At 32.4% G+C, this 72089-nt stretch overlaps 1 protein-coding gene across 2 annotated transcripts; it reads left to right on the forward strand.

The window, feature by feature from the left end:
* The first annotated feature begins 18929 nt into the window (after nt 1-18929).
* Nucleotides 18930-51058, forward strand: LOC143046218 (uncharacterized). Of its 2 annotated transcripts, none has more exons than XM_076219259.1 (3): nt 18930-19172; nt 23817-23837; nt 50738-51058. In XM_076219259.1, the coding sequence occupies exons 1-3, from the start codon at nt 18995-18997 to the stop codon at nt 51010-51012; spliced, it is 474 nt and encodes a 157-aa protein (XP_076075374.1). In that variant the 5' UTR covers nt 18930-18994; the 3' UTR covers nt 51013-51058. The 2 variants fall into 2 exon arrangements, 1 of the variants encoding a protein (XP_076075374.1); XR_012969097.1 differs by lacking the exon at nt 50738-51058 and adding an exon at nt 24540-24652 and having other exon boundaries at nt 18932-19172.
* The last annotated feature ends 21031 nt before the right edge of the window (nt 51059-72089 follow it).

Consider the following 72089-nt stretch of genomic DNA (forward strand, 5'->3'; position numbering starts at 1 on the left):
GATTTGTTCATTCATATGGTTCCTTTGCTATAGAGCTTGACTGTGTTGTTTATTCATTTAACTGTACATTTTCATTTAATCTTACTGAAGTTTTCAAAATAACATGTGTACTTCTTTTGTGCTGTTATCCCTCCAGTTCAATAGGAAAGGATGATTGTTTAACACTAACACTCATGTTTAACCACGCAGTAGTATGCATGTGCCTATTGCAAGGCATGAGCCTGTAATCCAACGGCTGGCACTATTTTCTACATGTCTGTAGTATTTGCTTTTTAGACATTGTGATGTTGGTTCTTTAATTGTTTTATATTTTGTCATGCCATTTTATAGATGACGATCGGTTTTGGTCATTGTTCACGGTTATACGATGACATTTAAAGGCCACGACATGATAGAAGACCACTGCTCGATAGTCACAAATCGATTAAACGAAGAAAGAAAAAAACAGATCACAGGCTGAAACCGAAGGAAGCCCATCAACTATAAGAGAAAAACAATGGAGCAACAGAAACACTGGACTGCAACAAAAACAAACACCAACATACATAGAAACGGACTATTTGATTGCCTAAACCCCCTTCATTTGTACCCTGTTAGATAGTTATCAAATTGGTAATCATACCACAGTTCCCCTTTTATATAATTTCACTTAAAAAGATAAATACGTCGAAATACTAGAATTATTGCCAAAAAAGCTGTTACTATCATTTTAAATAAGGAGAATAGTGTTGAAGATACTTTTAACGACTATTGTATGTGAAACATAACAACTGAAGGGCAATTCCTACCAACATAAGTGTCCATTGGTCTGATGATTTCAGAGAGATCTAAATTTAAAACAATATCAGAAGGGCAATAGACGCCAGGTAATAAGCATAAGACACAGTGTCCCTTTTGTCTAGGTAAGCAAGGTGATCAGACTGCATCAATTATTTGCATTAGACAGAATGTGTATAAAACAGACAGTTTTTGGGGGGATTTAATAAGCGCTAACATCATTAACAGCTGTGTTTGCCTGCTGATTAGTTTGAACATCGAAGAATTTTAATGCAAATTAAAAGTTGAACGACTATGTATTTAAAGTGGAATTTCTTGAAAGAATCTAAATAATTAAGCTAATATTGCAATAATATGAACTGTACGGGGTGCTTTTATCATAAACAAGATATCAAAATACCAGCATTGTGAAAGGTAAATTCCACAGTATCAAATGTATATAAATAAATATAAATAAACATAAATGCAGTGAGTAAATAAACCAATATTGGGTACAAAGTCCAGATGCGTTGTGATTTTCATTATTAACAAGTTTCGTTATTAACTTACCAAATTATAATTCATAATTTGTTAAATGCGTAATATTACAATGTTTGATGATTTTGCTGGAGTTTTGGTTGTGAGGACCCCAAAATAATAACAAATACTAATATCGTTCTTTTTTCAATGAACTTCATAATTAATTCCTCGATAAATTCTTGCTATATCTTCTATGATATTTCGGATTTCTTACAATATTTTACGAATAACTAGACAGCTCAAAGTAATATCATTTATTATAGAATCACTGCAAAAGTCATTCTGACACGATGATATTTTTTCCTAAATAAGTTTTAATGGTTTTTATTCTGATCGATGTTACAAGGTTATGTGATTTTCATTTCATATCTTATTTACATGACAGGATAGTCCATCACAGAGAGAGTATATTTAAACCTACATAAGAATGATCTACTAAATGATCATTATATTGAGAGAGAAAAACTGCTTTCGGGTTTTTACACTAAAATAAAATAAAGTTGGTAATTTATGACTTGACCTGTTATATATCGAATCTATCGATACATGACATTAAATTTGTATCAAGATAACTTCAGAAACATTTTAGAATTTTTGGTTCTCAATGCGCTTCAACTTCGTACTTTACTGTAGACTTTTTAACTGTTTTTGAATCTAGCTTCATTTGTGAGTCTTTTGCAGACGAAACACGCGTCTGGCGCAAAGTTTATCCTGGTATCACTGATGAGTTAATTTACCACCACTGGGCCGATTCTACTGCTGGTGGAGTTTTTATTCCCCGAGGGTATCAGCAGCCAAGTATGCAGAACTTCTATGTAGACACGAACTATCATTGATATGGTCATATTCATATATTAACTGTTTACAAAATTTTGAATTTTTGAAATACTAAGGTTTCTCTACCTCAGTAATAGATTACATTAGCTTTATTTGAAAAAAACTTTCAGGAATTTCGGTCCTCAATGCTCTTCAAGTTTGTAGTTTGTTTGGCCTTTTTAACATTTTTTATTTGAATGTCAATGATAAGTCTTTTGTTACGAAACCCGCGTCTTGCGCAAATACACAATTTCAATCTTTGATGATTTTAATATTTTGTTTACTGGATATGCATTCAAATAAAGGCAACAGTAGTATACCGCTGTTCGAAACTCATAAATCGATAAAAATAAACAAATCCGGGTTACAAACTGAACTGAGGGAAACGCATTAAATATAAGAGAACAACGACACAACATTAAAATGTAACACACGCATAAACGAACTAAGCATTAGACAAAATCCGATGAGAATAACAAATATTAAAATTACAATCAAAGGAGGAAAGTGAAAACGAATGACAATTTTTTTCGTGCAGATTCTTTAAAGTAAAAGCTTCCAATAGTACTGTTTTAATCGATGGCTCATGAATCTGATATCTGATCTTTAACTGCTATTTTGTTACGTACTGGTAAGTATAGTTCCTTAGTGCTTCCTGTTGTTTTTATGAGGCGAATAAAGTACGGAAATCTGGTTTTAGGCGACAAGACTTCAACAAGAAAAGGAAGACATTGTGGTGACTATGAAAAATGACTCGTGTATATCTGCGGTTAATAGCTCTCTAGTTTTCTTGTCACCCTTTAAATGCATCAGTTTCTTGATCCTGTACACAATTTACAGTCATTCTCTTCAACGCATTCAATGCAGCTTGTAATTTTTCCTCGGGGAAATCTGGCACACACGTACTACAATTTCTTGTTTTCCCCTTTTTAATTGACAAGTGTGTTCCATTAAAAAAAGAATCTATCTCCCTTAACTTTATGTAGGTACAAACATTTACGTTTCTCGTATTTTCTTTTTCGGATATTTGTGAAACAATAAATACCAAGCTTATTTGTTACGCAAAACGCGCGGTTCGTCTTTATAAGACTCACCACTAGCGCTCGAATTAAATCAATGAGAAGACCAAATCAGATACGAAGTTGTAGAGCTTAGGAAAAAGGAGTGCTAATTACGGCTCATACGATCTATATCTTATGGAAGAAAAACCTCGGTGTTTCAAATTATTCAACATTTTGTAAATACAAATAAAGTGATGACTACGTGCTGTAACCTTACATATATGCGCCAGGTTTTAGGGGTCTTTTATTTCTTGTCTTTTAGGGAGCTTTTACTAAGTTTTTTTTTAAACTGTGTTCATTAATGTTTGAATCCGTCTATTTGTGAACATTTCGATATTTGAATAATTTAATTTTAATGTCTCGATAAGTTATTATAATTTTAATATAATAACAAATGGGAAGAATGGATTTAATAAATTAATTCCTCGAGAATGATTTTTTTGGTTGAAATAACGACGATATGAAGTCAAAAATCTTTATTCTAACTCGAAAAATACATAGTGGTAAATGATTTTTGACTTTATATCGTCGTTATTTCAACCATAAAAATCATTCTCGAAGAATTAATTTATTAAATCCATTCTTCCCATTTGTTTTTAGATACACGTGCCCATTGAGTCTTCGACGTTTACAAATACATTTTTTTCAATATTCAAATTCCATGGGTGACAATAACTACAATGTAGATAATAAAATCACTCTTTAAATAAGTGCAATTTTCTGTTACTATATTTACATCAAATATTTGTAGTCCATAAAAAAGATGATTTTTTCAATATGCAGATTATTATGGAAAGAATCGATGAGTTACTGAATTTCTCTAGTACTTTTTTATCGGATAAAATTCCTTAATTTAAACATATGTATATTGATTAAAAAGTATGGAGTGATTATGTAAATCAACTCAAAGTTTAATTACAACGACAGACAAGTGCTTTATAAACTGTCATTGAGTTTTGTCACACAAAACACGTATATGAATTCTCGTTTGACGTGAATACCAGTTTTTGCACATCTTGAGCGGTGAAATTAACCGGATGTAACCATTGGCACGTGTCAATATCATATTCCGTTATGATGGGCGTTTGAACATGTTTGTTCGCTTCAAGACCATTGAATAAATGGTCTAATAATAAATACTATTGATAAGTTTTTACTCAATTTTCCAAATATATCAAAGAAGGAGCTGTTATTGCTTTTCGCCAGTTATAATACGTATTTGTTACTTACTCCATAATTATGTAGATTCAATCATATTCATAATACTTATACAACTGTTCTCAATCGTATAATATACAACTAAAGCTGAAATATGAGATCTATTTTCTAACAATAATGGTACATCCTATAATAAATGAATATATCTATAATTTGACAATGCGGTGAATAAAAGATTGCTATGGTTATGATTGCTGTAACAGTTTTAAATCGTATATTATTATATATTATACAAAAAAAAAAAAAAAAATTTAAAAAAAAAGAAAATAAGAATAAAGTTGTACATCCGATAATTTATGTTGCCTTGCTAAAGAAAAAAGAAAGAAAAAAAAAACATTTTCGGAAGTGACATAAGAAAATAAGAATAAAGTACTTACAGACTGAAATCTTCTGGATCCTCCATATCAGCCAGTAACAAATGATGGCTGAACTTGTGTGAAGACATGATTATTGTCAGTAAGAAATAGTATCCATGCTTCTATTCAGACTTCAAACATATCAACATTCAAAATTATTCATCTTTTTACAGAAAAAGCGTACAAGTCAATACTGTTAATGGATCAGATATTTCCATATTTTCCTAATGAGCGAAACAAAATATATCAAACTTCTTGGATATAGTACAATGTAAATTTCCAAGGTTTTGTTCCATAAAAAAAACCAGAAAAAGCTGCACTTGCAACGAAATCCGTAAAATCTAAACTAGTATTAGTTGTATAATATCACTATACACTTTACGTTTGGGTGAATACAGTGCAAACCCTTACGAACTGTGAATATAAAACACACCTCTCCGTTCTGGTGTATACAGCACACACCTCTTTGTTCCGGTGAATACAGCGCACACCTCTTTGTTCCGGTGAATACAGCGCACACCTCTCTGTGCTAACTATGTTACAGCAAACATTCACAGAAATGCAGAATTCTACACTAAGTAGCGAAAAGAGGGTTTCTGTTTTAGATAATCAATTCCTTAATCTGTTGTTTACCGATGATTTTCATGGCTGTTTAAGCGTTCAAACGATAAATAATTCCAATGTTAAATTGTTTGTCTTGGAAAATCGGAGGACGTTTCCATTGATAAAGAACAATTCGTAGCTGTAAAATTTTAAAATATTCTCTTATTTCTTTTTACTTTGGAGAAATGATTAAATCATTTGAAATCAAACAGTCAAAATAAAAACCAATAGTAACAGAAAATAAATCAACCGCGCCACTAAATCCTAAATTCTATGAGCGACCTTCGTCCATGAAATATAGGAGGAGAAAAAATCACATATAAACTGATTGTGAACATTAGAATTCAGAAGCTAGCGGCTCGAGAAACTTATTGAATTGTTACATTGGTAAATCATGTAAATTAAATTAGCTCTATTGAATATTAACCCTGATATTGCCTGATGACTAGTTATGCCTGTCAACTGACCAATACAAAGTCACCAACCTTAACGAGAACTTGTTAAAATTGAACCTACGATGTAAAATCAAATGTAAATGAGATTGTTTGTATGTAATTGTATCTTGGGAAATACTGTATTGTCTGAGACGTCCTTTGCTTGTCTAATTTGTTGGTTTATATTGACATTGTCGTAAATGTTTACATATATATATTGACAAGATTATTGTAACCAGTCTGTACAGTTCCTGTATGTCGAGCGATATACAAATGTTTTCATTTATTTGAAATTTACTTTGCTTCTTCTATAACAAAATGAGCATGAGTTTGAAGGATATGTTGAGTTTTTTAAAAAGGCTAAACATGACTGTAACATTTGCTATTGATATAAAATCAAAATTCAGTTTGAGAATAAACTCATCATAGATACCAGGATTAAATTTTGTATTTACACCAGACGCGCGTTTCGTTTACACAAGACACATCAGTGACGCTCGATTCCAAACAAGTTAAACAGGGGGAAAATACAGATTGAAGAGCATTGAGGACCTAAATTCATTAAAGTTTTGCCAAATACAGCCAAATTAATCTATTTCTTAGGTAGAAAAAACCCCTTAGTATTTCAAAAATTCAAAATGTTTGTAAACAGTTAAATTATAAATATGACCATATCAATAAGTGCTGACTACTTAGCTGATGATACCCTCGGAATAAAAACTCCACCAGCAGTGGCATCGACCAAGAACTACTTTTTACTCTAAAATTATGGTATACTAGATATAGTTAAAAACAATAGCACAAAAACATTAATAAATGTTACCATATCAAACAATAACCACTGTTATATTGATTTCTCTGTTTTCTATTGTTGAAATTATTTTTCAGATCCATTTCTTGTCTAGTATAAATCATCATTCTTGTATATGTAACTGGTTTGGTTTACGTTATTCTAGCTAAAATGTACTCCTTACAAAAATAAATAAACTTTGAATTTCAGTTGTAATTTAGAATATGACTGTATTTGGAAAAAAAGATTTGCAGAGGTAACTTAATTATCGTTAATTGAGTTTAACTTTCCGCTATATAGATTATGTTCTGTCACTAAATAGTTTAAAATTTGGCGACTATGTTGAACGACTCTATCCCATCAAACTTTAGATAAAGGATAAAGTTAAGTCTGCCTCATATCTTGACATATCTAGACATTGACAATAAGGGTCAATTGAAAGACAAAAGAGATGATTTTAGCGTCCCAACTATGAGCTCTCCATTTCTATGTAGCAGCATGTCTGCAGCGCCTGCATACGGAGTATATATCTCAAGTTGATATGATATTCCAGAGCTTTTATTTCCTATCATGATTTCTTTGACAGGGTGTTGCTGCTCACAAGACAAGGAAGCTATTAAACAAAGAGTTCCAAGTTTTGAAGTTGAATACATCCCTTCACAAGTTTTACAGAAGACATCACGAGTTTGTTGACCGTTATGGAATATCCGTTTCACAGATGACAGCAGATATGTTAATAATGTCGTTACTACAATTCCGTCTCCTTTTCCCGAATGTAACCTAGCGAATTAGACTTATAACCTGGTTTGAAATAACCCGAGTAACATGTGGAGCAGGATCTGCTTACCCTTCCGGACCACCTAGGATCACACCCAGTTTTTTTGGTTAGGTTCGTGTTGCTCAGTCTTTAGTTTTTTATGTTGTGTTTTGTGTACTATTGTTTATCTATTGGTCTTTTTCCTTTTAGCAATGGCGTTGTCTGCTGCTTTTTGACATATGTGTTTGATACCCCTATTTTTGATATTTTTACCTATTATGTCTGCTTGTTTTATTCACACATCGTTGTCAATATAATACAATTTTAAGCGACTGTCGTACAAGTGAGAGGTTAAGCTAGTTAAAAATCCTTTGTGTAGTCCACCATTTTCTACATAAGGAAATGACTGTACCACGTTAGGAATATCATAGTTGTTATTCAATCGTTTGATGTGTTTAAGCTTTTGATTTGGTCATTTCTTAAGGACTTGCAGTTAGATTTTTTCTCGGACTCAGAGATTTTGCCATTTTCTTAAGGACTTTCAGTTTAGATTTTTCCTCGGAGTTTGGTATTTTTGGAATTTTCTTTTGAATGTCGCTCTGGTATTCTTCTTCTTCTGCCATTTGCTTAGTGACTTTCTGTTTAGATTTTCCTCGGACTCGGAGTTTAATTTTACTTTTGAAGTCGATTTATGAGAATAAAAGAGATGTGATTTCATTGCAAAAGAGACAATTATCCCACGAGTAAACGAAGACATTCGATACCATATAGGTAGCTATAAAGATGACAAAACGGGAAACTATTTAAAACAAGTATACCAGACAACAATCAACTACAACCACTTGGTTATAAGCCCCTTGCTTTGGAAGGTAGTAAAATTATATGACGTGGTTAAACGTATTTGTAAGCGCTAAAGCCTCCCCTTACCTGATATATATATATATATATATATATATATATATATATGTGTGTGTAACAACTCAATATAAGAAGATGTATGATTTTCTTAGTGGCCATCATGCCTTAATTGCTTCTTTAACATAGATAACTTAATAAAATTAATACCTCTGTCGTGTTTATTATTTTTCTAAAGTATATTTTAAGGTCTTCATGTTTTTCAATACGAAGAAACCGCATACAGTGATGCAGTTGTTTGAAGTACCGTTCTATTGAAAACATAGTTCGAGCAATCCAAACAGACAATTAGGATCCAGGAGCCTATCTGTCTAAACTTACATCATAGATATACAACCCAATTGAATTTCAAAAGATGAAATTAAATCTATCGAAGATCAGTGATCCTGAGTATATTATTTGATGTTGAATTTGTTAATTACGAATGATAAGTTTATCATAAGACCTATAATTAATTTGGCTTTTATCAAACATGTTCACGATATCAATAGAAGAAGTTTGAGATTTGCTCCTCTGTCCCTTAGAACGAAAGAAACGCTATGGGTTGTCATTTTATCTAAGGCAGCACGCAACTCGTACGAGAATTTTCAAATTGATTTTGTGATTGTCCTGATTGATTCTTGAAAAAAATTGAGAAACTAGAATTTTATGAAATTAATCTTGTGCTTAATGTGTTACGGGAGTATTGGGAGTATTCGTACTTGGCTAAAGGTGTTATGGGAGTATTCGTACTTGGCCAAAATGTAGTGAAATATTATGATATGAATAAATAAAACTATAAAATTATAGATAACTGAAATTGTTTTCAAGCTAACAGTTTGTAATAAAAATGAAATATTTTGTATGGAACAGATAGAGAATGTAACATAACATTTAGAATGAAAGGTAAACTAAATAAAGAGAATTGAGAATTTTTAAATGAAATATAAGAAGAAAGTTCTTACAAAAAGCTTTCAAAGAATCGAAAGAATAAATGAGATAACCGTATACGTTTTAAGCTGCTTTAACATAAAATAGAAGCAAATTCTATTGATTCCGTAATAAATCATACAATTCTCTAGTTCTCATACAAGATGGCGAAAAGCTCTTACGTCTTCTTAACTTTGTGAAATTTTTTTGATTTTTTAGGTCAGCGGAGGTGTTATATATGTTCTTGTAGATGAATTTCATGTATTTCATTATTCGATTGGAATTTATTATTCATATGATTGATGGCTCTAATTTTGACCGAAGCTAATATACTTATTATGTATACATGTACACTGTGAAATTATTGTTTTAATTATCATTTATGTCAAACAATGGAAACTGTTTTTTATACCCTTTATGGGCTCTGTAATTTTGGAAATAAAATAAACGCGGGTAATAGTAGAATGTCAAGTAAACGAACTATGGCAAATTTAATCAGTATGATAGTTTTTTTATGGACAACCTATTTATTGAATTTGGAGGTAGACTTTTTTAACAAATTGTCGGCTTTACCATGGTAACGAACTATGTGCCTCTCTTCGCCGACCTTTTTTTCATAAGAGTCGGGGTTCGTTCATAAACTTGTCAAAACAAAAATATCAAAGGAGCCGGATAATCTAATTGCACTCTCAGATATATTGATGATGTTCTTTCTATCAACAATCCAAACTTTTTTGATTGAGTTTCATTAAAAAGTAAAATAACAGAAATACCAAACTCCGAGGAAAGAGAAAGTCCTTCAGCTAAAGGCCAAATCAAAAGCTCATACACATCAAACGAATGTATAAAAATTATCATATTCTTGACTTGGAATATGCATTTTCTTATGTAGAAAAATGTGGATATCCTTCAGACCTAGAAATGAAAGAAACAAAAGACACGCCTTCCTCTGCCCCATTTGTAGACATATACCTTGAACTTGACATACTAGTAAGCGGCCATCATAGTACCAGAATCTATATGACAAACGAGACAATTTTGATTTTGAAATTATCAGATTCACCCACCTAAGTAGCAATATACCAACTTCATTTGCATATGGGATATACATTTTCCAACTCATTCGATATCCAAGAGCTTGCAGCTGCTACTCAAACTTTGTAAAACACCACTAGTTTCTGAACAGAAAGTTGATGAAACAGGGTTATGTCAAATAACTTCTCGTGCTTTTAAAAAATATATATCATTCGAAGATATCCAAGACCTTGTCGATGAATATTCCGTATCAACTCCCTTATAATACAGGCTTGCCTTGAAATATAGATTCTAGGTATTAACGTTGTGTATTATCTTAACTACATGTTATAGTGGGTTTCTTTTTCTTTAAAGATTATTACTTTTACTGTAAAGTCTATTTTTGGTAATATCAGTCTATTTTTGGTAATATCAACTTGATGTAGCTCGGTATTTTTACATCCTGCCATTTTGTTATTGTGCTAAGATATGATGTATTCTTGTCTTTCATTTTTGCTTATATGCTTTGTCTATATGCCTTTTGGTTGTTCTTTTTGTCATATATTTGATTGTTTTTAGTGATTAAGATTATAACACAATGTTGACTGCTGCACCATCATTTTGACATTTTTAATATTATGTCTGTTTGTTATGTTCACACATTATTTTCAATATAATTGAAGTTTATGCGACTGTCATACTATTCTAGCTGTAAAACTACGTTTAAAACATCATTTTCTACGTATACATAAGAAAATTCCTGTACCAATTCAGGAATACGACAGTTGTTATGACTTGGTACATGAATTTTCTTCAAAAGGTCAAACACATCAAATTAATGGATAACAACTGTCAAGTTTGTTTAATGTGTTTGAGCTTTTGAACTTGCCATTTGATTCGGGACTTTCCGTTTTGAATTTTCCTATGAGTTCGGTTTTTTTTTTTTCAATTTTTGTTATCTCAATTTCTTGAGCGGTCATTTTTCCTTTTCTCGAAGTGTTTGGTTTTTATTTTCAAGTGACCTATGAAATAAGAAATCATAATATATTCTGGTTAAAAATGTATTCATTGTAAATGTATTCAAAAGAAAAGACAGCACGACATAAACTAAATAATCAAACCTTTTTGAAATTATTTGAAGGTTTTCGGTTTTAAATATTTTAATTATATGAAAAAAATATAATTATATCATTTATATATTGTCGATAGTATTATACCAAGACCGATTTTAAAATAAAATAATATTCGGTACCTGAATAGTTTAGGTTATTTTATTGCTGGTGTCGTTGGAGGAAGCCGAAGTACCCAGAGAGAATCACTGACCTTCGGTAATCCGAACTTAAAACATGTAAATGCACTACATAGACCACTCGGTCTCATATACCTTACTTCAGTAATACATGATATTTTTAAATGTGAACAGGTTTTTTTTCTCAATGTTATTATCAATGCTATCCTTGACCTGCAAAATTGTGCCATCGTGCTGAATCAGTGGTCTCACCAATAAGTTGTTGACTAATATTATTAATCAGATGTGTCTAAAATGATTTTATAGTGTAACATCATTTTCTTTGATTCAATGAAAATTTACAATATTAAGTGCATATGAAAAGCACCTGCATTCCTTGTTGTTAATCGTTATCAGATATAGTAAAACATAAAGTTGGAGAAGCAAAAAAAAAAACATTTATTGAATGTACATCCAACAAAGGCATCTCATTTTATTCCAAAATCATAGATTCAGACACTGAATTTGATTGCCATATTAAAAAATGGGTTTGTTGGATTAAGCGTTATTACATTTGGAGGTAAACAACATATAACTGTCGTCCTTGTACCAGCTTTTTATCACAAACCCCTGGCAATCAAACACTAGGGGATCAGTTATATTAGCGTGTTAATAACTACTATTACAGGTTAATAAAGAAATACTAGTGACGGTAGGGATCTATCATAATCAGTTTATCTTGACCATTTCATACGGTTCATAACATCAACTATTGCCTTTTAATATCAAACCAATAACATCGATATACCATACATATTACCATTAAGAATCTAATGACATCCTGTTTATTTACAATCTATGTTGGACAACTTCATAAAACCAACTTTTCAGATAGATTTGTAATATCCTAGTTTTGCTGACTGTTATAAGTTACATATAAATGACATTATTCTACAATATAGGCCTATTTAATATACTGACATTTTACTCAAGTTCACGGTGGAAAAGGACAACATAAGTCCTTCATGGCTTCAATAAACATTACATTGAACACTAACTCGGAGGACTTACCTTGTTTGTATTGGATACTAAAGCTTCATCAAATTCCGTACAAACAACGGTATATTGCTGGCTCATCTTCATGTTCCACTAAAGAATTGTCCATTCGATTGACTAAAATTCTGTCCGCAGTGGAAAGGGGTCTTCAGAAATACTGTGAAACAGTTTACTCGCGTAGTGGTATTCACCATATGTGGATTCTTAAAAATTCTAAAGAACTTCTAGACAATTTTAAATCTCGGTCTTTTTCTGAAATTAGTTCTATCAAAACTTTTGATTTTTCAACCCTGTATACCACCATTCCCCATGTGAAATTAAAACATCGCCTAAAAGATATAATCCACAATTCCTTTCAACATAAAAATGGTAGCATACGCTATAAATTTATTACTTTGGGATATCATAAGGCATATTTCCTTAATAGTGACAAACAAAAAGGTAAAACATGCTACACAGAAGAACAAGTGGTCAGTATGCTGGAGTTTCTTATCGACAACATATTTATTGAGTTTGGAGGTAGACTTTTCCAACAAATTGTCGGCATTCCTATGGGAACAAACTGTGTGCCTCTTCTTGCCGACCTCTTCTTATTATCATATGAATCGGAGTTCTTTCAGACACTTGTCAAAAACAAGAGTATCAGAGAAGCAAGATTATTTAGTTTCACTTTCAGATATATTGATGATGTTCTTTCCATAAACAATCCAAACTTTTCTGATTTGGTTCTGTTGATATATCCCCCAGAACTAGAAATTAACGAAACAACAGACACGGCTTCCTCCGCCTCATTTTTAGACTTATATCTCGAACTTGACTTACAGAGTCATCTCAGTACCAGAATCTGTGACAAACGAGACGATTTTAATTTTGAAATTATAAATTTCCCCCACCTTAGTAGCAGTATACCAACTTCACCTGCATATGGGGTGTATATTTCCCAACTTATTCGATATTCAAGAGCTTGCAGCTCCTACTCAGACTTTGTAAAACGTCATCAGTGTGTGAGTAGAAAGTTGATGAACCAGGGGTATGTCAAAGAACGTCTCGTCCTTTTTCTAAAAAAGTTCATCGGAAGGTACCAAGACCTTATTGATAAATATTCCGTATCAACTTCACAAATAATACATGATGATCTTGATGTATAGATTCTGCGTACTGATGTTCTTTATCATCTTAACAACGTGTTATATTGTGCTTTCGTTTGTCTTTGTTCTATTATTAATATTAAACATCCCGTCAATGGTTTGTATTATCTTTCATTTTTCGCTGGTGTGTTTTGTATATGCGACTTTTTGTGTTTCTTTGGTTCTTATAACATGAATCTGTACTTTAAAAGATCTCGTCAATATGATATTGTTCTATTATATGTCATTATGATATATTTCTATTATGAATTAGAAAATACGTTGAACCACAAACGTCAAAATTATTCAATCGCGTAGTGGAATTAACTATTTGTAGTTCTCATAAATTCTATATAACTTTTATACTTAACACTTAATTCTCTCCGCGCCAGAAGTCGCATAAGGCCTCCACACTGCTTTTCCACCCTTTTCTATCTTTTGCCGCTGTTCTGTCTACGTTCCAACTTGTCCATCCTTGTTGGTTCCTTTCTCTCTGTTGTTCTTCTCCAGTTTTTGGCTTTCATCTAGTTCTTTTCCCTTCAGGTGCCCATTGTAGAGCTACAAAGCTGTTGTTGTCTCTTTCACGCCTTAATATATGTCCTATCCATGTCCATCGTCTCCTTCTGATTTCACTATATAACTTTTGGACTAATTTAAATCTCGGTCTATTTTTGAAATTAATTCTTACATACTTTGATTTTTTAACCCTGTATGCTAGCATTGCCCATGGGAAAATTTTTAAATTGTTTGTATATACATTGAACGACAAATTTATGTGACGTATACAATTTTCTGACGTCAGACACCCGAATCAATGAATGTGTTTGTAGATAGATGTTTTTTGTGTTCTGTTAAATTGTTCCTTTTAAAATTGTTACACGATGATGACTGCTGAACCCATATTTTGACTATTTTATTTAGGTGAACTAAATAGACATAATAAATAAAATACTAAAAAAATCGTTTATTTCAGCTTCGAAGTCATGATCAGTTGAATTGTAAATTCAAGCAAGGGACTGATTCATTTTTTGTTTTTCAACGGACCAATGAATGTGCTGAACTCAGTACAAAAATATATTATTTATTACTCATCACCAATTTCGTTTCATTGTCGAATCTTAAAAAAATCATAAACGAATAGACTATTTACCGGACTTGTAATAACATAAGCAACACGACGGGTGCCACGTATAGAGCACTATCTGCTTACCCTTTCGGAGCACCCTTTTTTGTGGGGTTCGTGTTGCTTAGTCTTTCGTTTTCTATGTTGTGTCTTCTGTACTTTTGATAGTTTGTCTTTTTTCATTTTTGGTGTTGTCAGTTTATTAACAATATATGAGTTTGACTGTCCCTCTGGTAACTTTTGTTCCTCTTTCATGCTACTGAGATATCGTGGCACCAAATCGCCTTACACTATGCCCGACGCGCTAGAACACTCGACCACATAGGTTCGGGACCGGGTGTTAACTTTTAAAATTAAAATTTAGTATAATATGCAGTCAAAGAAATAATTATATGATAAGTCCGTCTGAACCAGTGACGATTCTACAACATATTTTATCTATCGGATAACCAGCAGTAATGGTGATACATGGCTGAAAATACATTCTGTTTATATAATCGTCTAAACATCAGCCGAACATTGTTAGATCTGTAAAAGCAAATGTGTTGTTCTTCCCTCCGGTATTCAAACTCATAATTGACCACCTAAACCCTACAATAAGAAAATTTTCAGTTTTTCCTTTCCTCGTCAGTTTTAATCTAGCTTCGTAAGACAGTTTATGTTATGTAGGGCATGGAGATAGAATTGTTACAGATCAGCTGAATTATCTATTGTAAAGGATTCTTCAAATTATTGTAAAATGCAAGTCACAGAAATTATTATATTATAAGTACGTCTCAACCAGTGATGACTCTACAACAGATTTTATCCATCGGATCACCAGCAGTGATGGTGATACAAGGCTGAAAATACATTCTGTTTATATAATTCGTATATATACATATGGAAAAAAGTATTGCAACACCTTGATTTTTTCAAACTTGAAAAATCAGCCTCTTATTTTGGATGGAATATGATAAAATATTTGTAAAATAATATTGAAACATAGTTTATAATAACATTGGCATTAAAACGAACAAAAAATTTATGAAAAAAAAATGTTTTATCCTACCACAATTTAAACAACAAAATGAAGTGGTTTTTGTACCGAAAAATTCATTTTACAGCTTTTACTGTAGTCTAACTTTACAATGTCAGACATTTCAAAATTAATCTTAAGATGGTTGTTCACATCATGGTTGATCGTTATACGCCAAAGAATTAGTACTTTGTGCGTAGCCTCCATTCAAACGGATAAACGCCTTTTAACGTCTTCTGATTCCTGCCATAAATCGACTAATTTGTTGCTAAGGTAGCAGCAACCATTTCTGATGAAGGGCATTGTTTATTTCATGACGTGTTTGAACTGACTTTACGCCCAATAGTGTCCACTACATGCTCGATACGGTTCAAATCCGGGCTATGATCGGGCCAAGGAAGATGGACCGAATTCCATTGGAACAATGCATCTTCCTCCACGATGCTAATTTCCAACTTTGGCGAGCTCTGCACTACATTTGATACGGTGTCTGTTCGTAAGCAAATGTCCCCGAAATGGTCTGTTCGCACGATAACCAGTAGCGATGAGTCGATCTCGAAGAGTTCTTGTTTAAAGGCTCCAGTATGGCCACCACTCTCTTTTTATGATTGTATTGTATGCAATGGGTTTCCTTCTGACTAACCTTCATTATGCTCGATTTTCTCTAGCAGATGGTATAGGGGTCTTCTTGATCTCGGAAGGTTTTTAACATCGTTTCTTGTCTGATTTTTATTCTCAAAACGACTTATAGTGGAATGGTGATGACCAACAATACGTGCATTTGTCACAGCGACATACCTACTTTTCGTTTGCTGATAATCTGCCATTTTGCTGCAGTTAAGAGTTGTGGATGACCCATTACTTGGTGTCAATCACTTAACTTTATAAACTTGGTTATTTAAAGTGTTGAAAACAATGAGGATAAAAACATCTGTTTTGTTGTTTACGGTCCAGTAGCTGCATGTGCAGATAAGAACTTATAAGAACTTATATATAAAAATATTAAGAGTGTTTTTTTAATTTCAATTTCAATTTGGTGTTGCAATACTTTTTTCCATGTGTATATATATATATATATATATATATATATATATATATATATATATATATATATATATATATATATAAAGAAGTCTGAAAATTACACCAAACAGTGTTAGAGTTAAATTTTCTACTGACAAATTTTTGTCCGTCCCTCAGCGGGATTCGAACTCACACCTTTGATACACTACAGCACCAATCGCTTAACCTCATGTCCAGCGCTCTAGACCTCTCGACCACATCCGCTATATATGTTCTTTAATTTCACTTATAAATATTTATACAACTCGTCTAAACATCAGCCCAACACTGTTAGATCTGTAAATTTGCTTTCGCGAATTTTTTATTTATCCCTCGCCGGGATTCGAACTCATGCTATTGAGATATCGTGACACCTAATCGCCGGCACTGTATCCGGCGCGCTAGACAACCTTGACTTCACAATAATAAAGCTTGCGGTGGCCGGGTGTTACCTTTTCTCGTCAGTTTTAATCAGACGAGTTGTGTACAAGTCTAAATTGAAAACACCGTTAAAACCTATGATTGCGTTGGTTAAAAGACTTATTAGTAACGCTTGTTAAAAAGGCCAAACAAAGTGTTAAGTTGAATTGCATTGAGGGTCTACAATTCGAAAGTAATTGCCAAATAAAGGGGGGATCCTTATCATTTCATTAAGTTCTGTAATAACTAGTAGTTAATTTTTAATTATGACCATATCAATGATAATGCATGTCAACATAAAAGTGCTGACGTCTTGGCTAAGTTGTTTTTAAAATAATAAGAAGAAACGGAAAAGTACACTTTAGATAGGATATGCGTCACAAGTATATGTGTTACAGTGAATTTGTATAATCAGTGATTATGTAGAATCCCTGAAATTTTCAGGGATTATGTAGAATAACTGGCTTGTTTGGGGATTATATATAATCACTAAAATTTTCAGGGATTATGTATAATCACTAGAAAAAACGTCAGGGATTCTACATAATAACTGAAATGAAATAGTTTTATTTATAAAGAAAATGAATTTAAAGTAAAATAATTTATTCTATAAAATCACATAAAAACATCATTATAAAGAAACATAAATTGTAAAATGTTAAGCACAATATATCAAAATGATAACCCCAATTTTTTATATGTTAGACACACTATATTAAAACGTGAAATACAATATATTAAAATAATATGCTTCATATCAGTTTTACCACAATATCCACATTTTAAAAAACCTTTTCCTGCACATATCGAATCAGATTTTAACGACACGCCTAAGAGAAGGCGTAAATTGTTCAGTAAAAACATTAGAAGGTACCCCCCCCCCCCCCAAAAAAAAAAAAATTAATACAAAAAATAATTGGGAAATTGCAAACTTGAACTTCCTCGAGCAAGAAAGACACCATGTTTTTTGCCAGGCGATATCCTTTTTCAAACTTTTTTAAAACAATTGCCATTATGTTTTTTTTGTTTCCCTTTCCTTTTTTACCCTGTGGAATTGTTATGAGAATATTACACCAAATGCAAGCTTCCTCTAAAATTGTGTTCTATTTGTCAATCCTAAGTTCTGCCGTTTTTTTTTTATACATTTAGATGCCTAAATTCTTACAGTTTGAATTTCTTGTTCATTTGAACAAAACAAAACAAAAACAACCATCTATTTCATAATCTTCTTCACTACTTTTTTTGCATGTACCACACATAACATACTCTGTGGATTTACAAATAGAACATGAATATCTATTTGACGCTGGATTTTAATAAACAAACAATACATGTAAAGTTATCGCTATCAAGGGAATGTGGATATTATTAATTTTAAAGTTTCAACTTTATCTCGAAACCCTGTGTTGGTTATATCTTTTAGATCATCCTCTGTGTTTAAAAGCAAAATTATTTCATCTGGCAAGGAATATGAAAGAAAAAAAATATAATTTGTCTATATTAATTTTGTTTATCAAACAAAGGATCAATAAATTATTCATAATCCCTGAAATCATATTAGGGAATTTGTAGAATTATTATTAAAATATTCAGTGATTATGTAAAGTCACTGGTCATTTGCAGGGATTATATATAATCACTAATAATTTTAGTGATTCTACATATTCCCTGAAAAACCAGGAATTCTACATAATCCCTGATTATACAAATTCACTGCAACATATGCACATTTACAAATATATATACGTAGCTTGCAAATTTATTCTTTCAATTTAAGTAGATATCGTCAAAATGTACACCAACATTTTACTAGCTACTTTGTTGGTTATCCAACTTACACACGGTAGTGTTGATGCAGTACCACTAAACAGTGAGCTTACACAATACATCAATGAACAGATAAACCTGGGTTTGACACAGGCAAAACGGGAGGTAATCAATCAAATGGAGGGATTCGTTTCTAGCCACGGTGAGTAAATTTAAAAGGCAACAGTAGTATACCTAGGGACTGTGAAACGTTGCAATATTCACAAAAAAAAAAAATACCTGTTCATAAAACTAAATAATTGTTTCGTAAAAACAAATATTTGTTTATAAAAATAAAATATTACGTTTATAGATCTTTTAAGATGTCTTTTGGAAGTGCTATGTCAGAAATTATAATGCTTTAGTACGGTGGTTGTTAGTTTGCATGATTTTATGGAGACAATTATTTGATGTCATTATATAACTGTAAACATTTAATTTCAAGGTCATGAATATTTAAAAAAAAAGCGTTTTGACTTCACGGACACAGTTGGCCTGAAATGGATATAGAATGCATGGGTTTTGCTTATTTGTGAAGACCGTACGGTGACCAATAGCTGTTAATTTCTGTGTCTTTTGGTCTCTTGTTAAACGTTACCTCATTGGCAATTATAGCACATCTTATTTTTATAGCTGAGGGGTTTTTAGTCTTTTCGATTGCTATCTAACCCAACGATATTTAAATATATTTTTTCAAATGGGTGTGGTCTTTACTCAAAAACTCTTTCAGGAAGGTTATAAGGAAGGGCAAATGAAATCGACACTTTAAAAGTTTTGTGTTCTTATATACGATTTAGTCTAACTGATATCTATACCTGTGTTAGTGGACTGTTAGTGGACTTTCAGTCCCCGAGTGTTGCATCAGTTCAGGATTCTGTGACTATGATTTATAATAATTCTTTCAAAGATTGGCCGTTTATGATATGAATTTTTGTTTTGAAATTATAAAGAAACTAAGTTTCAATTCCCTCAGACGAAGTTTTTACGATTTTTTTTCATTTTTTTTTACTTTTATACTTCCCAGTGTCTCAGCTTACTAACGCAGTTTTTTTGCGCTCTTCAATACTTGTGTCTCCATTTGTATATTTACACTTTATCTTCTCATTGTGTGTTCTATATATCTTTAAAATAAGACTTATATAATTGTATATTTTGGATGTATTGGTCCGCTTCGTTCCCTAATTGTGTTTTCTCGTATTTTTTCTTCTTCTGATAATTGAAGAAAAAGTCCAATAATTACAATTTTTTATCAAATTAAAATTCTGACTCGAATTAAAGCTCAGAATCATTTAAATGACTTAAGTAACGAGAATTCAATATATAATGTCCATGTCGTAAGGAAAAGACCCAGAAATAGCAGTTGATTAAATAATTGTCTCCATAAAATCATGCAAACTAACAACCACCGTACTAAAGCATTATAATTTCTGACATAGCACTTCCAAAAGACATCTTAAAAGATCTATAAACGTAATATTTTATGTTTGTATATTTCAGGCAAATAAATACAAATACCAAATTCGGTTATAATGTGAACATGTTTACAGAAACTTATTAAGAAGGGATATAGTTACGATACTGTTGTCAGGTCATTAGAGATTGCATAATATTGGTCCACTTATAGGGTTTTTGCATCGGAAATAAACACATTTATTCTTAAACCAGTTGTTGGCATGATACAGGTTATGTTCTTCTCATATATTTTACGATGGTATTATACTTAACCCCTAACGGGAGGGATTTTACTTGATATTCGTATTATGAAGACATAATCTTTCGATCAGTTTAATTGAGGTCTGGAGTTGGCATGTGAGTCACTGCTAGTAGTCACTTGTTAATTTATGTATCATTGTTATTAGGTCTAGTGAAAAGACCTATTGGATTTCTTCTGATTATTATTAGGTCTTTCCACTTTTCCGTGGAAAGACCTATTGGATTTCTTTTGATTATTATTTTGTTTTTCTTCCGCCTAATTTTTTTCCTTCGCTGTTTTTTTGTTGCGCCAGATGTCGCTTAGATATTTGGAATATGATATCGAACAGTTTATACGCTTTTGAAACCAACTCTGCTTAACCGAATACTTTCCCATATAAGAGTTATCTCCCTGAACACTGCTTTTCTTGTTATCTCTTAGGCTTCGCAAGAGTATAAGATACCGACAAATTTATTTTTCCAAATTGCTCGTTATATCCTCAGGATGTTCTGTTTTATTTTGATCGAAGCCGTATCGAGATTCCATATGAGAGTTATTTCCCCTTTTGTATTTGAAATTTTGAAATGTATTTTAAACTGGAAAACCATAAGATCAAGAGACCTAGGGTCTTTTGATTTGAGATCCTTGGTCCAAAAAAATGAAAATTAGGTCAAGGTCAAAGGACAAGGTCATATTCTAAATTTTTATTTTTGTTTTTTTTCACTCATTTTCATTAACCTTATAAGATATCGACAAATTATTTTTACTAAATTGTTAGTTGCGACATGTCGTAACATAACAATTTTGGTTGAAAGGGTGCGTAGACAATAAATGGGAGTTTTAGCCCCTATCATATCTAACATTATGTGTAAAGTGATATAACTTATTAACCATACATATTAGAGACCTAAGGTCTTTTGATTTGAGATCCTCAGTTTGTGACCTTGAAATTGAGGTCAAGGTAATAGGTAAATTTGAAGTTCTAGATTATGACCTTTGCTTAAAATTCATATCTTTACATCATAAAGCCATAGCAACTGACATTTTAGACTGATTTTTAATATTTTTATATCAAAATAGATATTTACTGGTGGAAAGACCTTCAATTGTTCTCTGAACAATTGGTTTTTAATTTTTTATTTTTTTTTCTGCCTAATTTTTTTCCTTCGTGGTTTTTTTGTTTCGCAAGATGTCGCTTAGATTTTTGAAATATAATATTGAACAGTTTATACGCTTTTGAAACCAACTCTGCTTAACCGAATAGTTTCCCAAACAAGAGTTATCTCCCCAAACACTGTTTTTCTTGTTATCTCTAAGGCTTCGTAACCGTATAAGAATTCGACAAATTTATTTTTCCAAATTGCTCGTTATATCCTCAGGATGTTCTGTTTTATTTTGACCGAAGCCGTATATAGATTCCATATGAGAGTTATCCCACCTTTTATGTTTGATATGAGAATATGCATTTCTAACTGGTAAACCATAAGTGATAGAGACCTAGGGTCTTTTGATTTGAGATCCTTGGTCCAAAAAAAAAAAAGAAAATACGGTCAAGGTCAAAGGTCAAGGTCATATTATAAATTTTGATTTTGGCTTATTTTCACTTATTTTCGAAAGCCGTATAATTTATCGACAAATTATTTTTACTAAATTGTTAGTTGCGACATGTTGTAACACGTCAATTTTAAGCCGAAAGAGTACGTAGACATTAAATGCCAGTTTTGCCCCCTTTTATATCTAATATTAGTTGTAAGGTAATACAACTCATTAACAATATATAGCAGAGGCCTATAGTCTTTTGATTTGAGGTCCTTGGTTGATGACCTCGAAATTGAGCTCAAGGTCATAGGTAAATATAACGTTCTAGATTTTGACCTTTGCTTTTACCTCATATGTATACATGATCAATACATGGGACTTTTTAAAATAGGTTGCAAGCAATGTGATCTAGAAAAAGACAACCTGAAGTGACCTTTTGTAAACCGGAAGTAGCTATATTTTGTACTTAATTAATGAAAAAGTATATAGAACCATATATTTTTGGAATCAGTGTCAAGTAAACAATAAAAAATTACCGGAAGTAACATATTTTAGACCGGAAGTAAAAAATGATCTCCCTTATTTATATCTCTTCTATAGAAACCATATATTTTTGGAATAAGCGTTCAATAAGCTGTCGTTTGAAGCTAAAATTGACATTTAAAACCAAATTTTAATATTTTCATATAAAAAAGGTCTTAGCTGGTGGAAAGACCATCAATGGTTCTCTGAACAATTGGTTTTTATTTCTTTTGTAACCTTTTCTGTAATCAGACTCGGACCTCTGTTGAACTGAGTCTTACTGTGCGTATTGTTGTGTGTTTGTTTTTTCTATATTGACTAGAGGTATAAGGGGAGGGTTTGGATATCAAAAAACATGTTTTATCCCGCTGCATTTTAAGTATGACGTCCATTATTACTGAACTAGTATACATTTTTGTTTAGGGGCCAGCTGAAGCACTGTGAGAGTTTCTCGCTGCATTGAAGACCCATTGGTGGCCTTCAGCTATTTTCTGCTCTTTGGTCGGGTTGTTGTCTCTTTGACACATGCCCTTTTTCCATTCTCAATTTTATAATCATTGATATGGTCATAATTAAAATCTAAGTTATTCAGTCGGTGCCTTGAAATATTTGATCAACTATTAGCAACTAAAAAACAATGTGTGAATTGCTCTCTTGAAATTATATATTTTGATTTTAGGTTTCAGTATAGGAATTACGAAGTTGTTCTTAAAAGAAAAACTGTTTTTATGTTGGAGTGCTTTCAACGAAATTTTTTTTATGTAAGATATATATTTTATTAAATCTCCAAAATACCCGAAAAAATTATTCTATGTATGCAAACAGTGCAGATAGGTGATCATCATTTCTACTATATTTTATTGATGTTGTATTTTGAAAATAAATTCTCTTCTTGTGGTTATTGATACATCTAAAGTAAAGTAAAAGTTTTAATATCTAAATTATCGAAATGTACATGTTAGCTAATCAGATGTGAATTTACGATGAACTATGTTTATTCAATTAAAGATGTGTTGAGTTTGCTAATATTTACATTTGTATTTTTATTTACAGCATCCGGAAACAGACAAGGATGTAAGTATTAATGATAAATACTGAAAACAATGAGACCTGCCTCAATATACTGTCATACAAGTGAGAGGATTAGCTAGCTATAGAACCAAGTTCAATCTATCTTTTTTGTCCATATGAAAATGCCTGTATTAAGTCAGGAATATGACAGTTGTTTAAAACCATTTGTTTGATGTGTTTGAGCTTTTGATTTTTCCATTTGATTAGGCACTTTCCGTTCTGAATTTTCCTCAGGGTTCAGTATTTACCTTCAAGAAACGTCTTCAACATTGAAAAAAACCCATACCAAATGAACAAAAGATGCTCAATGACCTCAATAGAGGCAAACAAACATAACAATTACAGAGGAAGCTGATGAGAATACAATTTGTTCAAGACAATCAAGTTCATTGATATAGTGAGCGATCCCTGCTGCACTGGTGATAACCGTAGAGCTGCTTGAAATCTGGAGATACTATATAATAGGGATGAAAGATGCCAGAAGGACAGTCAAACTCGTAGATCGAAAACAAACTGACAACGCCATGGCAAAAAAAAAAGACAATCAGACGAAAAATAGTACACAAGCCACAGAAAACTGAATACTAAGCAACACGAACCCCACTAAAAACTGGGGGTGATATCATGTGCTCCGGAATGGGAAGCAGATTCTACTTCTTAAGTTGTATTTCCCGTGTTTTATATGATATTTTATTTTTAACACAGGTCAGTCTGGAGTCTTTGGAGAGCATGCCTATCCTAAGATCAAATTTCCAGCTTCAGGATACATTACTTTTAACCCACCATTTACTGCTGTTCCAGCCTTGGTGTACGGATTATATACATATGACACTTCGAAGGACTACAATTCTAGACTGGTCACAGACGTTACCAATCTCTCTAAATCTGGATTCAATATGAAGATCAAGACATATGCAGACACAAAAATGTGGGGAGCTCGTATTTCCTGGATGGCTTGTCCTAAAGCAACTGTAGATGTGTAACGCAAATATCAAAATGATTTGTGTGAAAATAAAAGGAATCTCTTTAAACTATATTCTGTTTTTTTTAATACAACTTATCGATTGACGGATGTCCTTGCTAAAGAATAACCAATTCTTCATTACAAAGATATAATTGTTCGTGTGGTTTTTTGTGTGGTTATTTATTATTTCTTTGTTGGGGTTTTTTCTTTAGGAAAAGAGAAGGAGAGAAAATTCAAACCAGAAGTACTTTTAAAGAGACATGCAAAATGACTCGGTTCTACATTTCAACTATTTGAAGAGGGTCTGTAGATGGCCTGTTTCAAGGCAAAATTTCTGTCCCTATATAATTATACCTTCATTTTTCAGTGGCAGTCCAAATTTTCCCGATCATCATCCCGACCTACCTATTGACATCATTGTTAACTTGTTCTCGTCCTGAACATGCATGAAATATTTGCCACTAGACGTTAAGCAACCAACAATCAATCAATCAATTTGAAGATAACACGGGAAGGTGAATTCAAAACGACAATGTATTGATTCCAACAAACAAATATGACCCTTTACCACTTATTATGCTAAAACGATGTAAATTCGAGTCTTATAGAATTATCTTTGTTCCCGACTCGTCATTTCTTTTATTATTAGCACATCCTCAATGCTCTTCAACTTTGTATTTGTTTGGCTCTTTAACTATTTTGATCTGAGCGTCACTGATTAGTCTTATGTAGACGAAACGCGCGTCTGGCGTATAAAATTATAATCCTGGTACTTTTGATAACTATTAAGTCGCGACCCACAAATAGAACGACACCAGGTGTTTCGAAATACGAGAGAAAATTCCGCTTTAACCTGTGTTAATGACCGTCTTTAAATTTCTATGATCTTAACATTTGTTCCGAATTAAAAAGAGGTCAATTTAAAAATAAAAAGATAAACACGCCATAAAACACATTTAGTTTTCTATGCAGTGTCTTGTGTAAAAAACTAAATTACAGAAATCGCTTAAACATGTTAAACTTTACAACAGTTTAGATTAAGTACAGCGTATTTGAAAAAAAATGATAAAAAGTATAGGCCGATGAGTTGAAAAAATATATTTCAATTTTAATGCAAAAAAGAATCGCATTTTTCATCAAAAGGAGATAATTTGAAGCTCTTTCAATGATATAAACATTTTAAAAGTCATCTGGGGCCAACACGAATTGATTGTTTTGGTAAATTTTAGTACCATATTATAAACTAATATAAAGTGTGATTAAAACAAAACTTTAAATATTTGCTGAATTTTCAGTACCCTCGAGCCTCCTTAAGGTCGAAAGGCTATGGACTTTTCATTTTGGATTTCCTATGGTTTCGGTATTTTTGATATTTTACTTTTTTTACACTGATATTTATAACACTTAGGTAGTTTACTTACACTGTCACTAAGTAGGTTTACTAATATTTGTACTTAATTAGCTTAATTAACCAATGCCAACTTTATTTACTAACCTGTACATTAAGATGATTTACTTACACTAACAATGATATAGTTCATTAAGTACCACACTAAGATGTATTACAAAGACGTTCATGTACACTGAAACTATTGTGGTTTACTAAAACTTACAATTACTTAGGTGTATTTCGTACACTGGCACTAATTGGGTTTACTTAATTTGCAACTAAGGTGGTATATATATACACCGACACTTTGATGGTTGACTTTCACTGACCTCTCCAAAGACTCTGTTTTCAGTGAGCATGTCACATATTACTAGAATTATTTATGCCATATTCCAAACGTTTCGGAGCGCAATTATACAAATAGTTTGACAATAAGACGCAGAGCAGTAAAAACATCATAATCCTGGTACTTTTGCTTATTCTTATATTTTTGATGAGTTTGCTTTTATTGTGTCCTGTATCCAAAAATATACTGGAGTAGGACATCCATGAATATAACGTATCTTAAAGGCGAATTTTCCTTGAAAAGTTTTAGTACTCGCTTGAAATAGCTTTGAAACTTGTCTCACCGTTTTATAGACATTTCTGCCATATTGGTAGGATTTCGCACAACGAACAGTACAAGACTTTACAATGAACGGTACAAAAGAAAGCAGCATAACAATACAAAGAGACTGAATCGTACAGAGTTTGCAAATAAAATAACGTGTTTCTCATTCGCATTATGTATTTTTAAACAACAATAAATCACAAAATACACGGTCGCAATATGTGTAAGAGTCAACCAACTGTGACTTATGTTTAGTTTTATCTAGTTTGAGTTGGACAGCATGTTTGTTTCGCGATGTTTCCAAGTAATTAACAGAACTGTCTGTTTGAAATAGTTAGTGGCTGTTCATGTGATATAAATAATATACAAAGTTGTCTTTGTTTTCATAAAAGAGGGACGAAAGATACCAGAGGGACAGTTAAACTCATAAATCGAAAATAAACTGACAACGCCATGGCTAAAAATGAAAAGGACAAACAGACAAACAATAGTACACATGACACCACATAGAAAACTAAAAAATAAACAACACGAACCCCACCAAAAACTAAGGGGTGATCTCAGGTGCTCGGGAAGGGTACGCATATCCTGCTCCACATGTGGCACCCGTCGTGTTGCTCATGTTATGACAAATCCGGTAAATAGTCTTATTCGGTAGGTCACATTCATGAAAGGGAAGGAGATTGTAGTTACTACGTAAGGACATATTCGATATCATTTGTGAAACGGTTATTCCATAACGGTCAACCAACTCGTAATGGCGTCTGTAAAATTTATGAAGGGATGATTTCATTTTTACCATTTGGAACTCTTGGTTTAATAGCTTCCTTGTGAGCAGCAACTCTCTATCAAGAAAATCATGATAGGAAATGCAAGCAAGGGAATATCGTATCAATTGGGAGATATATACCCCGTATGCATGTGCTGCTGGAATGTTGCTACTTAGAAATGGAAAGTTCACAATTGGAACGCTGAAATCATCTTTTTTATCGAAAAGTTTTGTTTTAAACTTCATTGTCAATTTCTAGTTGTAAGTCAAGATATGAGGCCGACTTAACTGTATCTGTTGTATCCTTTACCTCTCGTTCGATGGTAAATTATATCTCGTCCATTGGATTTCTTACGATTAAGAAATATCAAATAAAATTAATAAAATGCTTAGAAAATCAACCTTACAATGTTAGAGTAGATCGGATTTTTTACATCCTACCCGAACGGCGCTGGAACTTGTGCTATTCACGTCATACATCAACGACAACACCACTTGCATTGCGCTGACGCCTTACCCCCTCCTCTAACTATAGCATAAAAACCAGCTTTCATATTTATTTATATATTACGGATTATCAATGTGTCGAGTTTAATGATTGGATAACAACATAGAGATGTCAGTATTATATTTATGAACCTGCCGGGGTATATACGACATATTTATCCTCAAATGGAACCTCAATAATCCTGTTACAGTGTGACGTAGGCAATATCTATACATAACACCAAAGCATGTGAAAGGCTCACAGAAGGAAAATAATGACGTGCATCCGTCAATATTACATTATTAATACAAAATTACGCAATTTATACTTCAAATACTTAAATTATTTTCACAACTAATTACAAAATCCTTCATGTATGCGGAACATATAAGGGTTGGTTTTCAAAGTTTGTATTGTAAAATAACAAAGTCACACATATATACAAACACATAAAATGTAACCAAAAAACCTTGAAACTATTGAGAATATTTTCTTAAAGGGGCACAATCTGTCAAATTCATGTTCACCGATTTGACTTTTAAAATTCTAATATTTGATTTATAACAATGTAAAACATTTATCCAAATTATAAAACGTTTAAAATAAACAATTAACAGAACATCGGATCGAGAATATAAAGCTTAGTTTCGTGTATTTTAGTCTAGACGCCATCTAATTAACTCTTGAGTTGGCCTCCAAATACTTTCAATGACCATATATAAGAGATATAAACGTAAATAAATAGAAAAATAGATAAAGCGAACTCTTGCTTTTGGATTTTCTAGGTCTGTTTAATTTCATATTATAGATCAAAAATATATGTTTATCATCGTTTTTACCTATATAAGAATGATGTTTTGTGGATCGAATTAGTTACTTAATGTTTTTCATTTGTTTCTCTTTCGATGTTGACATTCTTTTCCCTTGAATAATTTTACACACACAATTCACGTGCAACCCATCTCTAGCTAACAGGTTAAATTAAAGTTCATATGAATACGTATTTAATGAGGTCGAATTATTCATTTGCAAGTGAAAAACTCATTATAAATGTTTCTTTTCTTATTTTGGCGAAATGGAACCATATTGGCTAGTGCCCGTTTCACGGAAAAACAATATTCAAGATACAAAAGGTGCAATTAAATGGATTACTTAAAATATTAAGAAACAGATAAACCTGTAATTGATCGGGTGCATTTCTTTCTTAAGATAGGTTCACACTGCCGATCTGATCAACTCTATGATCCCGATTGTCCAAATTTCCACGACCAAGCTTGATCGAATTCTTGATCGGGCCTGTTTATAACTTCTACCCGACTGCTATCCGACTGTACACGAACTTAATCCGACCAGTCACGACTCCTTAACAACCCCATCACGACTCAAACCCGACCACTAATTAAATACCTATTTGATAAATCCGACCAATTCACGATCTCTACACGATCTTTACGCGACTAGGAAGACCAAATCAACTATACTCGATCTCAGCTCGATCTCGGCCAGACCAGATCGAATTGATCGTTAAGAGGTCGTACTGATAGTTTGGCATTGGTCGGGTATGTACAATTTCAGTATAAAAACATCTAATTTTTTTTATATCACCCGCTGCAGCGGAGGAGGCATTAAGTGTTACCCTTATAAGTCCGTAAGTACGCATACGTTCAACAATTAGTCTCCGTTCTCTAACTTTATTTTGCCTCAACCAAATTTAACGAAACGCAATAACATAAAACACAGATCAAGTGCGAATTTGGGTGTTGTCACTATTACCGTTCTTGAGTAATGACTCTTTATAACGTTATATGCAAGCTGGGGCATTATCTGTATCCAATGGACACGTTCTCCGTTTATTTGGTTAGATTCAGTAGTTCACAGAAGGTCTGAGTAAAATTATACATATAAAATATCTACATGGAAATAAAGCAGTTGGATTGTTTGGCAAGGTTTTTAGAGCTCAGATAGACAGGTTAATAGCTGTGACGGAGCTTGAAGAGAGCGCAGAAAACAAAAGGGGATGAACAGCAAAGGGTGCCGAAAAATCTAGATGATGCAATGGCTGACAAGGCGACCACTGTGTGGGCAGTATAAATAGTAATCACAAAAATACTGAACTCCGAGGAAAATATAAAACGGAAAGTCCCTAATAAAATGCCAAAATCAAAAGTATGAGAGACTTGCAGGAGGTGAACAAAGAGGACCCCAATGGTTATAAAAAATTCCTGAAAGTAAAGTAGCACGCTGATTTGGGAGTTTTATTGCTCTTTTCTTCAAAATGAGATTTGTCACTGGATTAGTACTGATTTTAGATAGCAATTTAGTTAAATATTACCATCCACTTTTCCTTGCTTTCTTACAAATTAAGCTTACTGTGTCAAATATGTGCATATGGTGTTTATATATCTCAACATGTACGATTCGCTCGTGTATGTAACAATGTTTTTGATTTTAACGAGAGAAATTTATGTATTACTGAAAAATTATTACACCAGGGTTTTCGATATCACAAACTAGTCAAAACATTTACTAAATTTTATCATCGGTATAAAGACATCATTCGTAAATATAGCTCAACATGCAGACTTCTAATACGTTCAGGTATTTCACATCCATTTTTTATGGAAATATTCTTTATAAAGCACAAAGAGGTCAGTATTCACCTCAGAAACTTACAAAACCTTTGAATAGACTTATTAAGAAGGGATATAATTACGATACTGTTGTCAAGTCATTAAAGATTGCATATTTTGGCGTTAATATTGAGTCACTGATAAGGTCTTTGCATCGGAACTAAACACATTTATTCTAAAAACAGTTGTTGGCATGACACGGGTTATGTTCTTCTCATATATTTTATGATGGTATGATACTAAACCCCTAACGGGAAGGATTGTGCCTGATGTTCATATGATGAAATCATAATCTTTCAGTCAGTTTAATTGAAGTCTGGAGCTGGCATCTCAGTTAACTGCTAGTAGTCTGTTGTTATTTATGTATTATTGTCATTTTGTTTATTTTCTTTGGTTACATCTTCTGACATCAGACTCGGACTTCTCTTGAACTGAATTTTAATGTGCGTATTGTTATGCGTTTACTTTTCTACATTGGTTAGAGGTATAGGGGGAGGGTTGAGATCTCACAAACATGTTTAACCCCGCCGCATTTTTGCGCCTGTCCCAAGTCAGGAGCCTCTGGCCTTTGTTAGTCTTGTATTATTTTAATTTTAGTTTCTTGTGTACAATTTGGAAATTAGTATGGCGTTCATTATCACTGGACTAATATATATTTGTTTAGGGGCCAGCTGAAGGACGCCTCCGGGTGCGGGAATTTCTCGCTACATTGAAGACCTGTTGGTGACCCTCTGCTGTTTTTTTTTATTTGGTCGGGTTGTTGTCTCTTTGACACATTTCCCATTTCCATTCTCAATTTTATATGTATATAATCAGTATTTTTTTTATAAAGATCTGATACCTAGTAGTTGAATGGTTCTATATATTTCTTGTTGGTGTATCCATGGCAACAACCTGCCATTTTTAATAAAAATATTGCTAAAAGGGGATAAAGATGTCACATATTTTCCCAAAATTTGGCCAACAATAGAATTTTAATCCCCTTGAGGATACCTTTTCTGAAACTGTTTACATATATCTATCACGAATTTAAAAAAAAATCATTTGATAAAATTGTATCAAAAAGCGTATGAAAAAAGCGTTTGTAAACATTCGACCGTACGATAACTTATAGCTGTTAATATCTGTGTCATTTTGCGTCCTGTGGAGAGTTGTCTCATTGACAATTATACCACATCTTCTTATGTTTATACCACAAAAATGTCTGGACATACGGAAAATACGGACAGTCAAATAAAAACAGCCCAATAAACAGCTAAAATATAATATTGATGTTCTTAAAAACTAATGTTGAAGGCTAAATTAGTCATCAGCTGTCTAATAATGAATTTTAATGCACAATTACTTTCATATTTGAAAAATCCTCTGGGGCCAAAATGCAGAATCTACTTCCCTTCCGAAACACCTCAGATCATCCCAAGTTTTATTGGGTTTCGTGTTGCTAAGTTTGTAGTTTTTATTATGTTGTTTTATGTAGACTTCTGTTTGTCTTCTCGTCGGCTTTCGTTTTTCGCTATGGCTGTGTCGGTTTGACATTTGAGTTTGATTGTTCCTTTGGTATCTATGTTCTCTCTTTTTACACCTAATTGCAAAAGTACAGACGCGTACTGTACATGGAGGAATTTGTGTAGTTTAAAATAAATATTGACAATATGTTTTTGCAGAAGCAAAGTTATGAGAGTTAATCAGAACTGCACACATTCTTAGAGAATCGTGTAGCAGTTGTGTATACTCGTGTATGGCCGAGTAGAGATCGAAGAGTGATCGAATGTGGTCGCGTAGAGATCGGGTATTTGTCGAGTTGGTCTGGGATGAAAATAATATAGAAGTCGCAGTGATCAAGAAGCGATCGGTCATTGGTCGAATTAATTTTGACCACATATCAAACAGGTTGTCGATGATCGGGAAATGATCGGATATTAGTCGAGCAAAGATCGAAATGATCGAGTACTGATCGGTAAACTATTTGTATTCCGACCAAACTCGATCTCTACACGATCCTTTCCCGATCAATTCGATCGCTGCTCGACGAATTCTCGATCTCTTCTCGAGTGACTGGCTTCTCGATCCTTACTCAAATGTTTTTGACATGTCAAAAACTCTCGGGTAGAAAGTCAGATCGATGACGACCAAGGTAGACCACCCCGAACATTCTTGTCTTGAGACAGACCAGTTTCCCGATCGCTAAATTTGTCTTGATCGGGATTGATCGAGTTGGTCTGATCGGCAGTGTGAACCTAGCTTTACACAAACGATGCAAACGGCTAAGCCCACATATGTTTTGATCATTTGTTTCTAACATACGTCTGCAAAGTTTACATAAACTTTGACAAACTATGCACTCGCTAAAGATGCGTCTACAGTTTGTCGTTTGTCGTTTGTTAGTACAAGCGCTACATTTGTTTCTAACTTAAACCTAATTTAACGATGTATTTTTTTTTCTACGTTTGTAAACGTATATTTACCGACAACATGAGAATTCATTATTGAAAGTTCAAACAGGGTCAGTAAAGACTAATTAAACGATGTATTTGTTTCAACTTTTATAGCGTTTAAAAAAAAACGCCACACAACGTTTGCAAAATTTTAGTTAAGAAGAAATGCGGCCGATATAAACATGCAGCATTGTGAATGTTTTTAAAACAAATACCTGCACTGAAAAAAACGATTAAGACATTTGTGAACCGTAATATATGCCTTCTGGTCAGTAGATATAAACTCGAAACCGGAAATGTCACAGTATATTCCCTGTCTGAGACCCGATTAATATATAATATATATTGTAATGTTCAAAAAATATATTGTTAAGAAACTCATCATATACCCCAGGATTCAAGATTTGTATACCAGACGTACTTTCCGTCTACAATGGCCTGATCAGCAACGCTCGAATAAAAAAAGTTATAAAGGCCTATCAAAGACCCATAATTCCGAAAGGTTAAGCCAACAACAGAGGTTTGAAAAAATCAAATTTAATTTAAGATCATGACCATATCAATGATAATTGAGGTCAATAAAAATGTGCTGCCTACTGGATTAAATTGTTATTGTAAAGAAAAGCAAAAAAAGGAAAAAGGAAACTTCAGATAGGAAATCCGAAAATCAGCTAATACATATAAACAAAAATATATAGGTATCTTGCGAAATTTGTAATTTCAAATTAGGTACATAACGTCAAAATGTATAAAATATACACCAAAATTTTACACTAGCTACTTTGTTGGTTATCCAAATTGCACATATGGTTGCCCTATCTGACCATTTTTAAATGCCACGATGATTGGTAGTGTTGATGCAACACAACTAAACAGGGAGCTAAGACAATATATCAACGAACAGATAAAACAACAGCCTAATTTCAACAAACAACAACCACTCAATTACAGGCTTCCGACTTGGGACAGGCTCATACATACAGGATGTGACATGGTTAAACATGATAGTGGGATCCAAACCCTCCCCTAACCTGGGACAGTGGTGTAACGGGACAATAAATATGCATGCATTCAGTCCAGATAGATGACCATGGTCAAGATTATTTTTTATATATAATCGCCATTTCTGCTTGAATGTTTTTAAAACAAATACGTGCTCAGAAAAAAATATTAAGACAGTTGTGAACCGTAATATATGCCTGCTGGTCATTAGATATAAACTCGAAACCGGAAATTTCACAGTATATTCCTTGTCTGAGACCTGATTAACATATAATATATGTTGCAATGTTAAAAAAATATATATTGTTAAGAAACTCATCATATACCCCAGGATTCAAGATTTGTATACCACGCGTACTTTCCGTCTACAATGGCCTGATCAGCAACGTTCGACAAACAAAAAATATAAAGGCCTATCAAAGACCCATGAATCCGAAAGGTTTAGCCAAAAACAGAGGTTAGAAAAATTTAAGATCATGACCATATCAATGATTATTCCGGTCAATAAAACTGTGCTGACTACTTGATTAAATTGTTATTGTAAAGAAAAACAAAAACAGGAAAAAAGAAACTTCCGATAGGAAATCCGAAAACCAGCTAATACATATAAACAAAAATATATAAGTATCTTGCGAAAATTGTAATTTCAAATTTGGTACATAACGTCAAAATGTATAAAATGTACACCAAAATTTTACTAGCTACTTTATTGGTTATCCAAATTGCACATATGGTTGCCCTATCTGACCATTTTTAAATGCAACGATGATTGGTAGTGTTGATGCAACACAACTGAATAGGGAGCTAAGACAATATATCAACGAACAGATAAAACAACAGCCTAATTTCAACAAACGACAACCACTCAATTACAGGCTTCCGACTTGGGACAGGCTCATAGATACAGGATGTGACATGATTAAACATGATAACGGGATCCAAACCCTCTCTTTACCTGGGACAGTGGTGTAACGGGACAACATGCATGCATTCAGTCCAGATAGATGACCATGGTCAATATTAGTTTTAATGTTTAATCGCCATTTCTGCTTGAATGTTTTTAAAACAAATACCTGCACTGAAAAAAATATTAAGACAGTTGGGAACCGTAATATATGCCTGCTGGTCAGTAGATATAAACTCGAAACCGGAAATGTCACAGTATATTCCATGTCTGAGACCTGATTAATATATAATATATACTGCAATGTTAAAAATATGCATATTGTTTAGAAACTCATCATATACCCCAGGATTTAAGACTTGTATACCAGACGTACTTTCCGTCTACAATGGCCTGATCAGCAACGCTCGACTAAAAAAAAATATAAAGGCCTATCAAAGACCCATGATTCCGAAAGGTTGAGCCAAACACAGATGTTAGAAAAATTTAAGATCATGACCATATCAATGATAATTCCGGTCAATAAAACTGTGCTGACTACTGGACTAAATTGCTATTGTAAAAAAAAAAAACAAAAAAAGGAAAAAGGAAACTTCAGATAAGAAATCCAAAAAACAACTAATACATACAAACAAAAATATAAAAGTATCTTGCAATATTTTAATTTCAAATTAGGTACATAACGTCAAAATGTATAAAATATACACCAAAATTTTACTAGCTACTTTGTTGGTTATCCAAATTGCACATATGGTTGCCCTATCTGACCATTTAAATGCAACGATGATTGGTAGTGTTGATGCAACACAACTGAATAGGGAGCTAAGAAAATATATCAACGAACAGATAAAACAACAGCCTAATTTCAACAAACGACAACCACTCAATTACAGGCTTCCGACTTGGGACAGGCTCATACATACAGGATGTGACATGATTAAACATGATAGCCGGATCCAAACCCTCTCCTAACCTGGGACAGTGGTGTAACGGGACAACATGCATGTATTCAGTCCAGATAGATGACCATGGTCAATATTAGTTTTAATGTTTAATCGCCATTTCTGCTTGAATGTTTTTAAAACAAATACCTGCACTGAAAAAAATATTAAGACAGTTGGGAACCGTAATATATGCCTGCTGGTCAGTAGATATAAACTCGAAACCGGAAATGTCACAGTATATTCCATGTCTGAGACCTGATTAATATATAATATATACTGCAATGTTAAAAATATACATATTGTTTAGAAACTCATCATATACCCCATCATTTAAGACTTGTATACCAGACGTACTTTCCGTCTACAATGGCCTGATCAGCAACGCTCGACTAAAAAAAAATATAAAGGCCTATCAAAGACCCATGATTCCGAAAGGTTGAGCCAAACACAGAGGTTAGAAAAATTGAAATTTGATTTAAGATCATGACCATATCAATGATAATTCAGGTCAATAAAAATGTGCTGACTACTGGACTAATTGTTACTGTCAAGAAAAACGAAAAAAGGAAAACGGGAACTTCAGATAGGAAATCCGAAAACCAGCTTATACATATAAACAAAAATATATAAGTATCTTGCGAAATTTGTAATTCAAATTATGTACATAACGTCAAAATGTATGAAATGTACACCAAAATTTTACTAGCTACTTTGTTGGTTATACAAATTGCACATATGGTTGCCCTACCTGACCATTTAAATGCAACGATGATTGGTAGTGTTGATGCAACACAACTGAACAGGGAGCTAAGACAATATATCAACAAACATATAAAACAACAGCCTAATTTCAACAAACGACAACCCCTCAATTACAGGCTTCCGACTTGGGACAGGCTCATACATACAGGATGTGACATGATTAAACATGATAGCGGGATCCAAAACCCCCCCCTAACCTAGGACAGTGGTGTAACGGGACAACATGCATGCATACAGTCCAGATAGATGACCATGGTTAATATTATTTTTAATAAATAATCGCCATTTCTGCTTGAATGTTTTTAAAACAAATACCTGCACTAAAAAAATATTAAGACAGTTGGGAACCGTAATATATGCCTGCTGGTCGGTAGATATAAACTCGAAACCGGAAATTTCACAGTATATTCCCTGTCTGAGACCTGATTTATATATAATATATATTGCAATGTTAAAAAAGTATATTGTTAAGAAACTCATCATATGCCCCAGGATTCAAGATTTGTATACCAGACGTACTTTCCGTCTACATGCCTGATCAGCAACGCTCGACTTAAAAAGAGTTAAAAGGCCTATCAAAGACCCATGATTCCGAAAGGTTTAGCCAAACACAGATGTTAGAAAAATTTAAATTTAATTTAAGATTATGACCATATCAATGATAATTCAGGTCAATTAAAAATGTGCTGACTACTGGACTTAATTGTTATTGTAAAACAAAAACGGGAAAAGGAAAAAGGAAACTTCAGATAGGAAATCCGAAAACCAGCTAAAACGTATAAACAAAACTATATAAGTATCTTGCAAAATTTGTAATTTCAAATTAGGTACATCACGTCAAAATGTATAAAATGTACACCAAAACTTTACTAGCTACTTTGTTGGTTATCCAAATTGCAGATATGGTTGCCCTACCTGACCATTTAAATGCAACGATGATTGGTAGTGTTGATGCATCACAACTAAACAGGGAGCTAAAACACTACATCAAAGAACAGATAAAACAGGGTGAGTAAAATACTATTTATTAATAGATTCTTTCACGATGTCTTTTGGAAGTTGAAAGAAATTATAATGCTTTAATGTTTAAGTTATTAGTTTTTTGACATATTTGTTGATATATGCTATATATTTCAAAGGTTAATTGTAATTTCATAATTTTATCTAGATATTTCGCGTCATTATATAACTGTAAATTTTAAAACAAAATGTCATGAATATTTAAAAAAAAAAAAAATGATTTTATTTCTCAAGCTGATCAAGGAAAATCATCTTGCGATTTTAAAGCGTGATTCATTCGAATTCGCGGACAATGTTATTCTGAAATGGTAATAGAATGTAAGTTTTGTGCTTTTTCTCATTTTTGAAGGCCGTACGATGACCTATAGCCTTAATTTCTTTGACATTTTGTCTTTTGTGGAGAGTTGTTTAATTTACAATTATATTTGTAGGATATCTTATCTATATGTCTTGTTTAGCCTTTTCAATTGCTTTCTAACCTTAAGGCGTTATTCAAATGTGAGTGTTATCAACTCAAAACCTCTTTCAAAAAGGCTGTAAGGAAGGACAAATGGAACGTAAAATAACAAAAATACTGAACTCCGAGGAAAATTCAAAAAGGAAAGTCCCTAATCAAATGGCAAAATCAAAAGCTGTGGACTATGGGACTTTCAGTCCATGAATGTTTCATCAGTTCAGAATTCAGTGACTATGATATATAATAATCCATTAGAAAATTGGCTGTCTATAAATTTTTATTTTGAAATTATAAAGAAACTAAATTTTCAACTAACCCTGACAAAGTTGTCCTTAAATAGATTTGGCTACTTTTAAATGTTTGGGTTTTTACGGTCATATAGATATATCTTTGCAACTGCTTCGGTTCTTATACATCTTTGGGTTTCGACTTTAATCGGTTTTGTTGAAGGTAAATCGAGAAAATCACTTCGGACTCATGACATTTGAAGAGACATGTATTGTCGAAATGCGCATCTGGTGCAGAAAAATTGGTACCGTTAATGTTACTGTAACGTTTTGTTTTGCAGTCTCTGAACTAACTAGACACACGTTTCAGCGCTCTTCAATGTTTGTGTCTTAGTTGTGTATTTACACTATCAATTGTGTATTTCAAATATATGCAAGATAAACTGAAAACAATCACTTTAGAAATGTAATGGTATAGTATGTGTGAATTGGTTGACTTCGTTCTCTATTGTGGTTTTTTTTTTAACAGTTTTACTTCTGATAACTGAAGCAAAAGTTCAATATTAATTATAATTTTCTACTAAATTAAAGTTTTGACTCGAATTAAAACTCTAAATCATTTAAACAGGTCGGGACCACTACCTTATATGGAAATGCATAAATTAGCATACTTATGTTCTCGCACATGTAATTGTTTATTTACATGTGACGCAATTTATTTTGACCTAGGTTTTTGACCAATCCACTAAATGAGTCACAATGCATGATGGACTACTACGTGTTTACAATCAACCAAGAACACGTGTTATTTACTGAAATACAACACATTTTTTCGTGCAATGCGGGATTCACAATTTCGCTTAGTTTTTCATTTTGTGTATCCTCATTTATAGTTCGTGATATAAAGTATTACTTCCATGCTCAGATTAACGAAGAGTTGTTTCTATGCGAAGAAAAAATGGTTTGAATTACCCGATATATAGCCATTAACATGTTTGATGATGTCACAGAGATTTCATGTGTTTGTCCACCAGAAGCAACGAAATAACAGCGAAAAAACACAATTACCCATGAGACAAACTTACTGGTGTAAAGTAAACCGTCGATAACAGCCGGTGCTGATATTCAAGAGTACAGCAATGTCCGTATAGATAATTAAAGGCAAATGTGGGATCCTGGAATTTTGTGTTCGTAAAAAAGGCGAAGCAATATTTACATACATGGCAGTGTTAACAAAATCTATAAGTATTTTTGTTGGTCACATTTCAGTATATGGGACTTCCAAACTGTTCCCTTTTTTTTAAGGTAGTGAAGTCAGCAACTGTAGTTTCAGTTTGTTCTTTTTTTAACGGGCTCGGACATTTGCCAAACTGAATAAAATCATTACAGCTGATTTCTTAAACCTGCAAAGTAAAACTTTGGTTGGCTTGCTTGCTTTGTTTGTATAGTTGTTTATGCAAGCTTTGAAAATTAGTTTGATATCTTTATACAATATATATATATAGGCATAGTTTAACTTGTATATTTTATATTTTGTACAATATACAAACAAAGCAAGCAAGCTAACCAAAGTTTTGCTCTACATGCATTAGGAAATAAGCTGTAATGGTTTTATCCATATGTATGTGCGACAAGGTGGAAAATTTGATATATTTTGTGAAAATTGCAGCGTTGGATCTATAATAAAAAAGAAAATGTGGTATGATTGCCAATGAGACAGCTGTCCACAAGAGACCAAACTGACACAGAAATGAACATTTATAGATCACCGTACGGCCTTCAACAATGAGCAAAGCCCATACCACATAGTCAGCTATAAAAGTCCCCGATATGACAATGTAAAACAGTTCAAACGAGAAAACTAACGGCCTTAATTATATATAAAAAAATGAACGAAAAACAAATATGTAACACATAAACAAACGACAACCACTCAAATACAGGCTCCTATACAATGTATTTTTTTTTTTTTTGATGGGATAGATTTCTTGTCCTTTTATATATTTAATTGGGCCGTTTTTTTGTTTTTTGTGTTTTTTGTGTTTGGATTGTTTTACACAAGTAATTTGTGGGTCATTAATAGCTTACTTTTCAGCATTGGACCTATGACTGCTTACTTTACTAAATTATGTCTTTGTTGGAAAGATGTCTCAATTGGCACTCATACCTCATCTTCTTATTTCTATATACAAAGCACGTTTTAGAAAAAAAAATAATAAGCAATATGGCACTCACTATGATCCAGAGACTTTGAATATTGGAGATATTTTACATATGTCAACAGGACAGCAGTCGAACGATAAAAAAACCTCTGAGGTATATTTTTTGATAAAATTAGCAACAAACGGATATTTTCGATGGATGAATCTATAACAAATGTATTGAGCTATATACCGTACCCGCTCAGCGGCGGATCCAGGGGGGGGGGCGGGGGTTCCGGGGGATGGACCCCCTTTTTTTGGACGATCTGTGCATTTGGATGGGGACATGTAGTTGGAACCCCCTCCCCTTTTGTCCAGGGTTAGGACCCCCCTTTTTAAAATGGCTGGACCCGCCCCTGCCGCTTTCATAACACTTCTTTTTAGCATACTGAATATTATGATGTTCTTACTATTAGTTCTGGTCTTGATAAAAAAAAATACACATTCAGTACAGAAAGAAGTGTTTCAATGAAAGTTTCGTGTTTTTCTAGGCAGAAATGATTTTGCAATGACATTATACAGGTTTAAATGAGCTCAAATGATTTTCTTACTGGACTGTGGTCACTTCATTGGATATTTCACTGTGTCATGTCGTGAAATTAATGCAGGTTCAATTCAAAACAATGCACAAAACCGGTTTAACTATTTTGCAAGGCGAAAAAGAAAGTCGAATCGTGAAGCCAATAAACAATATTTTTTTAATCTGAGCATGCAAATTGAAGATTACGTTATATATTTTACATTAAATATATTTGCAGAATTAAAACTTTGGTAATGAGAGTCCCAGACATAATATATTAATTGACTGTTTCCCCACTAATTCCACGTGTTTTAAGTAGTAGTTTACTCGTAGTAACCCACAATGCATTGTAGTTCATTGAGTCGATTGGTCAGTTTTTCAAGGCTATATTGGCCTTGTGTTTTGGAAATTACTATGCAAATATATTCTGACGTCAGAAAATCTAGAGTTCTCGACCTGTTAAACGACATTAATATACGAGTTGTGAATTTTTAATGTTCATGTCGTACGATAGTAGCCCCCAGGAAAAAGCAGTTGAAAAAGATGTTATATTTGTATATTCCCGGCAAAAAATTATAAATAACAATTTCGGTTTTTATATATACATTGTATGACCATTTCAACTGTATATTTCTACTTATGTTATAACCTCATCAAAATCATTCGACTGTCCATGTGATGTTCACTGCACAAATTGCCTGTATTAAATGTCCAATTAACTCGAATAATCGATAATATAAGTCAATTGTGCGTGTCGTTTGCAGAGAGTCGTCCCTTCTCTGCACTTTAACTTATGGCACTTTTTTTAACACATAGAGTTTTCAGTCAGTGCCTAGAAATTTTCGATCAGGAATATGTCTTCGGTTGCTCTCTTGAAATTACGTATTTCGGTTTTATCTTTCAGTTAAGGAATTATGGAGATGTTCTGTAAAAGAAATAATCTTTCTATATATATATATATCAAAAAGGAAGAGGTAGGATTGTCAATGAGACAAATTTGCACAAGTGACCAAACGATACAGAAATTAACAACTATAGGTCAATGTATGGCCTTCAGCAATGGGCAAAGCCCATGCTGCATAGTCCGCCTTAAAAGTTTCCGAAATGACAAATGTAAAACAATTCACACCAGAAAACTAACGGCCTAATTTCAACAAACGACAACCACTGAATTATAGGCTTCTGACTCGGGACAGGCTCATACATACAGGACGAATGGCTTAATTTCACCAATCGACAACCACTGAGTTACAGGCTTCCGACTTGGGACAGGCTCATACATACATGATGTGGCAAGGTTAAACATAATAGCGGGATTCTAACCCTACCCTAGCTTGGGACATGTTGTAACAGTACAACATGCATGCATTCAGTACAAATAGATGACAATGGTCAAGATTATCTTTATATGAAATCGCCATGTTTGCTTGTCGTCATGGCTATATCCTATATTATATGATTTAAGAATGTTGCATTTTGAACATAAATTACTTTCTTATTGATTCATATAGAGTTTGGTAATAGTTGTAATTGAAATGATCGAAATATACTTGTTAAACAGTCAGATGTGCCTTTATAAATATTAATGTTTATTCAATTAAAGATGAGTTAAGTTTGCTAAGATTTAGATTATTTTTTCACAGCGTCAAGAACCAGACAAAGATGTAAGTATTTATGATAAAAACTGAAAACAATGTTTTTGAGACCTGCCTTAATATACTGTCATACAACTGAGAGATTTAGCTAGCTATAAAACCGGATTTAATCTTCCAATTTCTACATTTCAAATGCCTGTACCAAGTCAGGGAGATGACAGTTCAATTTATACACTGAACACTTTATAGCTTACTGTTTGGTGTGATCCAATGCTTTGTGTTGAAGACCGTACTTTCACCTATAATGGTTTTCTTTACAAATTATGACTTGGATAGAGAGTTGTTTCATTAGCACTCATATCACATCTTTTTATTTTTCTTTAAGATTAATATTTAGAAAAATAGTAGTCAAATAACACAATCAAATGTAAAGACTATGTTAATTTATCTCTCGAAAAGTTAAAGGAAAAAACAGAGGTATATTTCTGATGTCATTAGCATATTCATAACAGTTATCAAGAATCTTCTCTCTGTTTTTATTTCAAATTGAAATTGATTTACTTGTTTTCGTATGATGTATTGGCTGCGTCGGAAATCGGCCTCATGCAATCGATACATCTACAGTATTGTTAAAACCTATTTTGGCTTGAAAACAACCATGGGAAAACCTATTGCTGTTTGAAAATTGAACTGCTATACTAGTTATCAAAGGTACCAAAATTTTAATTTAAGGAGGCTCGAGGGTATAACAATTTCAGAAAAAAATTAAACATTTGTTTTTCATTACAAATTTTATTTATTACCTTTTGTAGTTGTTACTTTATCATATATTACAAAAAACATTCAAAACAATTAATTCGTGTTGGCCCCAGATGATTTTTAAAATGTAAACATCATTGAAAAAGTTCCAAATTATCTCCCTTTAGTGGAAAAATGCCATTTCTTGGCTTTAAAATTGAAATATCTCTTTTAACTCATCGGTGATCTATATTTTTTTATATAATTGCGATATATGCTGTACTTAAACTAAATTATTGTAAAATTTGAGCGAATTCTGTAATAAATTTCTTTTTTTATTTTCGATATTACCTTTATTTCTCCTATTAGTTCAACAGAAATAAACCACTTTTACAAAGATGTATGCCTCTTTCGAAGGCAGATTGTGAGCGCAAATGAACGGTGACCCCATTTTTTTATTTTATTTTTCTATTAACTATAAGATAAAGTTCATTTATAGAAAAATATAGAGAAATCCTATATATATGATTTAGACCCGCGAACCCCCTTAATACGCCAGACGTGCGTTTCGTCTACATAAGACTCATCAGTGACGCTCTGATCACATTAGTTATGAAGCCATAAAACACCTACAAAATCCATCTTTTGTTTTGTTTTTGATTGTTCCAAAATCAACCTAAACGTCCAAAATCAATCAAATTCGTATTGATATACCAGTACACATATGTAATATAAACGGTTGCAGGTCATGCATGACAGGGTGTGTCAAGTAAGGTTTTCACCGCTCTGCGTCTTATTGTCAAATATTGTTTGTATATTTGCCCTCCCAAACGTTTTGAATATGGCATAAATAATTCAGGTAATGTGTGACATGCTCACAGAATTCGTAGTCTTTTTTAGCTCTTTAATACCGAATAAGTTTGGAAATATATATCCCATATGCAGGGGAAGTTGGGATATTGCTACTAAGGTTGGGAAAATTCATTATTTTTAATCGTCTCGTTTGTCATATATTCTGGTACTGAAATGACCCGGAACAGTGAAATAGTAAATTCGAGGTATAAGTCTAAACATTGTTGCGACAGAGGTCAAGCCTGTTGTTTCTTTAATATCTAGTTCATGGGGATATAATAATGGATTTCGAACAGATTCGTTTGGATTGATAATCGAAAGAATGTCTTGAGTATACTTTTATGTGAAATTAAAGATCTAGTTTCTTTAATTTTCTTGCCTTTGAAGTGTCTGAAGGAACTCTGACTAATATGAACATAAGAAGAGGTCGGAAAGGAAAGGCCCACAGTTCTTTCCCATAGGAACGCAAACAATTTTTTCGAAAAGGTTACTTCTAAAATCAATTTTTGTTGTCAATGAGAAACTTCAGCATACTGTGTAGCATGTTTTACCTTTTTGTCAACTATTAACAAAATATGCCCTATGGTATCCCAAAGTAGGAAGTGTATATGGTTTGCTGCCATTTTTATGTTGACAAGCATTGTGGATTATTTCTACCTTAACTTTACAGCTAATACATTAATGCTAGCAAGACAAATCTTTGTTTGACTTGCTAGCTTTGCTTGTATCAATGTTTGCTCAAGCATGGCAATTAAGATAGGCGGGGCTTCAGCTTGTATACATCATACTTAAATTTTATTGGACGGTTATGTTTGAAGTTAAGGACACTAAATTTTAAAACATCACAGGATGACAAATATAAAGCGCAATCGTAGAAATGGAAGCCAAAAAATGTAATGTTTTTTCTCGAAGATATGCATTTTCATCATCCAACTGAAAAGACTCTCGTCAAGTACTATTAGAAAAGCAAAATAGCTATTCGAAAACACCAACTCTGATTTAGTGATTAATTACATAGGTATTTCATTTGACCCATATATTTAATCCTTTAGTAATGTGATTTTGTTATGTTATAAAGTCAACCTGTAGCTTTGCTATATAAAAATGATAGAATCTGAAGCGAGATGATGTATCAAATGTTCTTCCTTTGTACGTTTTTTAGACAAATTATTCATCTCAAACACACCCTAACATAAGAAGGTTCGCTCGATCTTCTCTTTTTGATACAATTGTTACCAATTTTTTGATTTTTTTTTCTTGAGTCACGTAATGGAAGGACAGACACGGAAATAAGTAAACTTATAGATTGATATGTTCTCCGTCCGTATTAATTAAAAAAAAAAAGAGAAGTATTTTCTTCATCCAACTTGATAGATAACCATGTCGTCGACTTGATATCTAACTGTTCTGCTTAACTATGTAATAGATAAATTAAAAACTTATGCAAATGGTTGGGTTTTTTTTACAATAAAACACTTCGTATTTGAGAAGAAAATTGTTATTTTATTTGTTTCTATTCACTTTTAAAAAAATTCTTACTAAAGTAAACATAACAGAAAGCACTGATCGCCTTCTCTATAAACAAATAATCAGTTTGAAGGTTTACAAGGAAAAATTAATACAAAGTGCGCAATATTCAATAACAATAGACATAATAAATAAAATAATTAAGTAACCCCCCCCCCCCCCCTAATTAATTTATCCCTTTTATTAGAAAATCAAGTGCACCTTCTTTATTAGGGTGTGTTTGAGATGAATATTTTGTGTTGAAAACGTACAAAGAAAGAACATTTGATACATCATCTCGCTTCAGATTCTATCATTTTTATATAGCAAAGCTACAGGTTGACGTTATAACATAAAAAAATCACAGTACTAAAAGATGAAATATATGGGTCAAATGAAATACCTATGTTATGAATCACTCGAATCACTTAATCAGCGTAGGTGTGTTCGAATAGCTTTTTTGTTTTACTAAAAGTACTAGTCTCGATCATCCAGCCGCTTTATTTTTCAAAGTAGAGCGTCTGGATGAGAAGTGATGTAAAAATGGTAATTTATAACATTCGGAATAGTATCGGCTTTTTTAACTTGTTGTAAGAGATAATGTCCAAGACGAATAACCAAGAAGTTGGTTATTGACTTCGGAAGAAATGACATGACGATAATATTATTGCAAAGCCCGAGTGTACCGATTGTTGTTGAATGCTATTTATATATTTTTGTGACGACATACAATTCATGGAAAACACCATACAGCATGGCTTTCATGGGCATGGACGCGAAGGGAAAACCAGCACATCCAACCTTGGTAAGATGTTATAACAACACACACTGTAACATAAATTGCAATGCAACCTGATACACCGAGTAGTTATATTCTTTCATGCATGTCCGTGCAACGAAAACGAGTTTATAATTATACAATAAATGTTAATTGTTATGTTGACTGGGACCACTCGAACGGTCATGTACGTAGTTATAAATACATTTTGGGTGGATGTGTAGTATCGTCACTTTATAAATACTTGATGGAAAACTGCTATGAAATATCACCTTCATCCAAGATAAGTTCGTTGTATCTATCTAAATAAGGGGATTTGCATTTTGATATGTGTAAAAAAGGGGGGGGGGAGTAGAGATACATAATGATGTACACATTCAGAGAAAAACAAAGTGTATCAAGAAGATGCCATTTTTTACATAATGAAATTATACATTCGATTTTCTGCAAAACGAAAGACAGTTAAACAATATATTCAGCATTAATGAACAGAGGTGTCAATGAGGCAGCAACCAGTGAACCCAATGACATAAATTACGAAAAGTAGACATAATTATGATTAAGAGTTTATCATGTAGACTAAAACAAAAATTGAAGATAAAATTGCCAAAAGCTCAACATTACACAAAAGGAGATGCGGTATGAATACCAATGAGAACTATCCACCCAAGTTCAAATGAATTGAATGTGAGTAATTATAAGCAACTGTATGGCCTTCAACAATGAGAAAAATCCATGCATGGTTTGGATAAAGAATACAAACAGGGAATGTGTCAAAGAGACACTGGGCAACCCAACCAAAGAGCAGTAAACAGCCCAATGTCACCAATGGGTCGGGTCTTCAACGCAGCGAAATAATCTTGCACCCTGAAGCCGGATTCAGCTTGCCCCAGGACAATAATTTATACAATATATTTCTATGGTGATTTTTTAAACAATTTGTTTTTAATATATATATGCTATGGCTAAAAATTGATATGATTTTAATATTTACTTTCTTTTGTAGACAAACCAATGATGATTTATGGACACAGATATTATTTGTAAAATGTGAAGAATTAAAAAAAAATGTAATACTCAGGATTATCATTGTATTATAAACATAAACAAGATTCAAACTGAAAGAATTTTTTTTAATTACTGAAGCATCAATCAGTATAAATAGATCACAGTACCAACAATGTTGGGTATACATTATTTTGACAGCCGCCACAAAGCGAAAAAAATACACAGACGTATATTGATTAAATGGAACAAATATCAAGAAACTCATTGTTGTCAGATATGTTAGAGAAATAAGATTTGTATTAACAAATTAAAAATCATATGAACAATTAAACAGTTAGTGTTTACGGTTGAATTGTATCTAATTTTCATGTCGGGCCCTTTAATAGTTGACTATATGGTAGGGAGTTTTCTTAATATTGAAGGCCATGCAGTGATCACATTTGCGTATATCCATGTTATTTGAACTCTGCTGGGTTGTTGCCTCGCGATCAATCATACCAATTTCCTTATTTTTATATAAAAGATTCACAGCAGAAGCTATTGTTCTTGTGAAGCTGTCCTTTATTGCATGCTGATACATGATGGAAATTATAAGAGTTGGAGAAGTAGAATACACTTTTGATCATAAGTTATTATCTTTTTTTACAAGTTACTATGCAGTATGGGATAAATACCATTCCATCTTTTCCATGTACATGATTCAAACATGCATTCAAAGAGTATTGGGTTTCATGACTAACTGGTTAAATTCTGTATTTCTCCATGGATACGGGCTACATAGGCAAAGTGGTTTTGTGTGAAGGTTGGTTCCTAAATATTTTCTTCCCAAAAGGATTAGGCAATTATTGGTGTAACAGCTAAGAAACATTCAGACTATTCTGTCGTTTGCAGTTTTAAGATCAGTTAATTTTGTAAATGGAAATTGAGTTGGCTCATTGTGTGATCTCGCTGATATGCCAGTTATACTTGTTAAGGAAGTTTTTCTACATATGCAATCTTAGTATTTGTATGAGATGTTTTTCTTTACATAGACGTAGCTTGATGTGTGATTTTTTGTAAGGTAAGTGCGTCAGATATATATATAAAAAAGGAACTGAGAATAATGAGACAAAGCAAAGAAAAATGGATAAAAAAACTAAAGAATAGAGACTAACGGTGAAACACTATACTGATGGTTGATTGCTTAATGTCCAGTGACAAATATTTCATGCATGTTTAGGACGATTTGATACAATACAAAGAATAGAGAATAGAAGCTGGAGAATGGTGGTATTTTATAGTATGAAGATGAGAGAAACAATGGACTGGTACACTAATATAAGAATAGTTTGATCTTGGGTTGCTTTTTTATCGTCTTGTGGTAAATAATGATAATGTTCAGGACGAAAAGAAATTAACAATAATTATAAAATGGAGGTTCTTATTTATAGTCCGTTCGGAATACAGGTTGGAGAAATTATGACTCACTAAAAAATAAGGGTATATTGTATTGAAGCAGAAATATAGATTTAGGTATAACGGTCCACCTAGGGACTCATTTTTAAACGTGCAGAGAGCTTGGTATTCTCTATACACGAACAGTGGCGGATCCAGAACTTGTCATTAGGGAGGGGAACTACACTCACTCATGCTGTGTTTCCCGATATAATCAACCACATTTTTCCTACGAAAAAAATGGGGGGGGGGGTCCGCCTATGACGAGTGCTATAATATTTACACAGGGCCGTAACTAGGTCTCAGAATAAAACGAGGCAGGCGTTTAGGTGCCGCCGTCTGCGGTACCCAGGTAATGGGGAAACCAGGGGTGAAAAAACCGACCGAAAACTAGAAAAGTACAGTGATCAATAAAAAATTAGATAAAAACATGACTAGAAAAAAGAGTAAAACTTTATATATAAAGTAATTTTAATCAACGAAAAAAATATCCGAAATCTGAATATAAAGTACGGCCAATTAAAGCTTAATTTTGACTCTAGATCTTTATTACATGTTGATAAATCATTCAGTTTCAGACAAGAACTTTGAGAACATGAATACGTGTGAAATGTTTTTTCTTTCCCCCCAGTAGTTCTATTTTATTTGACTTCACGTTTGCATTAAAATTTCCCATCAGCAAGTTGGCCAACATAGATCAACATAGAGTAAGCTACAAGAATGTCATATATACATGTACATTTACTACTACACTGTTTACTATTGTTTAAAGAAAAAAAGATATTGGGGATAGCGGAAGTGCTATTTATATATATGTTCTATATTTAATTATTTGTTACGCCCCTATAAATATTTGACCAGTCTGGTTAATCACCCCAGACGCTATATTTAAATATGCGTCTGGGTAATCGAGACTATAAAAGTACTTGACGACAGTCTTTTCAGTTGGATGATAAAAAAAATGCATATCTTCGAGAAAAAAACAACTACAATTTTTAGGCTTCCATTTCTACGATTGCGCTTTATATTTGTCATCTTGTGATGTTTTAAAATTTAGTGTGACTGTCCTTAACTTCAAACATAACGTCCAATAACATTTAAGTATGATGTATACAAGCTGAAGCCCCGCCTATCTTAATTGCCATGCTTGAGCAAACATTGATACAAGCAAAGCTAGCAAGTCAAACAAAGATTTGTCTTGCTAGCATTAATGTATTAGCTGTAAAGCAAGTAAACAATTTAATTACGAGTTCAAGTAAACCAATATTTGTACCGGATTTGTTTCCTCTCAATCGATGTATGACTTTTAAACAGCGGTATACTACTGTTGACTTTACTTACATGTAGTAACATGCTAAGTGTAAGCAAACACCCAATAAGTGTGAGTCTTCATAAACTATCTTATTATCAGTGTGAGCAAATCTCCTTTGTAACAGTCAAAGTAACATAACTAAGTACCAGTCTAAATAACATGACTTAGTACCAGTTAAATTAACACAGTTGACAACATGTGTAAGTAACACAATAAAGTTCCAGTCAAGGTAACACCAATCATTGACATTTTCACCTGTTTAGAAATTCCTGTTGCACTGGTGATACACTTACAGTAGCTTGAAATCTGGAGAACTATGAGTTCACGTGTTTTATATAAAATTTTATTTTTAACACAGGTCAGTCTGGAGTCTTTGGAGAGCATGCCTATCCAGAGATGAAATTTCCAGCTTCAGCATACATTACTTTTAACCCGCCATTTACTGCAACTCCAGCCTTAGTGTACGGATTATATCTGTATGACTCATCGAAGAACACCAATTCTCGACTGGTTACTAGCGTTAGCAACCTCTCTAAATCTGGATTTAATCTAAAGATAAGCACATTTGCAGGAACAAAAATGTGGGGAGCTCGTATTTCCTGGATGGCTTGCCCTAAATCATTTGAAAATTAATGCAAACATTCAATGTTTGTGTTAAAATAAAAGAAATTTTTATCAGTCTCTAATTTGTTTTTTATAGCATGAATCAGTTGAAGGATGTATGATTTCTAGACAAAAAACATCGATTCTTCATTACAAAGATAGTTTGTTCGATTGGTTTTGTTTATTTTTTTTTATTATTTGCTTTTTGTCATTGTTGGAGTTGGTGAGGGTTGAAAATCACATCCTAGTATATACCTTTTGAAGATACATGAAATCTAACTGAGTATTTCATTCTATAACTAATAATGATAATGTGTTGTTGCGTCTAATTTGTCCAGTGTTACATTTGATTGTCTATTATTTTGACAATTCCAGTTATCTTGAAATCTAGATACAGTTCATGTTATCTATTCAATAAATAATACAACATTGTCTCGATGGTGAATGTGTTTGCAGCCAATAACATTTGATAATCCGTGATAATGCCTTCGACAAGACTTAAAAGTGCACATTAGAAAGTTTTGTTGAAGAGTTGACACAACAAGGTGGATTATTTAATACAAATTAATCAGATTTAATTGTATTATTGTAACGAAGTTTGGAGTATTATGATTCTGTCATTGATTGAATGCTTCTCAATATGGGTTACGTGTGCAAAAATTGAATTATAACATCTCGTTGTTACCGTTTTATTTCAGGTTCAAAAAGCTGTATGTGATACAATTAAACTAAGGTTTAAAAGCAGATGGGGATAATTACATTATATTAACCATATTATGGTTATTTAAATTACCTAATACTTTACATCTAGTTCATTTTTGACGTAACTACAACCTATTTTTTCTATGATTTGAAATCAGGCCATAATTGTTACTATAGGAATGTTTTATAAAATCATTTAAAAACAGCATTGGATGAGATGTGTTATATTCACTACTTACGTGCAGCAACATTAATTTTACCAATACGACTAATGAATTCCTATAACCATTTCTTTACAATATTCTGATAACACTGCTTTAGCTTATCCAAGTTGCTGGTCTAGTTAAACCCGTAAAAAATCTTTACATTTCACAAATCTGACAATTAATCATGAAATGATGCCAGCTGTTTTTTCCTCATGTTGTTTGAGAAAAGTGTTACATCACAGCGATGGAAATCATGGATTACACAAGTGATGTATATGTTTGATTCCAAGAAATTTGGTAATCATTGTTTAAGTAAAACACGTAAATTGATCAAATCTTTACTTTGACAGCCGTTTGCCATTTAGTTAGTCATTTTCACATTGTTGCAGTTTTTTTCTATTTTACACGGTTTTTCTTTTCTGTTTTGATGAGGAGGGATCTTTTGGTTATGATTTTTTTTTTTGCCTTTTGTATCATTTTTTTATTAATTATTTTGAGTCGTTCTTGCAGTCAGAGTTTTGTCGTATATATACTCACATGATAACGAATAAGAGAGGAAGATACCTAGAAGCATTCAATACGATGCGTTGAACGATACGTTTTGTTTTGTTCACACAACGTTGTCTATATAATGGAATTTAATGCGACTGTCATACAAGTGACAGGTTTAGCTAGCAATAAAACCAGATCAATCCACCATTTTCTACAAAAAGAAATGCCTATACCAAGCCAGGAATATGAAAGTTGTTATACATTCGTTTGATGTGTTTGTGCTTTGGATTTTGTCATTAGATTAGGGACTTTCCTTTTTGAATTTTCCTCGGTCTTCAGTACTTTTGTGATTTACTTTTTGAATAAAAAAAAAAAAACAAACACTAACATTCAAACGAAAACAAAAAACTTTAAACAAAAAATTATGGCTAGACAACAGGAACCCCGCGAATGAATCGGTGCTACGGAAGGGTAAATAGTAGTGCTTGATACTAGCAGCATTAAATGCATCCTCGAAGGTATCACCAGCCCAGTCGTCAGCAATTCGGTGAATATCATTTATATGGTCATTTTTATAAATTTACTGTTTTCGAAAATATTAATTATTTGAAATACAAAGGATTTTTTTTTTAATCCTAGACAAAGATAACCTTAACAGTATTTGGCACAACTTTTCTGGAATTTTGGGTGTTCAATGCTCTTCAGATTATAACTTGTTTGTCTTTCTGGCTATTTTGATCTGAGCGTCACTGATTAGTCTTATGTAGACGAAACACGCGTCTGGCGTATTAAATTATAAGCCTGCTACTTTTGATAACAATTTAAACTACTGGGTTGATGCCACTGCTCAAAGACGTTTCGTCTCCGAGGATATCATTAGCCTAGTAGTCAGCACTTCGGTGTTGAAATGTATATTGATTATATGGTCATTTTTATAAATTTACTGTTTGCAAAAGTATGAATTATTCGAAATACTAAGGATTTTCTTATCCCAGGCATAGAAGGCCGTACGGTGACCTATAGTTGATAATATCTGTGTCATTTTGGTCTTTTGTGGATAGTTGTCTCATTGGCAATCATACCACATCTTCTTTTTAATATAGATAACATTAGCTGTATTTGGCATAATGTTTTGTAATTTTGGGTCATCAATTCTCTTCAACTATGTATTTGTTTGGCTTTCTAACTATTTTGATCTGAACGTCACTGATGAGTCTTATGTAGTTGAAACTCGCGTCTGGCGCATTAATTATAAGCTTTGATATCTTTGATAACTATTTACTCATAACATGAAAATGTTAGTTATAAGTCGCATTTTGTAATAAAAAAAAACGTTGACCTTGGATAGTGATTTCGACAAAATTGTAGTCAAATGGGATACAGAAATAACAAAAGAAATAATTTAGAATTTGTCTTTTGTAGACAAAAAGCCCGATTATTGTATGTTTCATTATTATTTAGAGAAAAGGGAGACTGGATTGTAATTGAAACGATTTGTACATTACCTTCTATGAAACGGATATTCCATAACGGTCAAATAACTCGTGATTGTGTCAGTAAAATTGACGAGAAGATGATTTCCTCGCGGAATATCGTATCATCTTGGATATACAAATGTATACACTCCATATTCTGTGGTTGCTAGAATGTTGCTGCATAGAAAATGGAATTTTACAATTGGAAAGCATTTAAATTTTATCATTCTTTGTATACGTACCGAATTTCATGATGTAGACGATAAAATATTAACTTTGCTTGGACAATTTTTAACGCTACTTTTATTTCCTGATTTGAGGACACTTCATCGGTGATGGCAAAATTTAAAATATGCATTTTCCCCTAGTTTATGAAATAATGTTATTTTGTATAAACAAGTTGAATTATCAGCTTTTGATCACTAATGATAACCTTATAGCTTGATACTAAGTTTCAGAGCCTGTAATTCTTACTTCCTGAGAAAAATGCCACAAATATTTTAAATTTAAATTATTCATTTTTTGTTTGACTTTCTTTTAGTTAAAATAATATTATGACTGAAATATCTATAACTGCCAAGGAATTTTACAACTTACATTGATTTCAAATGTCAAAAGAAAGAAATCTACAAATTGTAATACTTTTTTTTAGATAAAAAATCAAATAATTAGCAATTTACGTGAATTAAGAGATATAAGTATCTTTTGGATAAAATGGGATGATAACCTCTCGCTATTGAGCACCGACAACATGTGAGTTCAAGTATTTAAGTGTTTGTGTTAAATAATTGACTTGACTGTATTATATCTTATTGAAGGTTTCATTAGGTTATTCAAGTGCTAATTATTGTTTTGTATCATTTGAATAATTAATAAAGCAGTTAATTTATCTGTAGTGCAGCTCCTTACGTTCTCAAACAAGAATAAGTAAAGCAGTTAATGTATCTGTAGTACAGCTCCTTACGTTCTCCAACATTATACTTCAGTTGTAATTAATACTTACTGGAATCATTTCTAGTTGCTGTCTAAGAACCATAAATAATTGCTAACAATGTTAATCTTAAAGTAAGAATAGTGTGTCTTATTTAGTTTGTAACCCGGATTCGTTTTCTCTTCTCTCAATCGATTCATGACTTTTGAACTCTGGTATACTACTGTTGCCTTTATTTTGCATAGGAAATAAATAGTTATCAAAGGTACCAGGATTATATTTTAATACGCCAGACGCGCGTTTCGTCTACATAAGACTCATCAGTGACGCTCATTTAAAATAGTTATAAAGCCAAACAAGTACAAAGTTGAAGAGCATTGAAGACCCAAAATTCCAAAAAAGGTGTGCCAAATACTGTTAAGGTAATCGTAAACACATTTATTCTAAAACCAGTTGTTGTCATGATACGGTTTATGCTCTTCTCATATTTTATTATGATTTGATACTTAACTCCTAACAGGAGGGATAGTGATTCATATGATAACATTCCTTAAATAGGTTGAATTGGGGTCTGGAGATGACTGCTCATATTCCTTTGTTAATTTATGTATCGTTGCCATTTGCTTATTTTCTTATGTTACCTTTCTTACTTCGTACTCGGACTTTTAAAAACTGGGTTTTATTGTGTGTTTGTTTGTTTCTACATTTGCAAAAGGCATTAGGGGATGGTTAAGATCGCACAAAACATGTCTAATACCGCCGCATTTTTGCGCGTGTCCAGAAACAGGAGCCTCTTGTTTTTGCTAGACTTGTATACTGATTTAATTTTATTATGTTTCCGAGTTTAGTGTCATTTCGAACCCCCTCACTTCTTTGTGAGTTTCATATACACAACGACAAAATATCTCGGCTATCAATTTGTTGATTTTAAAATATATATTGTATGTATATCAATTTGATAATTTAGTACAACTTATTTTTTACATTTTTACCTATTATTTCTGATTTTTTGTTCACACACTATTGTCAAGATAATATAATTTTATGTTTCTGTCACATAAGGGAGATGTTTAGCTAGCTTTATAAACAGTTATGTTCCACCATTTTGTACATAAGAAAATGCCTGTACCAAGTCAGTAATATGACAGTTTTTGACCGTTCTTTTTTATGTTTATTGTTTTGATTTTGCCATTTGATAAGGACTTACTATTTTGAATTTTCCTTTGAGTTCGGTACCACATATAAGTACTAAAAAATCATTATTTTTTTTCCAAAAAGAAATCTTGTGCAGTTTCGATCTTTTGTGAAGTTTCCAAGGTTAGGAAAAGAAAAGAAATTAATGGTTAGTTAATAGATAACTTATTTTTGTCCTGAAATTGGCCAATTTATTCGTCCGTTGAAAACAAAGATAATAACAGTTCTTTACTAGAATATATATTTCAACCTTTCATGCAGACAGGCCTGAAAATAATGATTTTGGGAATTGAGCAAAAAATTTCGTGTTTAACTCATAAAACTCTACTTATGAAAAAAACACATTGATTCCAAAAACAATTTTTCAAAAAAGATAATATCAGCATGCAGACCGTATGATCGAAAATATATTTATTGCTTTTAGATTTTCGGTATTCCATAAGGTACAAGTTATACATCACAGCTAGCCTGTTTAAAAAGTATTGATATTTTCGGAGGGTATGTTGTGCTAACTGTAAAACAAGGTTAACCAGTAACTTTCTCCGGAAATCACCCTTACCAAGTCAGGACAGATGTTTTCCACTCGTTACTTTGGGTAATAACGTTTGTTTTGTCAGTTTTGTTTGTCTTCTCCTATGAATTTGCCTTGTAGTAAAGTATTTTTAGTTTTAATGGTTCTATTTAATGGTTGTATTTAGTCATCGGTTAAATCACTTATATAATTGTTGGGATACACCTATAAGGTCCCTTGTCCAAAACGATGATATTGAGAATTAATTATACGAAAACACAGATGTGTGTGAATAAGGGTTAAAGAATACCAACATTTATCATACTAACCAATATTTAGCCCACTAAAACCAATGCCACCACCAAGTAATAAAGTTCGAACGTATGCATATATCCCAGTAAACTTGAGATTGGAGAAACTTCTAAAAGTGTAAGTTCTGCTTCATATTATTCTTCGATTATAACACAAATAAACAACATTTAACTAGAATATATGACAAACGTAATGATTTCAAATTGTTAAATTCCTTTATATCAGCAAACAAATACCCTCTCATTGATCATATGGCGTTACATATATCAGTTAATACATTACGTTCCTGCATGTTCAGACTATACTGACTTCATAAACCTGGTTTGTAAATAAACTCATCAAAGATACCAGCATTTATTTTTTCATTTACGCCAGACGCGTACTTCGTCCAAAAAAAAAACTCATCAGTGACGCTCGAATCTAAAAAAGTTAAAAAAAAAAAAAAAAAAAAAAAGCCAAATAAAGTACGAATTTGAAAAGCACAAAACCTGCTCCAACACAGTTATTAGGACTGAAATCTAAATTACAGAGCGTGTTGTAGTTACCAATACGAATTTGTGACATGTACGATGTGTCTGTATCCCAACTCACTTGTAACATGTCTTTGTAATCTTTTGTCTTTTAAAAGCAGTATGGTTGTCTGATCTATTGTCTCTCGACTGCTTCCTTTTCTTGATTGTGACATTTTGACTAGGTATACATTAGGATGGAGGGGTTGTCTGATCTATTGTCTCCCGACTGTTTCCTTTTCTTGATTGTGACATTTTGATTAGGTATACATTAGGATGGAGGGGTTGTCTGATCTATTGTCTCCCGACTGTTTCCTTTTCTTGATTGTGACATTTTGATTAGGTATACATTAGGATGGAGGGGTTGTCTGATCTATTGTCTCCGGACTGTTTCCTTTTCTTGATTGTGAAATTATGATTAGGTATACATTAGGATGGAGGGGTTGTCTGATCTATTGTCTCCCGACTGTTTCCTTTTCATGATTGTGACATTTTGATTAGGTATACATTAGGATGGAGGGGTTGTCTGATCTATTGTCTCCCGACTGTTTCCTTTTCTTGATTGTGACATTTTGATTAGGTGTACATTAGGATGGAGGGTTTGTCTGATCTATTGTCTCCCGACTGTTTCTTTTTCTTGATTGTGACATTTTGATTAGGTATACATTAGGATGGAGGGGTTGTCTGATCTATTGTCTCCCGACTGTTTCCTTTTCTTGATTGTGACATTTTGATTAGGTGTACATTAGGATGGAGGGGTTGTCTGATCTATTGTCTCCCGACTGTTTCCTTTTCTTGATTGTGACATTTTGATTAGGTGTACATTAGGATGGAGGGGTTGTTTGATCTATTGTCTCCCGACTGTTTCCTTTTCTTGATTGTGACATTTTGATTAGGTATACATTAGGATGGAGGGGTTGTCTGATCTATTGTCTCCCGACTGTTTCCTTTTCTTGATTGTGACACTTTGTTTAGGTGTACATTAGGATGGAGGGGTTGTCTGATCTATTGTCTCTGGACTGCTTCCTTTTCTTGATTGTGACATTTTGATTAGGTGTACATTAGGATGGAGGGTTTGTCTGATCTATTGTCTCCCGACTGCTTCCTTTTCTTGATTGTGACATTTTGATTAGGTGTACATTAGGATGGAGGGTTTGTCTGATTTATTGTCTCCCGACTGCTTCCTTTTCTTGATTGTGACATTTTGACTAGGTGTACATTAGGTTGGAGGGTTGGTAAGGCATATCAGGAGATCTAGACTGTTATCATGTTGACACAGTCTGTCTCGCGCCTTTTGGAATTCATGGGTTTCTTTTTGTATTTACTTTTACATTGGTCTTTTTCTTAATCTATTTACGAGATTTGAACAATCACTTAACTTAAAAGGAAACATATATCGTTAACATAAAGTAGACTCTTTTTTTAAAAGAAATAGGTATACTTGGTATTTTTGTTATTATATTAACAAAAAATATACGGTAAAGGCAAGCTATAATGAGTTTAAAATTTTTTTAAGTGTTTCGAATACAACCCTTGGAATTGAACGGTTAAGTGTTTGTAAAAGTATTAGCAAGTACTTTCCATCGCATGACATAGTATTTAGTAAGTAATATACATATCATTATTGCAACAAAATAGAGTTGTGAAAGGGAACAAACACTTTATTTTTATTTCTGTTTTGTTTAAATTCTGTATAATTTTATTGTAAAGTGAAATATTTGTTTTCCGTCCACATATCGATTTTCCCCTAATGTATTTATCTTTGAAGAACTGTCTATTTATTGTCGTTACTTTTGGTAATATCTATTGCGTTAAAGCTCATGTCAAAGAACTCTAACAACCGAAGTTATTGTCTGTTTTATAATATTTCATTTGTTTGAAACAAATCAAAATATCAGCTGCACTTCAACGTCATCATGGACGCAATTTGTCACATGCAAAAGGTGTCTTTTAGATTTGTTATGTCATTTTGAGCTATTTGATACTTGAAAGAAACTACCGAAATGAAGTTTAAGAAGCCATGTCTGCTCAGAATGTGACGTCATATGCTTTGTTGTAGAAAATTTACAAATGAATTACATTAAATTTTTGTTCTGATAAAAATTGTACTCACTGATTGACATATAATTGCATATACAAGGATTTCAACAATAAGTTGAACTATGTATGCCTTTGACGGTTTTTTTTTAAGTTGTCTAGTTTGCTTCATATTCATGATAACGGAATTGAACAAAATGATAATTATGAAAATTTATTTAATGCCCAATATAAAATAAAACTGTAAGACGCTGTACATGCATACTTATCAATGAGAGAAAAAAAAAACACAGCAAAAAACAAACAAGAAATACTGATATAAACATAATTGAAAATTGAATAGAATTTGAAAAGGTCTGCAATGGAAAAAAAAATCTTAGAGCACCTGCTTTAAGATTTAAAGTTTATGATTGTTAAAACTTAAGCAGTGTGCTACAGAACTCTGTAGTCTAGGAGATTTCGGTTTATTTGTTAATTGAAATTAGGCTTTGGATAAGCTTTCAGAAACGGCAAATACTCTTAAAGTGTTACTTTTTCTAGTTGTGTGTATAGTTTGTTGTTGGTGTTGTTATCACTTATTACAATTTGATTATTCATTAAGAATAAAATAGATGTATTGTGATTGTTAAGCTCTTTTCAACTGATTTTAAAGTTTGCTCTTTTATTGTCACAATAAATTACTATCAAAGATTATGAGAAGGTTTGAACTCAAAAACACAATGTAAACGGGTTAACCCCATAGCGTTCTTTTTGTACCTCTACCATGCCATTTGTTTCTTTTTTCATTTCAGTTAATGGTTTAATTGTCTCAATAGCGCACCCTCTTTTTTTCTTAAAGCGGTTTCCATAAAATGTTTAATAAATGTATATTTTTTATTGATCTAAATAGTTCTCTTCGTACGAATGACATAAAAGTAAAGAAAAAATTAAATAAAAAAAAAAAATTCTAAATTATCACACACACAATTCGACGATACAACTGCATTATAGATAAACTGGTAAAAATTTTCATCTCGCAAAAATTGTAAGACAGATTTATTGTTCATGTTTTCTTTCAAAAAACTTTGCAATTACAGATCCATAAAGAAACATAACATAGACATAATAACTTTATATATTTTTTTTCAATAGAAAACAGTAAATCGTTCACAGGATAGACAAAAGTTAATGTATTCTTTTCTTAATATTGTTAAATGAAAAGATTGATTTAACAAAATAGAGAATCCGGCAATTCAGTGTGACATAAAGTAAATGAAATGATTTATTATTCTTCAAATCTTTGATTTTTTTTTTATTGTATCTGTTTTCATGAAATAAAGTGCTTCCTTTGAAATTAATTTGTTTTGTCGTCAGTTTATTTGATAACTTGTAATTTTCTTAAGAAGGCACACATTTTGATTGTTTTATTGAAGAAAACGGGATTATATCATTCATTTTGATTTTTGCAAACAGTCACCAAATTATTTTTATTAAATGAAAAATCTATAAATTAGAAATTCTAAAGCCTTGAGCGTTGATAAAAATAAATCGTGCGAACATGAAAGGATGGCAGATTTATTAAATAGTTCTATGTAAGTCTATAAAAACCTATTGATATGTAAAACAAAAAATGACATGGATTTTAAAGTATGCCCGGATTTCTTAATTCGTTTAATGCGTATTGCAAATATTCTGCTGCTTTATAATTGAAAATTTTATCATCATTCGACATTTTAAGAAAACATAAGACATATCGTTGGATTTGCATTATATAACAAAAAAGTTATAGCACAATGACAGTGAAAAATCATTTATAAAAGAGAAAGCAGATATCAGGAGGGGAGCAATCAAAACACGACAAAAATTATAAATACAAAAGATACACAAAAAACTAAACATCAAACTCCCAAAAACTGACGATAATTTCAAAAACGAAATGGTATAAATGACTCAAGATGATTTTAGAAATTTGAATGAGGTGGAAGGTAACAAAGATTTTCATAACTCAATAGTCAAAGGCAAACTGACAATGCCATGATATACTTTATTCGAAAAACGTTCTTAAGACAAACAATAATCTACAGAACAAAACATAAACAACTTAATATTGAGCAACATGAACCCCGACAACACAGGTTGTAGTCTTTCTTAGAAATTCTGGAAGTTTTAACCCATCATTTTCCACGTGTGACACAGGGCTACGTGATGAATTCTTACATCAGTACATTCGTAAACAATCGATAATTTTATAAAATGATTTAACCCTGAGACTTGAACAAATATCAAATTGTATAATTGTATCACGTTTTTAACAACGAGGATGGACATGGAAGTATCAAAAATATTCAGCACACAAATTAATAAGAATGAAGCAAACCGGAATTTCTATTAGAAGTAATATAAAAAAGAAGATGTGGTATGATTGCCAATGAGACAACTTACCACAAGAGACCAAAATGACACAGACATTAACAACTATAGGTCACCATACGGCCTTCAACAATGAGCAAAGCCCATACCGCATAGTCAGCTATAAAAGGCCCCGATAAGACAATGTAAAACAATTCAAACGAGAAAACTTACGGCCTTATTTATATAAAAAAAATGAACGAAAAACAAATATGCAACACATAAACAAACGACAACCACTGAATTACAGGCTCCTGACTTGGGACAGGCACATACCTAAATAATGTGGTGGGGAATTTCTATTGGAAGTAAAGCTATATTTTTTTTTCAGTCAGGTACGAATAATTCGGTTAAGAATGTCTTCGGAGCCAAATTGTACAAAAAGATATAAATTGTATTGTTTTGCACAAACTGTTTCCCAAAGCTAGAAATATTTTTTTTTTTTTTTTTATGAATGTATTAAAATAGTTATCAAAAGTACCAGGATTATAATTTAGTACGCCAGACGCGCGTTTCGTCTACAAAAGACTCACCAGTGACGCTCATATCAAAATAGTTATAAAGCCAAACAATACAAAGTTGAAGAGCATAGAGGATCCAAAATTCCAAAAAGTTGTGCCAAATACGGCTAAGGTAAAAACTTTTACAAAAAACTTCGAAAATATAGTAATAGAGATCTTTGATTTTCTGCTTTCAGTAAAATGATTGTATAGGCAATGGATCATATGGCTATTCTGTTAAAAAAGGAAAAGATAATACCTTAACCCAGAGAATGAGTTATATTAACAATAGATAAGATGTTTGATGGCGTTTATGATATGCTACTAAAGACACACCATTACAAAGTTATCAAGAAATTCAAAGAGTGATATGAAATGAGTGTACCACCTTGTTTCTGTGAGTGCCATTTGCTTTCGAAATCGGATATGTATGTTTTTATAATATATCCATATCAAATTATGGTTATTGCATTGCATACGTTTAATATATTAGTGGGTATTTTTTTTTTTTTTTAATTTTTCACATACAAATGTGTTGATGATGATTTTATGGATCTTCTTCACATCTAACTTCATATAACATTGACGTTGGTATATTTGTATATACTAATACATCTAACTTCATATAACATGTATCTATGATGAGTGTATTTACATCCTTCCGTTACAGGTAATATATTGTCTTTTTTAATTTCTAATTACACATAGTCTACAACACTTTATGCAGAAAATAATAAACGAGTTTTAAGATAGTAGTACACACAACTCAATAAAGATAACGAACAATTGTGTAATGGAAACATCGAGATAGAAAGAAATGGATTTACATATTAAAAGCCATTATTGTCAAATTCCATGTGTTTTTTTTAAAAACAGAGGATTCCTTAACTGTGCCTTCATTTAAATAAAAAACTTGTCCGTTCCAGGATTGATAAAGAGGGCAATAAAGAAAGTATTAAGTAAATTTAAGATCTTTAAAGTACTTATCTCAACAAAAAACAGACATGTCACCTTGGTCAAGAATCAGACACGACCAATATTGCCTATTAGTTAGTGAAAATGAAATAGCTCTCAATAAGAGTATCACCTTCTTTAGATATTGAAAGGAGAAGTACATTTTAGGCTAGAAAGACATAATGGACAACATTTTGAACAATTGATTAAAAAAAAATAAGTGTGTAGGAAATGTCAAAGTTCATCAACAATTGATGTATTTTTACAATTCATTTTTCCTAAACAGACTACTACCAAAATATGAATATAGCTGTCTAATTTTGGATCAGTGTTCTTCTGAATTATATCAAAATGTATCTGAGCATGCTAAAATTGCTAAGTAAATCAACTGCAACCACTTTTAAAGTCATAAGAAACCTCAAATTAAAAAAAAAAGTAATGCATATATTTTTTATAACTCAATGGATAGTTTTCTTTATAAAACTTATGTACGTATATACTTTTTTCTGAAGAAAATTCTTTAATTGATACATATTTTGAAGAAGTTTACTTTATTGTAATTGCTTATTTCCCGTCATATTTCCCGACATATTTTCCGTATGCAAAGTGACCTCAGTGTGACCCATCTCGCAAAAATCTGGTGATAGCAATACGCACTGATGTTCTAAAAACTGTTATCTGATTGTACATGTTAAACACGTGCTCAATGTCCATGATTTTTGTGGTCTGTTGACAAACAGGTAACAATCGTTAAACTTCGTTAAACTTCGGCTTCAAAACACTAACTTTAATTATTTGCCATATTTTCACATCTTTGACCGATTGAAAAAAAATGACGATTATACGAAATTTATGCGAAAAAAAATGATTAAATCGTACACAGAAGACTAAGTTTATGATGTTTGTATGCATTGGCTCAAGAACTGGAATAACATTATTTTTCAACGGTCACTCGTTTATTATGATTTTACACCATTTGTTTTATTTTTAAGTGATAAGATTATCACTCAATTTGGACTGTTGTACCACTATTTTGAAATTGTACCTCTTATGTTTGTTTGTTTTGTTCACATGTCAATATAAGGGAATTTCATGCGACTGTCGTACAAGTTAGAGGTTTCACTAGCTATAAAACCAGGTTTAATACACTATTTTCTACACAAGAAAACGCTTGTACAAGTCAGGAATATGACAGATGTTATCCTTTCGATGTGTTTGCGCTTTTAATTTTGCCGTTTGTAAATAAAGTGATATATGTACCAATTCTGTCAGATAGAAGATAATGCACTTGCTCAGTCTAGGGTAGAGCTTAAAATATTGAGTAACTAAATAACTTGTATTTCTTATGAAGTGCTAATTGAGGTAGTTATTTATCAGTATGCCCTATTAAAAGTCTTGAGTTTAAGAGTGTAACTCATCCTTATCGAAACATTCTGTGGCATATACCGTATATATGTAAACAAATAAAGCTACAATATGTAGTTCTTTGTAATTCATTAGTTTGGCGTAAAAGCCGAAAACATCAATGTTGTGAAAACCTCTATTTCCCCCTTTGCAATTGGTGTGTATTACCAAAAGAACATTAATTATAGACCCGAAGCTGCAGTATCGTTTATTTGAGGTTCACTATACAATAAATGCAACAGTTGTATACAATATGAGATGCAATTGATATCTGAAAATGGAATATTGCTTAAAACTACCTCATCAATGATTAAAAAAATGCGCAAAAAGTTAATACTTATGAACAAAAGTGATATGCTGTCTGCGTAGTTGAAAATTATTTTATCCCTATGATGTAGATTGAATGATTAATTGTTTGATTTGTGTATAATAGCATTATTTCATATTTCGTGGCGGCCAGTTTGTTTTCTTCGGTTTTATTTTGCAGAAGAAGTGGCAGTGCAAAGAGAGAACCCCCCGACAATTATTATGAAAGTCGAGCGCAACTGCTTCGTGCATGGAACGAACACAAAACGTCGACAGTAGATAAACTACAAATCGTCCACCGAGATCCAGCCACTCCCTCCCGCTTTATGACGAAAGTCATATGAAAACGTATTCTTCGGTAATTTGATCCAAATGATAAATAATGTCACTATGAAATGAATGATTGGAAGCATTTGGTTTCGTCAGTTTTTTAAGATTTTCCCTTTTTAAATATACCATGAAGTTTAATATTTTTGTTTTACTTTTTCACGATTAAAAAGTATTTTAAAAGTGTTCCATTCACATGATAAAGAATAAGGCTGCGCACATTATTTCAAGGCTTCGAATTAAGAAACACGTGTTCAAGAATAACTCAATACCTCCTTTACAAAATTATGTCATTACAAATAAGTGTTATAAATGATTTGATACATCACAAAAGTTTATAAAAAGTGTGCGCACATGACGTAATCCCTATTCCGGAGAATATCTAGCATTGATCCCTTGGGCAAAAATATCATAATATCACAATACTGTCATCCTCATCTGTGGTGACGTCACAGAATGAGAATTAAATTATTATCAAAATTGTACCTACAATGATTACTTTTGGGATGATTAAAGACGAGAATGATCTGGTAACTATTCTTGTGTATCTGAGATCACTGTCAATGTAACGTTGTGTTTGCTGTTGCTTATATTTTCTTTGATTTCTGACACTTTTTTGTTGTGGTATTGTCAGTTTCAGAGAGATTCCACAAACTTTTTACAAATATATTATCTTCGTTGAAGCATATTCAAAACTGTTGTAGTGTTGACCGAGTTATATTTAGTTTAGTAAATGTGCTTCGTGGATTAAGAAAGATAATCGTACCCTGGTTTAAATAGATGCTTTAAGATAAAGCTCTTCATAATTTTGTCATTGAAAATGATGTTTATGGTAAAAGGACGTCATTAATCGAAATACTGTAACTTCAGTGAAATGAAATGTGTCAGAAATGTTTAATTGTGGTAAATGCAGAACATTTATATACAAGAGATGAATTTCTTAATTTCTTAACATTCAGAAACCATCGTTGTTTTGTCACTTTTTAACAATCATACATCAACTAATTCTAAAATATCGGAATGAATCACTTATAACTTTTGGTAATCTTTACGTAGATTTCTGAACCTAGACTATCGAAGACAACATTGATGGTTTTATAACAAAAACGTGTTGACCGAACACCAAGGTAGATTTAATCAAAATATTGTAAGCACTGATTGTAAAGATTGCTTCAATTTATCAGTGGGAAGTAACATTAAATATTACATTGTATAAAGCATTGGTTGTAGTTGATTTATTAGTAATTCTAGACAAAGGAAGATAACTTCAATAATTAAAGATGACTTTAACATTTTTAGAACAGTTATTAGATTCCTGCACCTTGCAAAAGTTATGTAATTTTCTTGACAAGTGTAACATCATTTTGTGCCGTGAATATCTAAGCATATATTACATCGATAAATTTCTAGAAATGTTCATGGATAAGATGTATAACGTAACGGTACCTAAATTGCAACGAGTACCCAAATTGCATCTATTTAGCAAAAATAGCAGCGGAAATCTTACAAGATTTCTAGAGACCAAACAATTTGTATTTTTATGATTTGATACTATGCACGTCTTTTTACATAGGTAAATATATTTAAGATATACATAAAACGTTCACAGTATCTATCAACAGATGAAGTGTTTACTGTATCAAAAAAGCCTAAGAATTCCATTTTTGTTAAAATCAAACTTAGTTTAATTTTGGACCCTTTGGACTTTAATGTAGACAAATTTGATAACGGGACTAAAAATTAAGAATCTACATACACAGTTAGATTTGGCATATCAAAGAACACCAATTATTCAATTTTTGATGAAATCAAACAAAGTTTAATTTTGGACCCCGATTTGGATCAACTTGAAAACTGGGCCAATAATCAAAAGTCTAAGGACATTTTTAGATTCAGCATATCAAAGAACCCCAAGGATTCAATTTTTGTTCAAATCAAACTAAGTTTAATTTTGGACCCTTTGGACCTTAATGTAGACCAATTTGAAAACGGGATCAAAAATTAAGAATCTACATACACAGTTAGATTCGGCATATCAAAGAACTCCAATTATTCAATTTTTGATGAAATCAAACAAAGTTCAATTTGGACCCTTTGGGCCCCTTATTCTTAAACTGTTGGGACCAAAACTCCCAAAATCCAACCCAACCTTCCTTTAGTGGTCATAAACCTTGTGTTTAAATTTCATAGATTTCTATTATCTTATACTAAAGTTATGGTGCGAAAACCAAGAATAATGCTTATTTGGGCCCTAATTCCTAAACTGTTCAGACCTCAACTCCCAAAATCAATCCCAACCTTCCTTTTGTGGTCATAAACCTTGTGTTTAAATTTCATTGATTTCTATTTTCTGATACTAAAGTTATTGTGTGAAAACCAAATATAATGCTTATTTGGGCCCTTTTTTGGCCCCTAATTCCTAAACTGTTCGAACTGAAACTCCCACAATCAATCCCAACCTTCCTTTTGTGGTCATAAACCTTGTGTTAAAATTTCATAGATTTCTATTCACTTTTACTAAAGTTAGAGTGCGAAAACTAAAAGTATTCGGACGACGACGACGACGCAAGACGACGACGACGACGACGACGCAGACGACGACACCAACGTGATAGCAATATACGAATTTTTGCGGTCGTATAAAAAGTAAAATAACGAAAATATCAAAGTTTTAGGACAGCATATATTTTAATGACCTAATGTACTTGTTAACCCCCTCCCTGTGCTATCTCTGGAAACCATAATGTATAGTAATAGGAGACATATTCCTCTCTGTGCAAACACCATCCATCCTCCTGTCTAAAACAAATTCTTACCTTAAACGACATTAATTCATCATTAGAGAAAAAAGTAAAAACACAAAAATACTGAACTCCGAGGAAAATTCAAAAAGGAAAATCAAAAATCAAAAGGCAAAATCAAAAGTCCAAACACATCAAACGAATGGATAACAACTGTCATATTCCTGACTTGGTACAGGCATTTTCTAATGTAGAAAATGGTGGATTGAACCTGGTTTTATAGCTAGCTAAACCTCTCACTTGTATGACAGTCGCATCAAATTCCATTACATTGTCAACGATGCATGAACAAAACAAACATACTCAAAGAGTAAAAATGTCAAAAATAGGGGTACAACAGTCAATATTGTGTTATCATCTTAATATCACTACATAAACAACAAATGTAACAAAGTAGCACAAAAAGGCATACATCAAATTTAACATTCTCATTTAATCCATCATGGTGTATTATCTTCATTTGTTTTACCAAAGTACTCTTGCCACTCTCTGCTGCACCTGTTTAGATACAAAGAAATATGTTATAAATAAAACTAATGACACTGTGCCATTTCGATATTTATATATATATTATCAGGGGTTTCAGAATTTGCTTGTAGATAGTCCTTAAGCACAGATATATCTAATTCCAAAAGGAATAACAAATTTTTAAAGAGAAAATATTCTACATTGGCCAGAACATATCATACTCTCTATCTGCTATTCACTTATATGTTGTCCATACTCTGAAGAAAGTATGTTATGGAAGCATATAATTCCAGGTTTAAATAAGTTTGGTTCAAAGTTCTGAAACATGTCTTTTCTCTTAGAGGCCTTTGAATTTTAAATTACAACAATAAAATACTTTCCATCCTTTAAATTTTGCTTTATTTAGAACTATATTTTTTTAGGAGGACATTTCAATTATAACAATGAGCCATGACTAAAAGCTCAAGGAACATGGCAAAAGCCAGATGCCAACTTCAATTCATAAGGCAGTTGAATACCAATTATGGTCTGTGTGCAACTCTTGAATCTTAATGTTTTGTTAAAGTCATTTATGTGCACAGTCTTAGCAGGAATGACAAAATCCCCCTACCAAGTTCAAGGATGATACCGCAACAGTAACAGGAGTGGTCAATGAATACATTTAGATCTTATTATAACAAAACCCATGTTTAAAACAATTAACATTTATTCAAGATGTACATAATGAAAACTGTCTTTATTTTATTTTTTTGGAACATAGATTTAATTACACAAAACAAATACCATTGATAGAAATATAGATAACGATGATAAACATTATATGTCTCAAAGGTATAGTTGTAAGATTGTAAATGAATGAATGATTTAACATGGGAAATGTAGGCGGAGAATCATTTCATAAATTAAACATAAGCATTTAAAATATGTGTTGTTGGAATGTGTCTGTCAAGCGGAAATACAACTGATGCAATACTACATTCTCTACACAAATAACAATGAATTACATTCTGTTATAATGTTAAGGGCCCTTTATCAATTAATAACTCTGGCTTACAGGTCAAAGAATTGTCACATCCATGCCATTATATAACTTTATTTACCTATAGGAAGGTATGTAATGAAAATGTGCATTTAAAAGCTATTTCCTTCATGCACATGTTATAGAGGGGCCTGATGGTTTTTTTTCGTTCTTCGTGATCGGCACATTTTCGCTATAAGTGATCCGTTTTTCTACAGATTTTATTTTTTTGATATTTTTGTGATCCTTGATCATGAAAATTTATTTTCTGTGAATCGTGATTGACATGAAAAATCAACTCGTGAATCCTGATGCGACATCCGTCCCCCTCCAAATCAGGCCCATCTTTATATGCAGTAACACCTTTTGTTTAAATAAATCACCCAATTCAAAAATTGAAATTCCTACCGGTTAGGTCCCTACACTTTTCTACTGTAATGCTGAGACTTATATAACATTAAGTTCAGTGTACTTTGCTCAGTGTAACGTTTCATAAGATTCTAACCATGTTGAACATGGGCAATGATGAAACTTATTTTTAATGTATTAAATTAAATGTCTTTGACATATGATTGATTAGTTGGTGTTTAACACTAACACCACTATTGACTATTTTGTGGCACCAGTTTTTCTAGATGGAGGAAGCCTCAGAGTGCCTGAATAGAACCCTGACCTTTGGCAGGAAAACTGACAATCCTTTTCAATGTAAAGATTTGAATACAGCATACTTGACAATCGCAGGGTTCGAACTTTTTACTCATATGCATTAATATTGTGTCATACAAGTACAAACAGAAAATTAAAAAACATGTATGTTATCTGGAATCATTACATAATTCTTTGATCTCCAGACTTACAGGTACACACAGGTAAATACTACACATTCCAGGCTAGAAAATCTAATATTTACTTTGGAAATTTTCACCTTTAATCTGCTTTTTTCTTTAAGCATTAAAATATTTAGAAATAAACCTATCATATTAAAGAATTTTTACCTGTGCTTGCATTTTTTATCAGAAATTTCCAGTAGATATTTCCTTCCTCAGTGATATGTCTTTACATGTATACATGAAAATTTAAATGAACCTGGTTCTAATTGAAAACATGTATCTTAAACTTAATACCTACAAATTTCACATATGCACAATAAAAATCAAATATTGGAAATATTATTAATCATATGTTAATTAGCTGTAATATATTTAGTTGTAATATTTTTAAGATAACTTTCCCCTTCAAATGTAGATTTTTTTAAAGGAAATATGCTGTGGTAGAAATTTTGGATAAAAATGTACCTAGATTAAACAATTACAAAAAATATTCTATTACATGTACCAGAAAAAGTCAATATTATCTCTAAACTGATTGTTTATCATTCTTCGAATTCAATTTCAGTTTAACAATCATCAAAGAAATTTAAATAGTAACATTAAAGGGGTTCTAGACAAGCAGGTAAAACAAAACCAGTAGTTTAAAACAGAAAAATGTCAATACTAGACCACACAATGTTATAACATAGTAACTCTGAAAGTAAAATAAAAAAAAAAAAACAATTCTGATGAAAACCTTTTTTTTTTTCGGTGTCTCTTGTCACTTGATTACCAATTTCCAGACACAAGAGAAAAACAGTTACTTCTTGATGTTAAAAGATGACATAAATGTTGAACAAAAACATTTCTTGTGCTTGAAATTCCATTGGTGTAAGATTTATAATTTACTTCAAATTATGCACATAGTAACTAGAGGCTCCAAAGAGCCTGTGTCGCTCACCTTGGTCTTGTGCATATTAAACAATGGACACGGATAAATTCATGACATAATTGTGTTTTGGTGATAGTGATGTGTTTGTAGATCTTACTTTACTGAACATTCTTGTTGCTACAATTATCTCTATCTATAATGAACTTGGCCCAGTAATTACAGTGGAAAATATTTTCTAAAAATTTACAAAAATTTATGAAAAATGTTAAAAATTAACTATAAAGGGTAATAACTCCTTAAGGGGTCAATTGACTATTTTGGTCATGTAAACTTATTTGTAGATCTTATTTTGCTGAACGTTATTGCTGTATACAGTTTATCTCTATCTATAATAATATTCAAGATAATAACAAAAAACGGCAAAATTTCCTTAAAATTACCAATTCAGGACAGTAACCTAACAACGAGTTGTCCGATCAATGTGAAAACATCAGGGCAGATAGATCTTGACCTGATAAACAATTAAACCCTGTCAGATTTTCTCTTAATGCTTCGGTTTTTGAGTTATAAGCCAAAAACTGCATTTTACCCCTATGTTCTATTATTAGCCGTGGCAGCCGTTTTGGTTGATTGGCCAGGTCACGCCACACATTTTTTAAACAAGTTACCCCAATGATGATTGTGGCCAAGTTTAGTTTAATTTGGCCCAGTAGTTTCAGAGAAGAAGATTTTTGTAAAAGATTACTAAGATTTATGAAAAAATGGTTAAAAATTGACTATAAAGGGCAATAACTCCTTCAGGGGTCAACTGACCATTTTGGTCATGCTGACTTATTTGTAGATCTTACCTTGCTGAACATTATTGCTGTTT

The sequence above is a fragment of the Mytilus galloprovincialis genome, chromosome 9, assembly GCF_965363235.1.
Source record: "Mytilus galloprovincialis chromosome 9, xbMytGall1.hap1.1, whole genome shotgun sequence".
Classification (NCBI taxonomy): domain Eukaryota; kingdom Metazoa; phylum Mollusca; class Bivalvia; order Mytilida; family Mytilidae; genus Mytilus; species Mytilus galloprovincialis.

Bases quoted from the DNA above. Each gene is read 5' to 3' on its own strand.
- LOC143046218 (XM_076219259.1), top strand. From the start codon at position 18,995: ATGTACACCAACATTTTACTAGCTACTTTGTTGGTTATCCAACTTACA. The intron at 19,173-23,816 runs GTGAGTAAATTT...TTTTATTTACAG, and splicing joins GGGATTCGTTTCTAGCCACG to CATCCGGAAACAGACAAGGA. The intron at 23,838-50,737 runs GTAAGTATTAAT...TTTTTAACACAG, and splicing joins ATCCGGAAACAGACAAGGAT to GTCAGTCTGGAGTCTTTGGA.